Source organism: Seriola lalandi, unplaced genomic scaffold (genome assembly GCF_002814215.2).
Source record: "Seriola lalandi dorsalis isolate HSWRI2012SDOR001 ecotype SW California unplaced genomic scaffold, Sedor1 jcf7180002054291, whole genome shotgun sequence".
Classification (NCBI taxonomy): domain Eukaryota; kingdom Metazoa; phylum Chordata; class Actinopteri; order Carangiformes; family Carangidae; genus Seriola; species Seriola lalandi.
Window position 1 is genome coordinate 4,983 of NW_019524844.1, and position 72,089 is coordinate 77,071.

Here is a 72,089-nt window from a genome sequence, read left to right on the forward strand (position 1 = left end):
TACTATGTTGTTTTTATGCCTTATTATATATGTCGTTTTTATGACTTTTTGTGCATTACTATACTGTGCCGTTTTTATGACTCCTTGCACCTTACTATACTATGAAGTTTTTTTTCCTTACTATACTATGTCACTTTTATCACTTTTTTTTGCCTCACTATACTATGTCGTTTTTATCACTTTTTTTGCCTTACTATACTATGACATTTTTTTGCCTTACTATACTATGTCATTTTTATGACTTTTTGTGCCTTACTATACTATGTCATTATTATGACTTTTTGTGCCTTACTATACTATGTCGTTTTTATGACTTTTTGTGCCTTACTATAATATGTCGTTTTTATGACTTTTTGTGCCTTACTATACTATGTCGTTTTTATGACTCCTTGCACCTTACTATACTAGGAAGTTTTTTTTCCTTACTATACTATGTCACTTTTATCACTTTTTTTTGCCTTACTATACTATGTCGTTTTTATCAATTTTTTTGCCTTACTATACTATGACATTTTTTTGCCTTACTATACTATGTCATTTTTATGACTTTTTTTGCCTTACTATATTATGTCGTTTTTATCACTTTTTTTGCCTTACTATACTATGTCGTTTTTATGACTTTTTGTGCCTTACTATACTATGTAATTTTTTCACTTTTTGTGCATTACTATACTATGTAATTTTTATCACTTTTTTTTGCCTTACTATTCTATGTCATTTTTATGCCTTACTATACTGTGTCATTTTTATGACTTTTTTTGCCTTACTATACTATGTCATTTTTATGCCTTACTATACTGTGTCATTTTTATGACTTTTTCTGCCTCACTATACTATGTTGTTTTTATGACTTTTTGTGCCTTACTATACTATTTTGGTTTTATGACTTTTTTTGCCTTACTATACTATGTCATTTTTATGCCTCATTATATATGTCATTTTTATGACTTTTTGTGCCTTACTATACTATGAAGTTTTTTTTGACTTTTTTTGCCTTACCGTACTATGTCATTTTTATCACTTTTTTTTGCCTTACTATATTATGTCGTTTTTATGACTTTTTGTGCCTTACTATACTATGTAATTTTTATCACTTTTTTTTGCCGTACTATACTATGTCGTTTTATCACTTCTTTTGCCTTACTATATTTCGATATTTTTTTGCCTCACTATACTTTGTCATTTTTATGACTTTTTGTGCCTTACTATACTATGAAGTTTTTTTTACTTTTTTTGCCTTACTATACTATGTCGTTTTTATGACTTTTTGTGCCTTACTATACCATGTCATTTTTGTGACTTTTTGTACCTTACTATACTATTTTGGTTTTATGACTTTTTTTGCCTTACTATACTATGTCATTTTTATGCCTCATTATATATGTCGTTTTTATGACTTTTTGTGCCTTACTATACTATGAAGTTTTTATCACTTTTTTTTGCCTTACTATACTATGTCGTTTTTATGACTTTTTTGCCTTACTATATATGTAATTTTTATGACTTTTTGTGCCTTACTATACTGTGCCGTTTTTATGACTCCTTGCACCTTACTATACTATGAAGTTTTTTTTCCTTACTATACTATGTCACTTTTATCACTTTTTTTTGCCTTACTATACTATGTCGTTTTTATCACTTTTTTTGCCTTACTATACTATGACATTTTTTGTGCCTTACTATACTATGTCATTTTTATGACTTTTTTTGCCTTACTATACTATGTCATTTTTATCACTTTTTTTTGCCTTACTATTCTATGTCATTTTTATGCCTTACTATACTGTGTCATTTTTATGACTTTTTTAGCCTTAGTATACTATGTCATTTTTATCACTTTTTTCCCCCTCACTATACTATGTCGTTTTTATCGCTTTTTTTGCCTTACTATACTATGTCATTTTTATGACTTTTTGTGCCTTACTATACTGTGAAATTTTTTTGCCTTACTATACTATGTAATTTTTATGACTTCTTGTGCCTTACTATACTATGTCGTTTTTATGACTTTTTGTGCCTTACTATACTATGAAGTTTTTTTGCCTTACTATACTATGTCATTTTTATGACTTTTTGTGCCTTACTATACTATGACATTTTTTTGCCTTACTATACTATGTCATTTTTATGAGCTTTTTGTGCCTTACTATACTATGTCATTTTTATGACTTTTTGTGCCTTACTATACTATGTCATTTTTATGCCTTACTATACTATGTCGTTTTTATGACTTTTTGTGCCTTACTATACTATGACATTTTTTTGCCTTACTATACTATGTTGGTTTTATGACTTTTTGTGCCTTACTATACTATGACATTTTTTTGCCTTACTATACTATGTCGTTTTTATGACTTTTTTTGCCTAACTATACTATGTCATTTTTATGAGTTTTTTTTGCCTTACTATTCTATGTTGTTTTTATGACTTTTTGTGCCTTACTATACTATGTCATTTTTGTGACCTTTTGTACCTTACTATACTATTTTGGTTTTATGACTTTTTTTTGCCTTACTAAACTATGTCGTTTTTATGACTTTTTTTGCCTTACTATACTATGTCGTTTTTATGACTCCTTGCACCTTACTATACTATGAAGTTTTTTTGCCTTACTATACTATGAAGTTTTTATCACTTTTTTTTTGCCTTACTATACTATGATATTTTTTTGCCTTACTATACTATGTCATTTTTATGACTTTTTGTGCCTTACTAAACTATGTCGTTTTTATGACTCCTTGCACCTTACTATACTATGAAGTTTTTTTGCCTTACTATACTATGAAGTTTTTTTGCCTTACTATACTATGAAGTTTTTATCACTTTTTTCTTGCATTACTATACTATGATATTTTTTTGCCTTACTATACTATGTCATTTTTATGACTTTTTGTGCCTTACTAAACTATGTCGTTTTTATTACTTTTTTTGCCTTACTATACTATGTTGTTTTTATGACTTTTTGTGCCTTACTATACTATGTCGTTTTTATGACTCCTTGCACGTTACTATACTATGAAGATTTTTTGCCTTACTATACTATGTCGTTTTTATGACTTTTTGTGCCTTACAATACTATGAAGTTTTTTTGCCTTACTATACTATATCGTTTTTATGACATTTTGTGCCTTACTATACTATTAAGATTTTTGCCTTACTATACTATGTAATTTTTATGAATTTTTTGACTTACTATACTATGTCGTTTTTATAACTTTTTTCGCCTCACTATACTATGTCATTTTTATGACTTTTTGTGCCTTACTATACTATGTCGTTTTTATGACTTTTTGTACTTTACTATACTATGTCATTTTTATGACTTTTTGTGCCTTACTATACTATGTCGTTTTTATGACTTTTTTTGCCTTACTATACTATGTCATTTTTATGACTTTTTGTGCCTTACTATACTATGTCGTTTTTATGACTTTTTGTACTTTACTATACTATGTCGTTTTTATGCCTTATTATATATGTCGTTTTTATGACTTTTTGTGCCTTACTATACTATGTCATTTTTTTCACTTTTTTTTGCCGTACTATACTATGTCGTTTTATCACTTCTTTTGCCTTACTATACTACTATATTTTTTTGCCTTACTATACCATGTCATTTTTATGACTTTTTGTGCCTTACTATACTATTAAGTTTTTTGCCTTACTATACTATGTAATTTTTATGACTTTTTGTGCCTCACTATATTATGTCATTTTTATGAATTCTTTGACTTACTATACCATGACATTTTTATGCCTTACTATACTATGTCATTTTTATGACTTTTTGTGCCTCACTATACTATGTCATTTTTATGAATTTTTTGACTTACTATACTATGACATTTTTATGCCTTACTATACTATGTCATTTTTATGACTTTTTGTGCCTTACTAAACTATGTTGTCTTTATGACGTTTTATGATTTTTTTGTACTATGATGTTTTTATTACTTTTTATTAGGGCCCGACCGATTAATCGACCGGCCGATTTAATCGGCCGATTATAGCCATTAGTGAATAATCGGTAATCGGCCAAAAGTTGGCCGATTGACGCCGATGTTTACACTCATTTTTCAATAATAAAAGGCAGGTAATATGGTATTTTTCTTAGAAATGATGTCCTTGTGTTACGTATCCAGTAGTGGACGCTCCGACTGCTTTCATGTCACGCTTCACAGTCAAACCGCAGCAGAGTGAAATAGTGAAGACTGAAGAGCCGACAGCGCATTTGCCAGGCCTAAACCGAGCGGTTTGCCTCAATGGTAAGTCATAAGTTTAACTAGTTTGTAAAATAAACAATAACTCAGTAAGTTTCCCATGACGTGCCTTGTTGTGTCTGTCACGCTTGACTGATATGTTAGCAAGCTAAAGTAAGGATAACCTAGCTTAAATATTACCTTGCTAAACACTTTAACCAAGTCAGTAACGGCACAATGAACGTAACTGTAACGTTACAGTAGCTCAGAGTAATATTATGCTCACTCAAGTAGCTGCATGCTACCAGACTAGATAAGACCAGAGCAAATTATATTATATGGATATATCCATATAATGGCAGTGATCAGGGCACTGACAATGCAGCTTCTTAATAACACATAATCTGCCGTGAAACTCGTTCATATTTTCATTCAATATTTTTGTTATGAATCACCAGTGCTATTCCCCTGTGAGTCCAGAGTTGCCTTGTTATTGTCATGCAGGGTGTGTACACAATTCTCCACCTATGTCTGTGTCCGCACGGAGGACTCAGCTCTGCTCTCGCTGACAGAGAGGGGAAAGATTAGCCGTTAGCGGCTAATGTTAGCCATTAAAATTAGCCAGGAGTGTACACGCCATATTTATGTCAACAACAAGTAAGACAAATGTTTGTTAATTTTTTAACTAATGCATATTATGTCTTACTATTTTTTTTTACAGATGGCAAAAGAAGGTCGTAGTATGGTGTGGGACTTCTTCACCAAGAATGTCACTGGTGAAGCAGTCTGTAATATTTGTGCAACTTCTATAAGCCAGGGATCAAGCAAGCAAAAAGCAAAAAACACAACCAACCTATGGCAGCACCTTAAAGCTAAACATGATGATGTTTATGAGGAAGCACAGGGTAAGATGGCACAATCAAAGAAAGTGTCACAGTCACAAACTCAGCCCACACTCATGCAAGCCTTTGATAGGACCACAAAGTGGACCCCCAATGACTCAAGAACAAAGGAAATGGACAAATTGTTCATGGAAATGATTGCAACTGCTTGCTCTACACACTTTCTGATAAAAGCATTTGAAAATAGTAAAATGTTCTCCCTTCAATTTATATATTTGTAACAAGTGTTTGGAACTATATTCAAGCCATCAAAGACAGGTATTTCGTCTTTTTTTAAATTGAAAAATGTAAAAATTTAATCGGCTGATTATCGGGTTCGGGTTATCGGAATTTTTTATTCCCTAATATCGGAATCGGCATCGGCCCCAAAAAATCCATATCGGTCGGGCCCTACTTTTTATGCCATACTACATGACATGTTTATGACTTTTCATAAGATTTTTTATACCTTACTATATGTCGTTTTTATGACTTTTTATGCCTTACTTTACTATGATGTTTTCATGACTTTTTATGCTGTACTATGACGTGTTTATGACTTTTTATGCCTTACTATACTATTTCGTTTTTATTACTTTTTACGCCTTACCAAACTGTTATTTTTCTGACTTTTTATGCCTTACTTTACTATGACATTTTTACGCCTTACCATACTATGATGTTTTTATGACACTTTATGCCTTACTATATTATGTTGTTTTCATGAATTTTTTTGCCCTACTATAGTATGATGTTGTTGTGTGTTACAATACTATTAGGTCGTGTGTTCGAAGCCCGTTTTCAGCCTCCTCTCACATTCAAAGAACATCCACATTAGGTTAATATCTTGAAATACTTTAACTCTATATGCCTTACTATTCTCGTTTTCATGACTTTTTTTGCCTTTCTATACTATTTCGTTTTTCATTATTTTTTATGCCTTACTATATTATGACATTTTTATGCCTTACTATACTATGATGTTTTTATGACAGTTTATGCCTTACTATAATATTTCATTATTATAATTTTTTTATGCCTTATGACATTTTTATGATTTTTTATGCCTCACTATATTATGTTGTTTTCATGAATTTTTTTGCCCTACTGTAGTATGATGTTGTTGTGTGTTACAATACTCAGAAAAGGGCAAGTTTTGTGGTATAATGGTTAGAACAGATGCCCCACAATGAGAAGGTTCTGGGTTTGGATCCAGGCTCCAGTCGCCTTTCCAAGTGAAAACACAGGTTCAAAGGCAATTCTAATGTCTTACAATGCTAAAACTTTATTTGATAAATATTCTTTGATTTTTTTGATGATTTTTTATGCCTTAATATATACTATGACTTTTTTATGCTTTTCTATACTATGTCGTTTTTTTTGTTTTTTTTTTACTTTTTGACTTTTAATACCTAATTACACGATGACGTTTTTATGCCGTACTCATAAACAGGTAAGCTTGGTGGTGCAATGGTTAGAACTGATGTCTCACAACAAGAGGGTAGTGGGTTTGAAGCCCAGCTTCAGCCTCCTTTCACAGTCAAAAGACATCCACATTAGGTTAAAAGGAAACTTTAATGCCTTACAATGCTAAAACTATATATCCCTTACTATTCTGTGATGTTTTTATGATTTTTTATGCCTTACTATACTATGACGTTTTTATGACTTTTTATGCCTTACTATACCGTGACTTTTTTATGACTTTTTATGCCCTAGTATACCATGTTGTTGTTGTGTGTTACTAATGTGTAAGCTCGGTGGTGCAATGTTTAGAACTGATTCCTCAAAATGAGACGGTCTTGGGTTTGAAGCCCACCTCCAGTCTCCTCTCAAAGTCGAAAGACATCCAACTCTAATGCATTATATTGCTAAATCTTTATATGGCTTACTATTCTTTGACGTTTTTATGACTTTTTATGCCTAACTATAGTATGACTTTTTTATGACTCTTCATTCCTTTGATGTTCTTAAGACTTTTTATGTCGTAAAAAAGTCATACTATACATGACATATATATAGTATGTCCCTATATTAAGACTGATGTTACCATATGTGTCACCTATAAGAGGATATATTATTATGACATACATACATCCTCTGGATATATGAAGATATAAGTTTATAACGTACATCAATTCATGTCTATTTAAAGTATAGCTCATATATATATATATATATATATATATATATATATATGAGCTATACTTTAAATAATATGATTTTACTTCATATGTACATACATTTTATATATGGAAATTCAACACATGTACATATATTACATTTCTATATGGGCATTCCTGAATGTAAATTCATATCTTATATGTTAATAAACCATTTGGTTGAAGGCATTAAAAAGCCAATCTCTTTGTTTTTGAGGGGTGGCGGAGTTGTTGTGTCCCTACCAATGTTGAGAACAAACCTCCACCCTTGGCAAGCACAGACCAGGAAGAATGCAGCTGCACATAAGGGCTAGTACATGAGAGCTATGGCATTTTCATTCAACGGAGTATTATTTGTAAGTTAGTTTTAAGTCACGTCAAATGCCGTCTCTTTTCTTCTAACTCATTTGTCTGTCCTTCACAATAAGCCCTAGTTTATACTATTGCTTGTGGTTTTCACACCACCTACCAAAAGAGGGTGTTCATGTGATGCTGTGATCCAGAATAGGACAAAATGAGCAAACCATAAATTCTAACAGAAAATGTATGAGGATGCCCCGTGGGGTCTGGGTTCAGTCACATGACTACTCACTGTGATGTATATCCAGCACACCCACAAGTTTTTGATGAATTCAAGGTTATTTTTTGAATTTCTGTATGCGACGTATAAAAATGGGTTCACACACCCAAATCAGTTAGATTGTTCTTGATATTCAGTTCTCAGGATCTAAGTTCACTAAGTTGAATGAAAGGAACAATCTTAGTGATTTGTGTGTACAAAATATTTTTTGTACTGTTTGGACTGTGGTTACACACACCCCAGCTCTTTCTTGTCTTTGGGTGGGTGTTATGTTTTCTTCTTCTACCTTTATCATCTTTATGTGTTGACATTAAACTCATCAGCTGTATTTATTCACTGAGACAAAGAGAACTTACTTCTTTGTTAAGGTCCACATCATAGTCCAGTGCTTCCAGGTCAGCTTCATGCGCAGGAGGAGTTGTGGCCATGGAGCGAAAGGTGAGCCATTCGTCGGAGTGTGAACGGGGTCTTTCTTTGTGCTCGGGAGGTCTTTCCTCCCCCTGGACACTCCTAACTCCCTGTGCCTCCTCCCCCTGAACAGCCCTCTCCAGCAACTGCAGGTCAAACTCCTGCTCTCTCTTCCACTGGATAACGCACACAGGGAAAAAAAAAAACTGTGAAACAAATTATAGGATGTTGCCATCAAGATGTCTTGATTATCAAGTAAATGTGAAACTGACACTTGCCTTCACACTCATAAAACAAGCACTGTACAGCACACTAGTTATTACTGGTATGCTAACATTAAAGGCTGCAGTGACAGAGAAACAGAGAGGGTGTGCGTGGGTGTGTACAGGTGTGAAATAGAAAAAGAGGGAGCATGCATAAATGAGTATGCATGCCTATATGAAATCGAAAGCTCTTGAATAAGAGCATGCGGTAAATCCACTACAACATAGATAAGGAAGACAGCACAATGGCACTGAAATAAACAAGACAGAAAAACACTCACACCGATGACAGTTTCACCAAACACATCCATATAATTAATAAAAAAACATGGCAATATGTGTTTATTAGAAAATAATGTTTATTTATTTGCAAACATTCACATATGAAAAAGGGTTCTTATAACTAACAATTAATTAGCAGATAAAAACACTGAGCAAACAGTGAGATCACTTAACCTATGTTTTGATATTGAAATGGATGTCATACACATTAGTATTGTATAAATAAAGGTGTCCTCTCACAAAGCCTGGGGGTGATAAATGGGAAATCAGTAGGTCCCAAGCCATAAACACTCAGACCATCTTTGTCTTCATTTAAAAATATAAAAAATTAAGTGAGAAAAATGCTTTGATGAGGTTGAGTTGAGTAGACTTAAATAGGCATTGCTCAGTGTATGTCAATGTTTTGTTAAGTAGAAAATAAGTCTGCACTCTCTTTCACTTTCTCTCCCTCACTCCCTCACTCTCTCTCTCTCTCTCTCTCTCTCTCTCTCTCTCTCACACACACACACACACACACACACACACACACACACACACACACACACGTATAGACACTCAAAAATACACCTGGAAGCACAGCCACTGTTACAGGTTAGAAAACAATATGGTAGTATGGTAAAAGCATACTGCCAGAGTGAAAACTACCACATCCGAGAAATGGAAAGATTGGTGAGGAGAGGGGAGAAGGGATGGACGAAGCAATGTTAGTGTCTACAACAAAGAAAAAATGAGAAAAATACCCAGAAATGGATGAATGCGAGGTGTAGATGGCATTAAGGTCATATGTCTGAGGTAATTAGTGTGTTATGTGTTTTCATAGGCAAGATATATTATTTGTAAAGATTTTGAGCAAGACCACCATCTCTACTCACTGTAATTGTCATTACTTTCACTTCATAATAAACATTTTCAACAGTTATATTAGTATGGTACATACTTTTTGTGCTACAGTTTATAGAGCAGAAACTGTTATCTGTATAGGCCTTGTTCAGCGGAGACTTTTTTACATGTTACAGCAGGAAAATCACGGGAGTAAGTAATATAAACAATGATGGCTGAATTCCATTTAGTTTCAGTTTGAGGGTCATGTCTCACTGTGTCATTGTCATGGCTCAATGGGACAGTAGAACAAAACAGAGCCATTGTTAATGTTATTAGGAAACCCTGTGCTTTTTCCTACTTCAACAAGTCAATATGTCTGCTGTGAATAAGTCCTGCTAAAGTCTGAAAACAACATGCATGAAAGAAGCACCGTTAGAGCCACGTAGTGAATTGCCATATTACACTAATTTAATGTATCACTATCAACTTTGTAATGCCAGGAACAGAGAAAATACCCACTACTCTGAGTAAAGGCATGCATGACAACTGTAGATCGCCACTCTCAGTATGGTTGTCGTCATGCTTGAGAGTGTGATGTGTGATACTGTTCTAGTAACATACTGATCCCATGTCTGCAGAAAGTGGGCGTGAGGATGAGGACGAAGACGAGGTGCGTGACGTTGAAGAGGCGTGTCGGTCTCCGTGACTCAGGGTGCGTTTGCGCTGGCGGACGAGGGCCTTCTGGTGCCTCTTCATCCTCTCCAGCTGCTCATCAGCACTCATCTTCCCCCTCTGCTGCTGTGCCGGCTCCCCAGAGTACAGACGCTCCAAGGCACTTTTTGGTCTCTCCTGAGAGGAGTGGGAGGAAAGAGAGTTGATAATAAGAGCAAAAGGTGCAGCAGAAGGCAAAGAAGTGGAATTAAGAAAACAACAAAAACAAACAAGAAGGTAAAAGCATACAGTAGTTGATGTTAATTAGAAAGGCAAAAAGAACACAGTACACTATCCAGTTTTCACAACTGAGACATTTCTGAGGTTATAATTTGAGCATTCAGAGAGAATCTGGTGCACATTGTAGATTACAAACAGTGTAAAAGTGTCCAGGCCCACAAATGCTTATTTTTCTTCTCCAGAATAATCCTTATTAATAAGGAATTTGAATAACGTTTGTAGAATGTTTTTAAGTAAAGGCAATATATTATTGCTTACATTTTCTATCTATTAAACTGTAGCTGTAGGTTCTGTCTAAATGAATAAGATATATTGCAACCAAAATCTGACATTTTGAAAATTATGGATATGGATTATATTCTAGTAAAACACACAAACACAAAAAGAACCATGGGATAAACACAAGTTTGGACCGTGATTTCTAAACACAGTAAAATATAAATGTCAAGATCTAAATCTGAAGATGGTTAATTATTACATTATATTACAAATCATATATTATAAATATTGTATTCTTTCAGGTCTGTAGTGCAGAAAATAAAAACAGGATCCGTCATTGTCTTCCCACCTGTGAACACTTCAAGCTGACTCTGATGGAGCACTTAAGAGAGCCAGAAGTATTAATATCAATTAATTAATATCAAAGAACTTAATGTGATGATGAATTCATTCATCAATTTCACTGATATCATCTAGAATTGGAGCTACATGCTACTATATCTGTGCTGTCTCTCTGTTGATTTGGGTACTCACTTTTGTTTCACTCTTCATTATTTGATTTGATTCTGCGTATTTAATTCACCTCATTGCCTCACCTTCATGCCGACAGCTGAGGCTGCTCTTCGGATGGTCACATATGAGGAAATGCTTGAAGACTGATTTAGTCTAAGTGAGGATCCAGCCATTCCTGAGGGGAAATCCAACAAACATTAATACACTGTTTTCAAAAAAAATGCTACAGCTAAAGCAAAAACAATCTAAATTCTGCTGGCTCTACCATCCAAGTACCTCTGCTGGGTAACGTCTGATAACCTCCATCATGTCCGGATGCTCCAATAATGATGTGGCTGGAGCCGTCTCCAGCCCCCATAAGCTCTGGATTGCTCAGAAAAGGCCTAAGTTCCACCTGAGATACACAGACAAAGATTAGAAACAGATGACATTCAAGCAGCAGAAACCACAAATATACACAGGTAGTGCATGTACCTTACTGTCTCCATTAGTGTACTGGCCAATCTCTCTGTCCCTTTTGCGTTCATCTGACTGTCGTTTGAGGCCACGTACAGAAGTGTGTCTGATGACCGTTGTCTCCCGGGGCAGCGGGGGCACAGCAGGGGGGTGCTCATCAGGACTGTAGAGCTGAGGTAGAGGAGGTCTGGGAGGCACATCTTCCTCACCCTGCACACAGAAAAACTGTTAAATACTGAGACTACTTAAAATGACAAACAAGTATTGTTTTTCTATGAGTGGGTCCTCATTTTGTTTATCTCATGGATGCACATGAAGAATGCATGTGCACATGTGTCTGCACATGGGTAACACAATACATAGTCCTACCAACGGTGTCACACTATTCCACTGATCAACAGGTGATGATAACGTGCCAAGATGTGCTGCAATGCACCAGCAAAGGCAGAAAGGAAGTCTCTGCTGACTAGTAAATATGGATATAAGATATGCTGGAAGTAAAATTGGATTTGCAAATGCTTCATGGGGAAGGAAATGCACTCTACACCTTTGTTAGACCTCAAGGATATACAGTAACCATTGAGTTTTGGTGAGTAACACTGGATGTCAACTTCATTTTGTTTGTTTCCAAGAAAACACCACAGGGCACCTTTGAGCTGTGTTTTGTTCATTTTTTGGGCCAAAAATAATTATTCACTACTTTCAGCTACTCACGTATGAGAATTTGCCATTTTCCTGTTTTTTTCCTTTTGCCTTTTATATCATTGTAAATTGAATATCTTTTTGGGATTTGGACTGTTGGATATATCAAACAAGCACTTTGAAGACATCACCCTGTGAAATTGTGATTTCTCACTACTTTTACATTTGATCAACTAAACGGTTAATTTATTAATTGAAAACAAAAAGGCAAACTAATTTATAATAAAAATAATCGACAGCTCAAACTTAATCTAGTGCTGATGAAAAAGTATAAATGGAAACACTGATCCAAAAGAGAAAAGATGAAGCTTCTCTGTAAGCGGACATATAATATTTTTGACCAATCACACTGGTTCAACAGTTGGAGAGAGCACATGAAAAACATGACTAGTTTAGCAACCCTACACAAACTGCATGGTGCAAACACTTAATGCGAGTCTGCCTTTCATGCAAAATTGTCTTTATTTTGTAAGAACCAGCTGAAGTTGTAGTTTTGGCAGGGGTCACTCACCCATTTAAGTCCACTGGTGATGGTTGTAGAGTGGTGTAAAGGCTGCTGGCTAGGGCTGGAGGAGAGGGTGGGGGTGTGGCTACTAGGACTGAGGTGGGGGCTGTGCTGCTGTTGCTGCTGCTGCTTCTGGGACAATCTCATCTCCATAGCAGACGGGCTCCCAGACACAGAAGGCACTGATGACACCGATACTGAAGGCACAAATTTCCTCTCTGGGGAATTCGATGTATATGAACATGTAACAAGAACACACACACACTGTAAAGACAGTGCTTTCTTTTCACATGGGAAATGTTCAGGCATTAGTAGGCTTCTGAGTACATGATTAAGGGCTTTAATGATAAGATACAGTAGCATAACCTCGTGGCATGTATCGCATTGCTCAGACAGAAAATATAATTTGCTTTGTTCACATGAAACCTCCATGTAGCTATTGTCTTACCTGGGTTAGTAACAGAGGAGATAGTGACTTTGTAGTTGGCTTTACTGGTGCTGAGGCCTGCGATAACATCCTCAATCCTCCACAGCTCCTTTCTGATCTGCACCTTTTCTTGCTGCACCCAGAGAAACACAGAAACACACACATAAACATAGACACACACTGTAAAATTACTTGTGGACCAAGACATTAAAGAAGCTATATGTACATTTTCTCTGCCAGCGAAAGTGGTTTCTTGCCAGGAGCTGGTGGTGGTGATGGTTGCTTGCTGAGAGATTCAACCAGTTTTTGTACATTATAATATTCCCTCTGAGCAGCTCTACTCCTTCAGGGCGGGTTAGCGTGCTAACTTCAGTAGAATACAAAAAGTGAAAGAAATAGAAGAAAAACAAGAGCCAACATTGACATTGCTTTCCACCGCTTGGTGACAGCTCTTGGCAAGTAAAGGAATGAAGTTTGATTCTGCAACATTTCTTCCAGTCTGGTAAGCAAACAGCTTGTAATGCTAACGCGGGCTACGTACCAATTGCAAAAACGTACATATAGCTCCTTTATTGATGACGAGTCATTTGTATTGCCAAAATATAGTTTTTAATTTATAGCCAACGCATGATCCTCTGAACAGTTATCAACCACACAGAATTATTTGTTTTGCCTGTACATAAGAAGTCTGTAACACATTCCCACACACACCCATCCATGAGAGTTAGTGACTGCTTGTGTTTGTTAACTGAGATCACTGAGCCACAGACCTGAGAAAGATCACTGCGGTTCATCTGTCCCTGCAGGGCAGACTTCAGCCAGTCCACATCTCTCTCCAGCTGGCTGTACTCATTCCATGCGTTCTCCATCTCCTGCAGAACAAAACAGGACACACTTCATGTTATAATAACACATGAAACAGCTTTCAGAGAGTGTACTCATCTCATGAGCCAATGCTACTTTAAAGGTTTCAAAGTTCAAACCCATTATACAGAGATTTACAGTCGCATGGTGAAATGTATGTAAGAGTAGCAGAGAGCAGGTGTCTTGAGTTTCTCAGTTTTATTTTGTTTTCTCACTTGGAACCAAGCTTTTGAATCTGAATTACTTGAATATGATCAGTTGTTTCCATTGTTCAGTCAGTTTTACTGTGTCATACTTACCGTGTCCATTGAGACATGAACCGCAGATAAAACGAATACAACCAATATGTCTTCGACAGCGAGAGCCAAAAATACTCATATTTACTGTTGACTGTTTCTTGTGGTTTCTTTGTAAATGTTCTATTGAAAGTTATCTTTTCGTTTTAACACTGAATATTCTGAATATCAATGAACTTGACTGGAGAAATTTACTCATAAGTTTCTCTGGAGTCTTAGGTTTATCCCCGAGCACTCATTATGGTAATGTCACACTCAACCTGAAACAGCAGGCCAGTTGCAGAAACCATCAAAAGGGAAAAACCAAAAATAGTAGCGAACATAATGCTGACACTGAGGCAGTCCAACCAATAAAAACATAATGCAAGAGGTAGTGTATACTTAGTAGAGAAGACAATCTAAGTAGTTTGAATCAGAGGACCTTACCTGCCAAAACTAAATGAAGAATGTTGGGGGAGCCACATTGAATATATAATATATGTTTTTAATTTCAAGCATAATCAACTTGCGAGTGCAGCTGGCATCTTACTGTGGAGGCTTGGGATATTTCAGCCCTGATGTGCACCACATCTTCTTGTAGTAATTTCTGCTGATAGGCAATCTTCTCAGCATGGGCCGGCTGATCCCTGTACTGCTCCATCTGCTGGTGGGAAACATCCAGCACAGACTCTAGCTTATCCTAGATAGGGAGATGAAAAATACCGTCAAACACAACCAACGCATTAATGGACCACATGAATACACCAAAACAGGCTGACAAACACACAAGTAAATATTGTATATACAGAAGGAAAAAGGCTGTTTTATATATGTATAGAATTAAAACCTTGTCATCCTTCAAAGTGCGTATCCTGGCCTCTAGCTCCTGGAGAATCTTGTCTTGTTCACACAATCGGCTTAATTTCACCTAAAGGAAAAACATATTGAAATAATGAAATTACAGGAAAACAAAGGATAAAAACTACATCTACCTCTCCTTCTCAGTACTCTCTGTTTACCAATAATAATACCACAGAGTGTAGAGTTTATGCAACAGAAGAGCAGGGAATTGCAGAAAGTCTGTTTACAGCAGAGGTCGGCTGTTTCCATTCTTGTCTTTGTTCAACTGCAGCCAGATAAGATGAATTGATCGTCTACTGTAGTCTACGCTGTCTGTAAATATGTCAATAAGGCTCATCTATGTGAAAAGCCCGGAGGAATTCCTCTCATCAGCGCAGTGAGAAATATCAAAAGGCTCTATACTGTCTAGTTTGGGGGTGAGATCTAGTAATACCCATTATAAGTAATCATAATCAAAAATCCATATTTTCAAATTCACTTTTGGAGAAAACCCTGTTTATTGAGAGTGACAGATTTGTTTTCCCAGAAATGGGTTATGTGTTTATGAAAACAACATAAGACTGCCTACTTCACAGTCTTTCTCACACAGTGTATCTTTTTCTCAGATCTATTTATCATTCTGTTCAATTAATAATTAAGCTGTTTTTATTTTGCTGCTGTATATTGTTGTTTTTAATTGCATGAAATATTCATTGTTCAGACAAATTTACTGGCAATTTCTTATAAATTGTTAAAATGGAACAATGCTAATGATGAAAAGCCAGGACATCCATCTTATTTACCTCTATTCAGCAGAAAACAAAGAATGAGAAAAGCAGGATCGGGCAAATCAAACTGAAAAATTTAACAGCTCAACATCTAAAACTCCCATTACATGTATTTTTCTCTTTAAATTGCGGGGAGGAAAATAAAAGCTGTGGTCGATACTTTCAGGCCCTCACTGTGCAGTGTGGATGGATGTCCCCACAGTTTTGCAATGTACATACGTTCCCTTCCCTCCGCAGCCTCTGTTTACCACAACTTAAGAACACACACACACACACACCCACACACACACTAAAGCACACACACTAAAGCACACACTAAAACACACACTAAAAGACACAGTAAAGTCAGACTAAAGTCAGCTGCTCCTCTGTAGTGGATTACAAGAAGTCGGAAAATGAGATCTTAAGAAAAGAAAGAGATGGATAAACATGGTGCTTATCAGACTGCTTTAAATCCTGAGACCATAATGATTCACTTACATCAGCATCACTTTCTGCTATTTTCACAGGCCTGGATGGTCTTTCTTTTTTTAAACTCTCTCGTCCAGTAACCTGAAATTCCCAACAGCCACAAATAAAATGTTTAATATCAGTATTCCAATGGAATATTTTCAATACCTTTACTTTAATACTTCCAGTTAACAGATAACAACTGTATGAATTTTCAACATACAGTCAGACTGCTAGACAAGTCAGGTGGATGGATCCAGGTAAAATAATGAATAAAAAATAAATAAAACACACAACAACAACAACAGCAACAACAACAACAACAACAACAACAACAACAACAACAAAAAACTTTGTGCAGAAGCTGAGCAAAAACATTGTGTGCAGAGAGAGGCTCTGCATCTTCAAGGAAACCCTAAAAACCCCAAGGCTGCTCTTTCTTAGCTGCTAAAAACCCCGGTCCTTTATATGAAATTTTGATTGATTATTGTAACGCTGATTTTATGATTCAAAAACATATTTTTTTCATTGGAAATATTTAAGGTTGATGTACAGTATGTCACTTGGGTAAATGTTAAACTGTAAGTTAACAAGGCCTCTAGTTTCATGATGGCGAGGTAAGGAGGTATGTATGCTGGCAGAAATAGCTGTGACAATGAAGGCAAAGGAAATAACAAGATAACATGTATCAGTCATGACATTATGGATATCACGGTTTAACATAATTTGTGCATTAGCACTTAACACAAAGTACAGCTGACACTGATGGAAATGTCATTAGTGTTAAAGGTATTTTATCATAAACCAAAGTTTTAAAATTTTGACCTGATGAGGATGATAATGAATCTTGATGTAGGGGGTCACCAAAGTGATTAAAATTTATTCTGAGTGCAGTATAAATGTATACTCTCACGTATTAATGTACACTCCTTATTTCATGGCAATCCATCCAGTAGTTAGTGAGATATTTCAGTCTGGACCAAAGTGGTGGATCAACCGACAGACCGATGTTGCCATCCCTAGAGCTATGCAATTAGCATGGCTAAAAATAAAGACATGTGTCCCCTATTGGCCTATTCCTGAAATTGTTATTGACTATACCTACAGTATGTCTGTGTCGGTGTGAAAGTGGCGGAAAATGTATTATCATGTGTTATTCAACACTATCAGCAAGTGCTGAATCTAAAAAAAAAACAACACAAAAATACAGATCTCTTGTTTACTTACTTTATCATTCAGGGCCTTTATATTCCTATTATACATGGACTTAAAACATATCTGTTCAGGTTTGGTGAGCTTAAAACTTTCTTCTTTGAGCCTTATTTTTGGTCACTAAAATGTTATCACTATTATGAAATATTGCTACAGGACCTTATATTTTATGTAATAATTTCTGTTGTAATTAGATGTGACTTTATGATCTTTTTCTCTTTTGGTAACAGTGTAACAAGAAAAAAGGTGTCAGTCTGTGCGTCCCATCCAGATGTTCTCCAGATAACAGGGCAGGGATTTATCTGCCAGTTGTCTGTCCCAGTTAGTAACGCATGAAGATGAAAAGTGTGGGTGGAATATTCATAAGACACCCACATCGGGATCACCACACCCAGCCTAGTGGTATGGACCAGAGCAAATGGGAGACTCAGTTAAAGGGCCATTCCACCTATTTTACATGTCAAAGTCAATTGCTAGTCATGGAGTACTACACAGCCTGTGAGAACAGTTTTATAGTGTTTTTGTGGTTCTGGAGGGAGTTTTGTCAAGTCTGGGAAAATTACTTAAGTGATCACCAGGACATCTTAATTTAAACTTGGAAACTACAGGTTTTTAAAAGAAAGCCTGCGTCACATATTCGGGGCATTGAGTAATAAATGAAAAACAGTATCAAGTTGAAAGTCAGCTATCAAGTCAAACTAAACAAATTGTGACGACTTTTTTTGTAATCTGTCTTTCATATGTTTGCAAGCTTTATGTAGGTGCCTTATTAAGTTTCTGTAGTACTCAAGACGAAGATTATGGTGTGAACACACCACTGCATGTCACTGTCCTTTTCTGCCTGTTACCACGATGAAAATAGAGGCCCTAAAGCCCTAAAATGTAAGCTGTCACTGTCATATCATAATCACATTATTTCTCTTAAAGAGCACCATTGGGTCATCTTTTATGCTCTCGCAAGCAAAACAAAAGCAAAGTGAAGATATCAAAGAGACATTCAACAGCACATTCAGAAATGCTTAAGAGCATGCAAGGAATCCCTTTGCCATTACAACTTCCTTTTCCATCATCTCAAATCTCATGGCAGTGTTGGAGTATCACACAGTGAATTATCAGATCAAGGGATTCATGTGCAAAATCCTGCATAATTTCCAAGGATGCATCACATTCCATTTGAGAAGCAGTGGAATGATCTGTTTCACTTTGTATGCACACCATCCTTACATTCCAACAGTACCCAAAACTTGGAGTGGAGTTTTCAAACACATTGTGAACTGAAACGATCATCGGGTCAATACTTTGGATCTGTTTTGAAAAAGGAAATGGAGAGGTGTTACAGGACGTACTGTGCATCGCTAGACGACCTCCCTCCATTCCAAAATAACAACCCGGATTTCTAATAAATGCATTGTGGTGTTAAACATACAAATCAATTTGGATCAAATGCTTTGCACAGGTGTGAATGGAATATATGTCAACAGCTAGCTAAATGTGACAGATTGATTAAATACAGCAGCATTAGGCCTTTGAATTTATATTATTTGTGACACTGACATAGGAATTGGAGTTCACATGACTCAAACGTTTCGGAAATTCAGCCATGTTCTTGTTAAAACTTCAATTCCCATTAAGACGAGCTTGACATCAACTTGTGTGGGGGTGACATTACTGCATTACCACACGGCATCTGAAAGTATCATCCAAAAGAAAACATTGTGACAGACTGAACATTACAACTTTTACTCAGGTGAGAAGCCAGACCAGCAATTTATGTCACATTGGACTATTTGTTGGATTTTGGATTTTATTAATATGGAAATGGCTTTTTATCATCAAATGTATAATTTACATGATAAGAAGACAGTTAAAAGACATGTTAATCCCATTATAAGGAGACAGTAGAAAGCACAGCAAAGAACAGAGGAAAGACAAGAAAATGGGGAGCAGGGAGGCAGATGTTGGAGGTAGCAGCAGGAAAACAGGATTGCAGTCCAGAGAAGGGAGATGAAGTAGAGGATGAAAAGGATGAAGTGGCATTTACTTTGTTGGGGCCCACCTTCAGATCTAGATACTCCAGGTCCTTCTTCAGTTGTATGTAAGTATCATCAGCCTTTAAATGAGCAGTGGAGAGATAAATCATTTGAAATGTAGCTGCAAACGATAATGGGTGACCAGATGACTCCTAAAGCCTTTATTTGCTGTTCAGGCTTTGCTAACAGGACTTTAATTAACGTGATCTCAATTACAGTTTACTTCTACCTCTGTATTTTTATCTACAGTGAGTGAAGCCAAACTGTAATTAAGTAATCATGAAATTTTTGAACTGGTTTAATGTCTCATGTTTGACCTCATACACAACTGAGCAACGCAGGTCTTGTGCATGACGTGTGGTCAAACCGAGATTTTACACTCCATCATAAGCACAGAGAATGGCCAGAGAATGGTTGGATGTTAGCTGGGTGGGGTTGTCATTTCTGAGCACCGTTGCAGCTTCACTGTGGTCTGCTAGTCTTACAGCAATGCACTGTTTGTGACCAGGCTCACAAGGGAAACTGTGGCCTGGTGGCTGCTTCAGAGTGATAACGCCATATGCAAAAGATTTATCAGAGCACACAGAGATGTAGATACAAATGTGAAAGTTTAAAATGCAGGTACAGTCGACGAGCAACATGCTTCAAATGTGGCATATTACTTATTACAAACAGAATAAAACAAGCCTCTGATAGCTTTTTCAAGTTTTGAACAAGGTGGATGAGGAACACTTACTATAAAGACACTAATGTATCGATACAAGGCAGTCTAGACAATCTGAAGTGCAATAAAGCCCATGCCAAAATGGTTGAATTAAAAAGACAACCAAGCATTATCAACAGATTGCAGTCTTGAATGAATGACAGGGAAGTAATGTATGGGATTGGCTGGGGTGATGGGGACCACAATACACTGGCAGGGGTTGCAGTGTGCTGTAGAAGAGGTTAGGGAGGTGCAAGGGCCCCTGACCTGCATGCCGGAGCCTAGAAGGCCGTTGTGCTGGTGGTGCTGCAGGTGAGCGAACGCATAGCTGGGGCTATGCACACCAGCCATCTTGGCCTGGTGCCTCCGAAGCTGAATGAGGAGCAGAGTCAGCTCCTCTGGCTGTAGCCAAGCCCGGGTTTTAAGGGCCGCAGGCCAATGAAAGTGCAGAGGGATGAGAGAAAGTATTTGAGAACCATCTGGGTAGTACAGTGGCTGAGTTAAAGTAGCTGAGAGAGCCAAGTGGCAGAGAGGCCAGTACACTTCTGCTTCTATTAACGTCCTAATAACACAAAGCTAGAGCTGCTCTGTGGAGATATGATCTATTGTGCTATAAGTGATGGTCTGAAGACAAGGGTTATCAGAACTGATAACATTAGAACAAAAGGTATAAAAATCAAACAAGCTTTATAGTGGTTAAAAAAAACAGCGCAGTCAGCTCTAGATTCTACATCTGGATACTGTCACCATGATGAGCCTTATAGTTATACCTGTTCATACCTGGATTGGCTGTCCTTGACTACTGGAAAACTATGTTAATACACATCTTTAATAATGAAACCAAGTCATGTAGTGCATGTAATAAAGAGGATCATACCGTTTTGCCATGTAAGCTAGGTGCACTGACGGTATGTGTGATGTAGCCCATGGCTGGCATCGACCGTCTCTCCATTTGGGATGTCTGTGGACAAACAACACATTCATCAACTTGTTATTACAGATCTTATAGAGTCAAATCAAACAGAATGTCTAATTCACTAAATAATCTTCAACAGAGTGTTAAAGTGAGAGATAGACCACTCCATCACACTGAATCAAAGTTAAACCATTGCCTCCAAGTCTGCAAACAAATTTGACTACACAGCAGATTTATTTTTTCATCTATCCTTTTCTCCCTTTCATCACTCCTAATCTTATTCGAAACAAGGTGTGCCCTGAGTTTTAGAGGCTACAGGGCTTGGAAAATTTGACGTTTTTGCTTAACACACAGAATTAGTGAAAACCAGGCCCACTACAGAACCTTAAAAGGACACAAACAACAAGAGATTTAATTAACTACACATAAATTATACTAAACCTGCTTTCTTAAAATAACATTTGTTTGCTACCAGCAAGAGAAGCACTGTAAGCCATTCCCTTTGAGATTCCCATGCCACTATTTTTTTTGCTGTATAATAGGTTTTTTATTTAAATGCAAGATCAGAAGAAAGAGACCGCGGCTGATGGTTGAGATACAGTAGAGATGTTTATAGGGTGCTGAGGAGCCCTGGGCAAATTGGATTAGCTGCTAATAAAACATACTTTTTAATGATATTCCACAGAGGTATACAGATTGCTATTTCTCAAGCACGCTCCAGCCAGAGAGCACCATCAGCCTCAAAGATGCTGGGTGCACCAAAACTAAGTTCATTGCCGACTAAATTTAGTTCCCATAAACATCACTTCTTTGGATCATCTTGCATAGTCACTGTGGCTCCCTTTGTTAAAAAATGTATGTTCTTCAAAAGGCTTTTCCATAATTGTGCATCGCTCTGTTTTATGGTTATAATTAGTGTCCTGCCACTGATGGGTGAATGATGGAGGAAACAGCATCTGCGACACTTTGTTTACTTGTGTAAGGCTAACGGGCTGGTTTATGAGGCTTGTGCGTGCTGGCAAATGTGGTGATGGTTTGGAGGGAGATCTTTTCACATGTGGAGGGTGTGGTGGGGAGACAGCACAGGGTGTGGATGACAGGACGTCCCCTTGCTGCGTCTCCAGTGGCGGCGGTGGTGCTGTCTGAACGCTGCAGTGGTTTGGGGAACAGCAGAGTAGCGGGCTTTTACTCACACATGCTCACACCACCTGTGGATAAGGCCTGGGTGTGGACTGTGTGAATCTGCAAATGATTCACATGAGCATCAAAGTGTGTGCGCTGAGAAGTCAGATGCTTCTCATGCTCCTCATTACTAGTCTTCCCATGGTGTCCTTGTGAGCTCACGACATCCTTCAAATCATCAAATGTCAGTTGATACCTCACACCCACTACCCAAAGCTACTGTGAGAATGAGATCTTTGTCAGTGGGCTCACTACATGTGAATCAACAAGTTTTACTTAAATCCCAAGCCAATGACAAACTACTGACATTTACTGTGTGCCAGTATTATAGTGCTGAAGCACCAATGACTGAGTATGAGTACATAAATGAAGGGTGGGACTTTCATCTATCATCTAAACATTATCTATACACGTTTATCGTGTGCAGAATTATGGGACTCTGACGGTGGGACTTCATTAAAACAATTTATGTGTCCTTTGTAAACAACAGAGGATGTACTTCTTGAGAAGGCTCCGATTCTACCGATTAAACAGCAAACTTTTGTTTCCCTTTTATCTAACAATTCAACAGCTTGTGATTCGATATGGCATACAAGTCTGGTATGGTAACCTGGCAGAACAGTGAAAGCCCAAGCTCCCACGTCTCGTCCAGATGGCCATGAAGATCATAGGGAAAAAAGAACATAATTTTCTTCAGTCCTTATACAAGAAATCTGTGCTCAGGGAGGCTCAGAAGATTCAGAATGAGCCAACACACATCCTGAACCCAGAATTTGAGATACTGCCCTCAGGCCGACAGTTCAGGATGCCAAATTGTAGATTGAACAGGTACAAGAACTTATTCATGATAACAAATAGGGTTACAATACCTGTCATATCTGGGTTTTTATTCTTTTGTTTATATCTGGTTTAATTAGAAGAACTATTGTCCACTATCACTATTTATTATCATACCTGGATTTATTACTGTAATCACTGATCTTAGGCACGCTCCACTGGACAATAAAGTACACCTAACCATAACTTAACTGGAACCTATGAGGTAATTCAACACAACAAGTCTTTCTATGAGTGTAATAGCAGCGTGATACCTCACTGGGAACACACCTACTGCTGCCCCTTGTGAATCACTTCCTGTTCCAAGACACACTACAGAAATATGTTAACTAAAGTGGCAACTAATGATTATTTTCATTATTAATTAATCTACCAAATATTTTCTTGACTAATCAATGAATCTTTTTGCCTATAGAAAGTCAGATATTGATTAAAAAAGGCCATCACAATTTCCCAGAGCCAAATGGGGCATATTCACATTGTTTGTTTTGTCCAACCAACAGTCCAAAACGCAAAGATATTTCATTTATACAGCTATAAAACCAAGAAGAAACTGAATTTTTTCTTGAAAAAAATCTGTTGATTGACTAATTGATTAATGGTGTAATTGTTTCAGCCCCAGGGGTTACCATGACATCAGCCATTCAAACCCTTTAGCATCAGGGTAAGGTAAGCATAGTGCAGAGGCATAAGCTATAATCAGCATGTGGCTACATGGACAACACTTGTTAGAAGGAAAAATTCCTTTGAGGTTTTGTCTTTTTCATGGTATTTGTGAATACTGATAAAAATATAAAATAAGACCAGCATCAGCCTTTATCGTCTTCTTAAAAATAACTTCAGATCAAGTGCACCACTACACCAATATTTTCATTTTTTTAGTTTTATAATGAGTAATACTGACTTTTTGCTCTACATGAATAACTTATTCCTAGACCAGGCTGTATGTTTGCTAATCTTGGCTGTAGTACATAATGATTAGAATGTCATTAACATCTGAAGTTGAAATGAAATATCAAAGGCACTGATATAAAATTATTCGTTAATATTATTCTATGAATGCAACACTTAAGATGCTATATTCCACAATATTTGAGTACTTTGAAAAGTATTTAGAACTACATTTAATACTTTCTATCTCAAAGTTTGATTGGGGAAAAAAGTAAATGTTGTTTTATATTTTATAATACAATGTTTAAGTAAACTGTTGTCTAAATTGTCTGGAAAAGATTTATGAGAAGCAACCCTGAGAAGTAAGTCAGAGATGCCTCTCTACCCTCAGTAGCTGCCCTACCTGTGAAAGATGGGCACAGATATGGCTTGGTGAGCTGGATCTTGTGCTGTCCCCGGTTAACACTTCATCCAGGGGCCTGACTGTGCGTCTGTCTGAAGGAGTGTGTGGCCTGCGAGGGGACAGGGGTTTGAATGAGGAGGGGACAGACGGTGGGACTTCACACGGAGACGGGGGGACAGAGATGGAGCGTGGCATCTCCACCGTAACTCGTAAAGATGAAGAGTCTGTGAAGTTAGGCCCAGAGTACACAGGAGCGGTGGGGCTGCCGTGACGGAACTGCTGCCGCTGCTGCCACTCATACAGCTGCCACACCATTCCCTCCTTGGTGGCCATTCGCTCATCAGTGGACATGCGGAAGTGGCTGAGCCGGTCATGAGCATACTTGTAGTCACTGGGCAGGTTGCATGTTGCTGGAGGAGAATTGCTGTCAGGCGGGAGACGTGGAGACTTTGGCAACGACTGATAGGTGGCATCCACTGTGCTGGCTTTGGGCTTTAAGGGAGGAGTCCGCCGGGGGAGGTTGTACTCAGCAGAGGGAGCACTGAGACAGAGAAACACATGGAAGAATTTTACTTTTATATAAAGATTTGGATATTATCTGTTCCCAATTACAATTCTTTTTCTACATAAAATAAAATAAAATTAAATAAGACACTGAGCCACTGAAATATTCATGTACTCATAAAAGCCACTAGAGGGAAGCATTTACTCAAAGTTTTTATTTTCATCATTGTTCATGCTGCTGTTAGAGAGAAATGTTGGTCGATTCAAACTGGCTGTGTGACGTCAAACTGACCTCTTGATTGGATCCCCTTTTTGAACTTTGACCCACTGCTCCACCTGAGCCAGTGTATTCTTCCTCTGCACATGTTTCTCAGTGCCTGCCTGCGAAACAAAGCCCCTCTGATAGACAAGATTTCCATTTTGTTCCGGCGGCAGAGTCACTTGGATTACAGTTTGCTGTTCGTTCTTGTGGGCGGCACCATTGACAGAGTTTGGAGAGAGTCTCTCTGCTCTTTCCTCTGTGGCTGACTGGCTGGGCCTCCCTTGGACCTCTAATCCATACCTCACCTCATCTCCATGAGCCAGTCTGATACCGTTATCGTGAGGTTCCTCTCTATCTGTCCTATGAAGGCTTTCTGACTGAGATGAGTTCTGGTTGATGTGGACATGGTTGGTCTGTGGAACTGCTTGCTGTGCAGCCTTCTCCGCCTTCTCCACCTCTCTGAAAAAAAGTGAGAGGGGATGATTTAATATTAACACCAATTATTATATTCTGTTTGAACTGTAGGTGTGTTTTTCACTATATTTATCAAGTTTATTTAATTGAAAAACATTTCTACATACAACATATCCCAAGTTACAGAGTATGTCTCGAAGTAGAACAGTACAACTGTTATAAATGGCTACATTCATATACTTGTTTATTCATTATCTAATTTTTCCTGTTCATTGTATATTATGGTGAATAGCAGCTCTATTCTTGAAAAATGAATCCCTTGTTTAAAGCATTAAGAGGTGGATAAAAAAAAGCACAGTGGCCACAAAAATTAACCTTCATGATCCTGAAGGTAATTTCCCAATTCATTTGCAGAGACACTTTTACATACGGTCAGATCCATTACTGAGTTTCACTCAGGAAAGATCAGAGACCATAGGGAGTTATTCAGTAAGTTTACATCTGCACTTTTTAGAGGTTTTGCTGGAGAATCCATAAAGAGAGAATCCCCAGGGAGAATTGACAGTTGTTTTGTCTTCATTAAATAGCTTTGGGTAGTATGGTACTCAAACATTTTACTTTTAATTTTACAAACTGAATACACTTAAAAGTTGCTTATTTCTTGGGAAAGTAACTCCTGAGGTAGAATATGAAGATAGGAGCAGTAATAAAAGACGTGCTTTGGATGATTGAATAAGTGAGTTTAGTGTTATCATTTATTATACCTTCATTAGTGCAAAGCATTTCATATAATTAATGTTTCATTTCAAGGGACCAAACTAGGATTTTCATGTAGGACACTGAGTGCTTTTCAAAATAAACATTTCAGGAGTAATTACTTACGTTGGCCTCTAAGTGGCATTATTGCACAGACATTTGAACTGTTCCGACCACCGGATAAGTGATGCATCCAGCTAATCCAACACGTCTAGATGCAGTTTGTAATACATTTAACACAGATACAATTGTCACAGAGTATCAGACTGTATTGCAGACTATTTCTGCCATTGATTGTGAATATTTTCCAAAACATTCTGCGGACAGCTCTACATTGTGATTACTGCTGTAGAAAGACAATCTGCATTAGAACATCTCTTATGTGAGGCTTGTGCTCAGCTGGCAATGGTTGCAATGAGCCTCATTTATACCAGACCCAGATGCAGTACACACACACACACACACACACACACACACACACACACACACACACACACACACACACTGCAGACATCTTTGTGCCCTAGAACAGACGGACAGAGTTGCACCTGCTGTGGAAGACTGCTGTTAAAACAAAGCCCATGAAGGCAGGAAAAAGGAGCAAATTATAGTTATGAAAGCAGCATTAAAGCAGTGGTCAGTTCAACACTGCAGTCTAACACTGTAGACGAAATAACACACGATGATTAAAAATAACTATTTGGTTGAATACTATGATGCCCAGGTTCCCTTCATAATATCATCTCAAGACATATCCAGCTGACAGAGACTGCTGTGCTTTATGGAAGGAAAGATGTTGATACTAGTGGATGCCCAACCAATGAGGGAAGAGAATCCTACTCGGTAGAGCAAGACCAACCTCTTTATAGTGTGACTCTGCTGCATTAGCGCAGCCTGGTTCATGGCCCGGATCCAGCCATTCATGTCCTCCTGTGTGTCCGCACTGAAGAAATATGTCCGCATCCCGCAGTGTTCTGCCTGTGAGCCAATCACAGAGTTCTTATTGTAAATGTAGGAGCGCATTCCTGTGTGGCTCGCCTATCAGAGAGAGGGAGAGCGAGAGGGAGAGAGACAGAGGATAGATATGAGAACTTCTATACCTAAGAAAAACCTGCCAGTGAGGCCGATGAGTGAAAACCTTTGCTGCCTTGTGTACTGAGACTGACAGCTGTCAGCTCAGTCAGTTCACAGCGACATTTTACTGAAAAAAAAAAGAGTAGGGAGGGAGCAAAGCGCTGAAGTAGAAACAATGTGAACATTGTGTTGTTTCTGGCAAGGAAAAAAGCATTACCCAGGTTACATTTATTTAAAAAAAAACTCTGTACAGCCTCTTTAGCACACAGAAATTAGACAGCGACTCAGGAAATAGCCATACAGCAGCAAAGGAAAGTCAATTACCTGTCACCACTTTAGGCAGGATACACACACACACACACACACACACACACACACACACACACACACACACACACACACACACAAACACACACATTACACATTATAAATATTATCTTGCTTGTCATTTCTATGTGACGGTATAAATCTGTCTCAACAGCTTGATTGTACAGTGTGGCCACCAAATCCTCCAAACTTCACCGAACCCCATCCACTTCCGATGCAGACAACCAGCTATACCACAGTCATCTGCTAAATATGTCGCACTGATCTACCCAATATATAGTAAAAAAAAAGTGCAAGCATCAACATATTTATGTAAAATGCTAGTTATTTCACATTAATTGTTGTAACTCCACCATAACAAAATTCACGAATAACTGCTGACACCCACTAAAAAGGACCAACTGCATTATATAGTGTATACCATGGAAACAGTGTGATCTTCACTGAATACAGTACAAGTAAAATCTGCAAAAAAAAAAAAAACCTATCCACAATAACAGAAAAAGGTTCTCTCAGTAACTACAAAGATATAATCCTGCTCCCCTCTTTTTTTTATGTTCATAAACTGTCATAGCATGTTGCAGTCGCTATGAGCACTTCACTAGCTCAAAATACCTTCCTATTAACCACCATGATTTATCTATTTTGAGTATAAAGTGAATACAGTCATTCTACTGAAAATTCTTCAACTTTTAGACAAGTTCTAAGCCAAACACTGTGAAGTCAATTTAAAAAAGAACCTGCTTCAGAACAGATGCGGAGAAACAAGCTAACGGATTATATTGTATCTTCAGTTGCAAAACAATATACAAATTAATATATGTACAGCAGCAGGGGGCAAATTGCTGATGTTAGCAAACATCCGAAGAAATGCAATGAAAATATGAAAATAATGGCTGTGACGCTGTTGTCCCACCTCTCCCATGATGATAACAAGGTGATAAGTGATACACAGCTCGACAAGACAAATACCAGAGCCACTGAGGATGTGCGTCTATGAGAAAGATCAACCGGCAATATGATTGTCATGCTCTCCCAGTTGACCACATTCATAAAATTAGCATTTGGCTAACGTACTAAACATCTGGATATTTCACACGTTTTCTTTTTCTTGCTCTGTGGTCCAGCACATTGGATTTGAACTGAAATGATGACTTTGAGGTTAAAGTGCAGACGCCCACCTTTGATTTGACAACGTTTATATCCACACTGGGTGAACAGTGCAGGGAGAGACTGTTTTCTTTTGGTAACTATGAATAAGAGTATTATCATTTCTGCTCTGAATGAGAACAATTTTATTTTTTTGATTGAAAATCTAATTTGCTGGAGTACAGTGCAAAACAGCAGTAACAAGTAACAAAAGTGTTACTGTCTTAATACTCACTCACAGTGTACTTACTATACATGTAGAAGAGGTGAGTGTCAGTAACAGAAGCTTTGTCCTTTTTTTTTTTAAACATTCACATCCAAATTGTTTACTAAAACTAACGGCACTCCCACACACTCTGGCATTGTCCATGGATGAGTGTTGCTGTAGTCATGTCTGTACATGATAGGGCTTTGATGCACATTTATAGTAATGCGTATTCAGCAGCTAGTAGCATGATATGAAACAAAATGAGCTGAGAATGGCGGTCCACTGATGAGGCTAAAGTGAAATCAAATACCTATTCATGCAAGACAGGAAGTCTGTGTGATTCAGGATGGCCGCCCGCAGAGAACAGTACTCACTCCGCCCGCGCACACACACCAGGTCACAATGGGAGGCAATTGACCAACAGGGAATGAGAGAAACACAGTGAGATGAGCAAAAATAAGAGAACAGAAAACAACAGGAAGTTACAGCAGATCAGTGCTGACTCAATAAGAAAGAACAGAAATGTCTGTGGTCCTTTGGGAGACGTCACAGAAGCGAGTGTGAGTAACATCATACAGTACAGCTGCATCACACAGTAAGTGTTTTGACACTTTAAAATCGGACACATCATTGTTGCATCACAGTACAGCCTGCAATGCTTAAAGGAAGGTAAAACAAATTATAATACAAAGCTTAATAATAAGTGTAAATATTTCAGAGAGGAACTGTACTGACTTATACAACCTAATGTGGCATCTAATATCTTCTCTACTCAACTGATGCTTCTGAATTTGGTTTTCACTATCTGTAGTCAATTATTTCAACTCATTACTTCGGGCCAACACAAGCTGTAGTCTGAAATTCACTGTACATGTCAGTGGCTCTAATAGTCTGGAACATCCCATTGTTGAACAACAGTAGACATCTACTGAGCAGTTGTCATGCTTACTTAGCAGTAACTGAAAATTTCCAAAGCACCTCGGATGCATGTAATGAAATCTCCTGCTGTTTAATGCATGATGGCTCAGGGAGAGGGAGGGAAGAAATAAGGATCTCTTAAATACCGGGTGGTACAGCAGAGCCCAGGCTCATTTCACCTAACCTTACATATATTCCCTGGCAGGCAGTGGGAGGAGACGGTGAATAGGCTGAATGTATAATTAATATTCCCCGCAGAACTATTATCATACAAATTCCATTGTATGTAATATGATCTTTAAAGCACAGGCGATACATACCACACAAGCACACGCATTCATATTCACATCCATACAAACAGAATCCAAGAACAAAAAGCCCAAGTACAAAGGAGCTGTAAGGATTGCAACAGAATGCCCTGAAGCTGCAGTGATGCATCAAACATTCAGGCACTATTGTTATTTGCAACAAGCTCTGTGTTTTCACAAAGGAGGAGCTGGATATTGTTAACCCTCTTGCTCTAAGAAAAAGACATGAATCCCTTTGCTGTCCTCTGGCAGAATTCACAGAAGGAAAAGAAGAAAAAAAAAGACTTTGGCGCATGCAAGGAGAAGTTCTGCTGCACACTTTCAAGTAAAAATGACACTATTACCACATAGTGTCTGGCTGTTGTGATATAATAAAGAAGTTATGTGTCATTCAAATTTCTGTGAAAGAACAAAGTTGTTGCACTGTGCACACCATATTACAGACTGCACTGCTGCAGCCTCTCCAGCACAGTGGCTGAGGAACTGAAACACAGTGAAACATTTGTTTCTGCCCCTGCTCACAAAAGTTGAATAAAGTCAGACCATGCATAAGTCTACCTTACTTGAAATACATATGCTAATATGAGCAGATCGTGTCTTTTAGAAGTGTGACTAGAATACATAAAGGGTTGTACTGTAGCCATCCACTGTCACACGCACTGTTGGGTTTGCTTTAATAAAGGTCAGGGACCAGAGGGTCAAAATTTCCACCAGAATCTGCAAAACTCTGCTTCAGGAAGAAATCTTCATAGAATTTAAAACCTGAGTTGAATGCAAAATCTCTCTTGCACAAAAATGTTAACATAAGTTGAAATTGTAAGTGAGAGTGTAAAACAGTACTCGTTTCAGTAGGGATGACAAAGCAATACTTTTTCCCTAACTTACTTTAAGAATTTGTTGTTGTTTTTTTTTCTTTTTTAAATATTTGATAAAACAATAAGTGAAGAAGACTTTTGACAGTTTTTGATGCTACAGACACATTTTCTTTGGTACTCAAGTACACGAGTACCCAGCCAGCCTTCCTGTATTACAGAGACCACATTTGGGGAGGGGGCAGTATGTGAGGATTGCTATCCAATAGTGATGTAGCAATAAACATTCCTAGAAACACTGTAAATAGTGAACAAGATTTGCTCGCTACACATGGACATGATTGTGTCTTTCATAAATGTGATTCAGTGCCACTTTAGTGTTACCTTGAAAGCATATTTGCGGTTTATGTGGTCATCAGGCTCAACTGGTGCGATGACATAACTGGGGAGAGGGATGCTACCGAGTACTGTCTCCTCTCGGCTGTCTGTGAAGCAAGGACACACACAGACACATACACACACACACACACACACACACACACACACACATAGAATATTGTTACGGGCACCCAAAACAACAATCTCTAATTCTGCCAAGATTTTTTTATGATGTTTACAAGTGACTGCAGATTTATGAACAGCAGGGAGATCAGTAAGGCATAATTCATGGGTGACTCTTGTCTGGAAGGGGCCATGTGGCAGCATGTGGCACGAGGTGGCATGTGGTTTATCTATTATTCAGTATGATTAATGGAGGAGAGGAGGTAGATGCTATAGCAACGCAAGCAGAGATTATATCCCATAATAAAACACTCAAGTTAATGAGGAAGGAGAAGTGAGAGGAATAGAAAACCAGGGAGAGTAAGAAACAGCAGTAGATGTCATACGTCTAATTACAGGCTGTTATTTATCAAGAAATGTATCTTCCTGCAGAGGAGATCACTAAAGGTTTGTGTTTCTAATTTTACAACCAAATCCATTGTAAATTTTGTCTCTTTTTTTTTTAAGTATATTTTTTGGGCTTTTTTTATGCCTTTAATGGACAGGACAGTAGAGAGAGACAGGAAATGGGCAGAGAGGGGGAATGACATGCCGCAAAGGCCGTCCAATGCGGGACTCGAGCCGGGGCCGACTGCAGCGACGATTGCAGCCTTGGGGCGCCTGCTTACACCACTACGCCACACGACACCTGCTTTTTTTTTTTCTTTTTTTTCTTTTTTTTTTAAGCCCCACCTTTCAGCAGGGCATCAAAAAATTTATTTGAACTCTTATTGTTCCTCTCCACAGAAATCTTTAGTAAAAGGCGAAAGATTTATACGATCTGAAGAGAAACAACAGTGATCTAAAAAATGTTGTCTCTTAAACCCTGGCCAAGTGCACTTTTCACAGACTCACCTTTGTAGTAAAACAAGCAGTAGTCTGACAAAACAAACCACTTCCGTTTCCACAGTCGCATTCCAGAGCTGTCCTGGAGGTAAAGGGGGAAACACAACACACAGTGTATTTAGAAATCCACCTTGGAGTAACACAATGTAATTCACATTTCAATTAAAAAGTGTAGTTTGGGAATTGAGGAACGGGTGGGGTCGGGGCTTTATGCATATCACTGGAGCAATAATTCTATTTTTTTTTTTTTTCTTTCTCTACATTTAACTCAGTACTGTAGGTCTCCAACTCTGGGTTTGGTCTGTGCTTTTTATATCTAATACTTCTTAGAATTGTGCGCTCACATAAGACATTAAAGTCCAGATTCACTAAAATGGTTGCAAGGTCATTCTGAACATTCATTTTTACTGACATATCACATCGTATTCTGTACACAATGATAGATTACTGATAAGAGCTTTAGTGCAGAGAATAATGATGTAAATTATCATGTTTATCTTTAGCAGACAAGGTTGCTTTCACACAACACACAGATGTACCTGTCGTACAGTGAAATATCTCACCTTCTGCAGGGAGGGTAAACTATGAATATGTGACTGGTATTTCAGATGTGACAGATTTGAGGCTGTGTTTTCTTTTTAACATTTGTAAGGCTGCAACTAATGCTTATTTTTATGATTGATTAATTCATTCCCTTGTTAGAAAATATTGGCAAAATGCCTAGGGTGACGTCTTGTTTTGTCTGAGTAATAGTCCAATACCCCAAAATATTAAATTCAAATGATGTAAAACAGAGTAAACCAGCAGATCCTCTCATTTTGAACCAGGACAAGGAGAATGTTTGGCATTTTCAATACATTAAAATATCAAAATTGACCAGAGGAACTCTGGCTCACCTGTTTATAGAGCCAGCCTCTCACCACCACTGGGATGTTGAGGTTTCTTTTAATAGCATGATCCCGCTTGCCAAAACTGTGTACTTTCCCCGTAACTCTGGAGCCCTGCAAAAAAGAAAAACCAAGGAGGATGAGATTATATGGTAGCTATGCTGAAGAACTGTAATTCAATTGACTTTGCTTACAGAATACAGCTATTATTAATAGCGAGTAGTATTGTACTGACCACTGTCATCCACAGCACAAACAATACAACTGCAAATTTAGTTAACTGAAAAGTAAAGACAAACAGTCTTTAAACTAAGTAAAATGGCATTTTCCATGAACTTCCTTCTTTTAACACCCCGAATGAGAAGAGGAAATACCAACTGCTGTTCCTGTGGATGTGTGAATCCATTTATAATCAGGCATATTTTTAGACACAGTCATTTCAGACTACATCTTCTCTGTGACAATGAGCTCACACTTTTTCTCAGGTATTTTTCTACAGAAATACTTTGGGTTGTCATGTTGACCAGCTCAAAGCTGAAAGAAGACAAATGCTGAGGGGACAAATATGTATATGCAATTCCTTATACAAAGACATAAGTGAGACACAATCATAACTGTTTTAATTAGACAATCAAAAACACCAGTGGTACCAAAATGTAAATAGTAAGATGATTAAATCACACAAAAAAATCAATACGCAAACTAATTAAAAGCATTTTTGCGGATAATTTTCCCCAGAGGAACAAGTGTCTCTAACATCAATATCAACTGTCTTTAAGTGGCTTTCAGGGGTGCCATTAGAAATTTTAGATTTCGAAGTGTCTTTCTATTTTCCTGTGCTTCTGTGGCGTGTCCCACATTCAGTGACACAACATGTTTGCGCCAAAAATTTCCATGATTGCTGTGGAAACAACAGCAAGAATGGCAGAAAGATGCATACGCCCCTGTCCAGTCCCACAGGATGTGTATTTGAGTTTTATTAAGCTTGAAAAATTACTGAATTATTTCTCTCTGTGGTCATTACTCACAATGAGATAATGTCTCCTAGAGTTGATTAAACCAATTTATCAACATGACCATTAACAGTCATCAAGAGAGCTCCAAGAGCAATTCGCTACACTAAACAGAAATGTATGGTGGATTACAATAAATATAAAAAAAAAACCTTTTTGAACATTTTACTATACTATACTATTTTAAGATTCATTTTCTCTATAAACATAATGAGAATTTCAAAGTTTAGGTTCTACATTAAAACTAACACAAGCAAAACATACTTGACATGAAACAGCTGGACTCTCAGAGAAGAGAAACACTGCTCCTCACCTTTGACCCTGAGGTGGCATCTGCTGCTGCAGAGGTCACTGCCTTGGAGGACCCTGTGACCATACTGGGGGATCTCTGGTGGGCTGCTGACTTGGACATACGGGACTCTATCCTACAGTTGAGAAGGCAGCGTAGAAGAGGATCACTAACACAGACAGGATGAGAAGCACTGGATAGTGTTTTTTCTTCTCAGTTCCTTGACAAACTACAGACATGCAGTATAGCAGAACGCAGCCCTGTGCTGAGCTTTCAGATATAAAAGGATATGACTATTTCCTGACACCGCCATGCGACCTGTCACAGCCAATGGCTTTTCAGTTGATCAGTGGAAGCCTTGTGGTCAAAATACTGTAGTGGGTCTGACACTCACCCTGGGGCAGGGCTTATACACACCCAGATAACAGCCCAAAACAAAACAAAACAAAACAAAACAAAACAGAAGCCCCATGTTACACCCTCTGACACACACACACACACACACACACACACACACACACACACACACACTGCATACACTAATACATGTATTATCTTTTGACAGCTTATTGGGGCTACACATTAAAAGCATTTAAGGTGTTAAAGTCAGCATCATTGGTGGTATAATTCGAAAGTTACATGCTGAACTACTGTGGTGCTTTAGCTCCACTGTCCAGTTTTAAAGTACAAACAATATGTTTGTAATAATAATAATGTTTTATGTTTGCCTGTGTGTCCCAAGATATTCAGTGCTTTATCTCCCTGCTCTGTCATTTACCATTCACTCAGTTTAGGCAATAATAATGTTAGCATTCCATGCTAACATTTATAATAATAATAAGAAATAATAATAAGAAATTATGTCGTATGTCAAAATACAAATTACTACAGGTGGTCAGCAACATTGTACATTTGTGTGACTCTTTATATACAGTAATTTCTATGAATGAATTGAGGGAGTAACCTACTCCAACCTTCACAAACACGTCATAAACATGTTAAGTGGTAGGGGTAGTTTGAATAGAATATGAATAACGTTTGTCTAAAATTTGTCTGAAACTTATAATACTGATGTTGGTATTGGAGGTTGGAGCCATGTTGTCCAGCACTGCAGGCAGAGTGGTTGCTTCAAGCTATTTTCTCTCCAGTTTATTTATCACCAAGTTTTCTCTACCATTATTTCAAGGACTTTTTTTCCAGGTTGCTGCAGCTTTCGATTTGTTCTATTGGCTCAAAAGGAGATGCATCAGTGATAATGGGAAAACTGGAGCCAGCAAGGATTAGTTTGATTTAAAAAGGTTCCAATGACATTTCTTGGGAATTTTATTTTAGGCTCATTAAGTAATAACATGCAGTTCCAACAGATTTTTAATCCACAAATCCTGCAGATTGCCTGTTACGTCACATTCTACAGGTGCTCTAATCTGATGACTTTGCAGACCACTAAATTAAAATGTCACTGTCACACGCCTGGAACCATCTTTAGGTGACACCTTCCTTGTCTCCCTAAGAAGCCATTTGAAGGGGTGAAGCAAGTCAGCATAAATGGTTATTTAGCGTGTCCCTACTCATTGCTCTACCACCACCATCCATTAAATCAAATCAGGACAGATCCATGGACTGCTGTTGGGTTGCTTAAGCCGTACTCTAGACCTAACATTGGTGTCACAACTGAAATTGAGATTTGACAAACCAGGTAATTTTTCCACAATTCTGTCAACATGTTTTAGTGATGACATGTCCACTGCAGCTCCATCTTCTTGTTCCTACCTGACACTAGAGGAACTTACCAGTCTTGAGAACCTGTAGCCCAGCTTCAGGATTTCACAAGTGCTCAGGGATGCTTCTAAGCACTACTTGTAGACCAAAGCCTGTGGGTAAAGCAATCTGTGCATTCATATCTGACTTGACATTAAACTCTGGAAGCCAGAGAAGGCCAGGCAACAGTCAAGCAATGTTAACGCTCACTTTCAATAATCGTGTGGCACCTTAGTGTTGTCTGACTGATTCATATAATGAGCTTCAGCAACATGACTTGCACTAATGATCACATCTAGCATCCACCATCGATCATGTATGTCACCTCTTAAGAATTTAGAAATTTGCTTAAAGCCTTTAATTTCCCCTGATAATTATGTTTGCATACCTATGTTAAAAAGGCCAGTAAAAATTCTCTATATAAAAACGGAACTTGTCTGCAGCAAGTCAACCATGTATAACTGACATGCAACTGCCCAGAACCTCTTCTTGACTGTAGGAGTGAGCTCACAATGGGAAACAATGCGTGACCTGTCCCTCTGACAACACTGCCACTTGACCCCTGCATTGTTGTGCAAAGGGGTTAAAAGCAGCACTGAACCTCTTATTTTTTCCTGCTTTGTGTGCTGCACTACACCAAGGCTAAAACAAAAAAAGCAGATAAACTAAAGATGTGTGTCAGAGACCAAAAGCAAAAATGCTGGTACAACAAGGGTAAAGAGAGAGAGATAACAGTGGAACAAAACTTAGTGTCTGCACTCACAGCGTGGACTGCAGCCATCATTTTTACAGGATGTTTCTGTCGTATGAAGGGTACTCTGCTGTTTTATGTGAAGCTTTCATACTGTTTACCACGTCTGTCAGTGGAACAGTCCCCAGGAGATTTGTTGTGGCATGTGTTAGAGAGGGGCAATATTTCACATCACATAGCGCAAGAAGGTGGAAAGACTCTAAGCTCCATCTCTTTCTGCTTCTCTTGCTATGATGGAAATGAGGGCAGATTTGACGTTTTTTAATCCTTTCAGGCAGGGGGTCTACATGAAGAGATCTGACAAATTGATCATGTGTGATAATCTATAACAAAGCCAAAGCCTTCAGGACTGCAAAGCAAAGGCTGATCGACCTCTCCATGTGGAAGGGCCTCCTGAAGCTCTTTTTCATGCTCTGTCCTCAATCTGATTGGGGTCTCCAGGGAACACACTGAGTTCCTCCTTACTTGGAAGTGAGTGTGTGATTCATGGAAGTAACCCACTTCCTATCCAGATATCATTATGCACAGAACGAAGCCCATAACATCACAGTGTCAGTGAACAGAAGCAACGCTTTGCAGTCGCAGTGAGGTCGCGGTGAGGTCACGCTTGCGCTGCACACATTGAATAGTAAGACTGCATCCCGGCTGTTACACACTACGCTCAAGTCTTCAGGATTTTAGCGATGAAGGTGGAAATGAGATGCATTAAATAGGAAGATGAATTTTTTGTGTGAGCTAGAGTGAGTTTCAGTGAGCTACTTTTATCTTACAAGCCACCAAGTTTCACATCTCTTTACTTCTGGATTTCTTATTTAATGACTGAGCTGTGGTGCAGTCTACAAGCATAATTCTATCAGTCAAAACTGCTTGGAGATTTCTTGTCGGTGTTTTAAACAATTTCTCTGATTAACAGAAAGTAACTGAGCTCTTAAAATGAGTAGAAATCTTCTGGTGTGTTTACTGTGTCCTAGCTAAGCACAAAGACCAGAAGTCAAAGGGAACACGTATGTAATCTAATTGAACATTGTATGTCATCCACTGCATTGGAAAAGCCAAGTACATAGATTTTTAGAGTGGTTGCCTTCACAAAGTAGGGCGGGTTGTCATGTGGGTAGGTGAAACGCAGATTAAGTTATTGATCAAGACTTCAAATACAGGCTACAAAGAATGTAATACTATTTTTACAGGTATCACAAAGGTAGCTCTATTTCCTGGTGTGAGCTGAAGACTAGTCGCCTCAAAAACACGAAGGGAAGGTGACACCAGTTTGTCTTCTTTTAGTACATATCTGACTTGGCCATTGTTCAGAACTCTTTACTGATTTTGGTAGTAATGTGTTTGCTGTAAGTACAAAGCTTCTGTCAACCTGTTCAGTTAACACAGCCAGTGGCTCAAGTAGGAAATATGTTGATGTGTTTCTTTAAAAATAAAAAGAACTAAGACAAAACTTTAACATGCTTACTGTATGTTCTATGACTGGGTTTCTTAACCTTGTCTTGCCCGTTACATGACATCCTTGTCATGTTGCTGTGGGAGGGGCATAGAACTGATGCTATTCTTACTATAATAAGCTTAAAGAGATTAGGACTAGCATTTGTCGGTACCAGAGTCATTCTGTTAATGTTTAAAATATGCGAGTGAGGCAACCATAGCTTAAAGCCCCTTGATGGTATACAAATCCTTGGCTCAACAGCACTGAACAAGGATTAATGAGGAGTTTCAGGAAATGAATGACAGAGGAGGGTGCAGATGAATCGCAATCAGCTTCGCATTGCCTTAACAAAACAGCTTTTAATTAGTGAGACTGCAGAGGTCACTCAACATGCTTCTGCCTATAGCGGTATCTTTGCTAGGCATGGTCATCTTACACCAGCCAGCTTAAATACGATCAGACACCTGCCGGTTTATGTTGTGCTCTAAACCTGCCATACAGCTTTGACGGTTTCGCAGGATGAGATTCACACAATGGAATGAAACAATGACAAGAAATCCAGCTGCGGTGCCGAGGTAAATATATTGTATACTGTAGTAAATAAAAACAAGGCAGGTGACATGCTGGTATTTAATATACAATACATCAAAGAGGTGTCCTTCTTAAGAAAAACTTGCTTGGCACTGAAAAACCTTGTAGAAACTCTATCAGTGCTTAAGTCAAGAGCACACAGTCAGGCTTCTGCTTTTATGACTTCGACTACATTGAGAGAAATAGCTCAGATGGATCATTATTCTTATAATAAAGCCAACATTAACAAAGCTTGGCTGATTGATGAGACGGATTCATGACTCCAGATGTGTTATGAATGTGGTCAAAATCACATGTGCCTGTCAACTGTGTCATTACCATAAATTTTATTAAGGCAATAATTTAAAGAATAAAGCTAAAGAGCATCCAGGATCCACATCCAGTAACATGTGTGCGGAGTCAGCTATGAATACCATGATGGTAATGAATAAATTCAATTAAAAAAAAAATACATTGCCCATCCTTTCTTGTTCTGACTATAACTGCAACTCAGTTTTCTGATGAACAGTTAATTGAGAGTCGAGTGGTTTCACTCTCCTTGTTACTGCAGAATAGAAATCTTCCAACCCAACCCCCCTATCGTCATATGCTTCACCAAGGAGGGTGATAGACTACTTCCCAGTCTATTTTTGGGCTCCAACCACATGACCTTGAATTGACCTCTCGATATATTCACGGATGCATCATTACCAGGAAGAGCAAAGACCAACTCACCTGTCTTGTAGTGTGTATTCTGTGTTTTCGGGGGAAATCTGTCCAGTCACAGGATGCCGAAACGATGTAGCCCTCAGGTTGTGGCTGCAGGACAGAGGGAGAGGGAGAGAGAACAACACCGGAGGAGAAAACAAAATAAGTATCAAATCATTAATCATATTCCTGTCTGATCATGTCCTCGCGCAGCTGTTTCTAAGCTTACAATAGTGCCTCACTCAGTTGGTACATCTATGGTACAGCTTGGTCAGGAATTACAGCTCATATTCTTTTACACAAAATGTAGGGCTCAGCACTCTCCCTTAGCCGGCTCACCAGGCTTTATCGATTTCAATTAGTTGGGGCCATTCATTGCTTTAACTAGAGCATAAAGGCATGTTACTGTCACAGGATAGAATAAGAAACAGACAAGTAGCTAGTGCCGCTGGTGTTGAGAGGACTGAAATATTATGCTATGACTCTTTTTCTATAGGCTGTTGTCTATTGTATATTGACATATGATTAGGCAAGGACAAGATTTAGGCTCTTTTACAGTTTAATGACAAAACAAAGCAAAATCCTTTTTAGTCTAATATCATGCCACTGGTATTCTACTGAAATACTGTCTACATCTACTATGTGTCTATCTACTATGCTAGGTCTACTGTCAAATACGCTGACATAGCTCAACAGCCCCGAACAAACTTTTGATCTGACACATCCTGATTGGCAAACTTCTTTCTCCTAATGTACCTGGTTGATGCTTCATAAAAAAATAATCAGTGGATGTATTTATCAAACGCCTACACTTATCATCGCACCATCTTGGAAGGTTAAGCTTCAATCATTCATCGTGTTTAGCTCTCCATTTCATTTAATTTCTCTCACTATTTACACAAAACCACAAGAGAGTATACTGCAGAGGACCTGTAAGGTGTATGGGTGTGTCAAACTGTGACACATCCCTTAAGATGCCGCTGGCTTTCTCCTTAGAGCATCATTTTTAATCTTAGACATATACAAAGTTTTGAAAAACATGTGATCTATAGAAATATTATACAACATAATATGGATAATATATATAAACTTTCCAGCATTGGGATCCCCATTGCTATAACTAATATCTAGCATCAAAGGCCTGTCTGAGCTCTGTACTGAGGTGTAGCTTGTGAGGAGACAGCTATTTGTCATAGTAAGAGGATAACAGTTATGAAGTGCAGGAGTCTTAGTCCCATTCAGGTTGACTGAACATCTGCCCTCTTATCTTCTCCTTTCACCATCACACAGTCTATTACAGAAGAAAAACAAAACACTATTTTTCCTCAGAAGCTGAAAAATACTGTGCACACACGTGCAAAAAAAAAAAAAACTCAGTAAATACTGCTGTGCAGAGGGTAAATTCACATGCTGCCTTTTCATAAACTTACTCACCAGCACAGACAAATAGCTGAGATAAATCTGTTTACACTATCCTCACTTAAAGTGTACCAAAGGTAAATATATAACCACACATCTAGCAGTAAGGGGTGAATCCGCTGAGGGACAGCTGTTAAGTTTAAGTACTATGTGCAGAGATACAAACAGAAAGTGGTGCCTCGTTGCATCACCATGCAGCAAAGGGAGGGGAAAGGAAGTGAGCAGAGTGGAAAGATTTATGAGTTGACATTTCAGAAAAGTTCAGAGGGCGTATTGAACAGGAATGATGTTCAGCGATTCTGCATACACAAACAACATGATATCAAATGTAAACAATATACTAAACCTACACATACAGTCATGTTAAAATTGCTATTGATCACATATACATTCACAAACATGCATGCACACACACACACACACACACACACACACACACACACACATATACACACACACACACACACACACACACACACACACATACACATAGACATATACACACACAGGCTTGGCCAGGTTTGTTCCTGGTAACAGCTCATAATTTGCTGAGCTGCACAGGGCAAATACTGCACCAGCTTCCCCTGTTAATTAGGAATTTGCATTCTTTGAGGCTTTTGTTTTAGCCGCATTATTTCTGAACTATTTGTCACGGAATTTGCAGCATCCCCAGTTAGTGTACAAACACTGCAGCACAGCAGGTCTATTTGTTTGCAGAAAACTATAGCTTCCATTAATGCTTGTGACAACAGTGTCCCAAAGGAGAAAATGAACTCCTGCTGCAGATGAGTTAGCACAGTGTCTTGCCTTCTAGATTATAAAGAGGAGAAGTCAGATGGTTGCCAGCATTTAATGTCACAATTAGGATTCTGTGTAGTGACTCTACATAAATTATGGATTATCATAATGTACCAGTATTTAAGGTAAAAAAAAAAAAAAAAAAGGAAATCCGCTACATCACCTTGTAGTCATGTCTGTCAATTCAGCTTCTGGTTCAACTCAGGTTCATCTTTAATTTGCATATTGATTTGAATGCAATCAATCTATAACAGAATCATTCACAGTCACACGTGCTCTAATCAATAACTGGTGTTTCTTAATTCAAAAGCATCAAAAGGATATGGTTATAAAACATACATAGATAAATAGTATAAAGCTATTAATCCCAAGTAAATTATGTGATACAGCAGTGAGGCATAAGTTATTTTGTAAATATATGTTTATTGGTGGCATAAACTTAGTAGAGATATTTTGTGTGAAGGACAGTACTTATGCTCAGAAAAGTTCTGTGTTTGACTCAGATCAAGTTCCAGGAAGAATTTCATTCCAAAAACGGGCACAGTCTCGCACCACTATTATGTCAACGAGCTCCAGAACGGTGACCATCAGGTTAAGTAGAGTTTCTGCTTCCATCAAGCCAGATAAAGAAGAGAAAGAATGTACAGTAGAAGTGTTACCATAATGTAAACAAGAGTTCAATCCCCGCTGAGAAAATCGGTGGGTCTCAGCTAAAAACTATCATATATGAAGTAAAAACACAATTTTATCTTTAGGGATGGTTTAGAGCTATAATCTAGGGATTTTTTATAAACTGAGCTGAGTTTGATGTAAAGTAGGCAAACTGGACTGTGAATAGGGATTAACCTGAGAATAAAATGGCTGGTTTTGATTTCTTTGCCTCTCAAAAGAAACAGCAGCATTGCAGCTCAAACAATGAGAACATGCTCTCTCTCTCTCTCTCTCCCTCTCTCTCTCTCTCAATGCTGCAACATCAGCCCTGGCATGCGATACCTTTTTTTTTTTTACGAAACAAGAGGCTCTGGATAATCCCTGTCCATCGCATGGGCTGAATCTTGACAGCAGGGGCAGCAGGGGCACCAGGAGCAAGGCTCTGTGGTTTGAACACCTCTCTCTCTCTTTCTCACGCTAATAAAGGCTCCAAACTGCTCCACAACACACATCAAAGACAGGAATCACACCATCCGCTTACAGTCTCAACTCCTGTATCTATTTACACCACTCTCCCTGAGAAAAAAAACTCCCAAAACCGAAGACTCACTACTAGCACAGATCTCTGGTGTTTCTGTTTGCTACTTACTGTGCTGCTGTATCATGCACGCAGTAAAGACAGTCTCACCTGCTGTGAGAAAGTGAATCATCGTGAATCAGCTGCTAGACTCGCTGTGGTTGCTGCAGTTCACGGAAATCCTCTCTGCATTATCGGGAGCAGGTGGGAGATACAGAGAGGGTCTCTCGTAGCAGCTGGCATCCGCAAAGAGCAGAGTAAAGTGGAGCCAGCAGGATGAGAGCAGGAGGGGGAGCTCTTTATCTCTGCTTTCTCCTGCTCAAGCGTGCTGTCAGAGAGTTTCACCCCACACTTGCTGAGTGGATAGTACAGATCTAACTCCCTCCCATCAGGGGAATACCTCTGTTGCTTATCAGATCCTCCTCCCTTTCCATTTTCCACTCTCCTCTCTCTACCTCTCCTTTTTTCCCAGAATAGAATTTGCTAAACATCATGTCTTTCAATATAATAAAACCTTACTAGCTGCTATTCAAGAGGAAATACTATATACCACACATACCACATCAATGTAGTCTTGACAAAAATGTCAAAAGAGTCTTTCTTTACTTGGTTCAATTATTGCCAGGTCTTTGGTGCTGGGGTTTGCTACTTGGCTGTCTGAATTCCTACAGTAATGAAGCTGCCTTATTTTAGATATATTTTGGTTAGTGTGTCATAGTGGTATGCCACTGGTATCCTCTGAGTGGCAGCATTGCAACTAAAGTAATGAAGACAAGAGGGCATGTTGGCAATTTAGCTTTTTCTCAGTCAGTAACCTCTTTGACTGGTCAAGTCATCCACACTCTACAACACCAATTAGTTGCTCCATGTACAATTTTAAAGTTCACGTGGGCAGTGGAGTCTCTTCGTCACACACTCTCACATCTGCAGCATTCAAATCAGCTTTTGCTAAACATCTGCTATGCTGTCAGTGGATTCGTTTAGGCAGGGCCTCAACAATGTTTATATGAAACACACGTCAACACACGTGTTGAGTATTTAGACCAGGATACAGAAATATACTTACACATCACACACATACAACTTAGACATAAAATACAAAAAAAAAACCTAATATAAATAACCTCTTGAACTTCTTGAGCCCCTTCAAGGGCACCTCAGGGTCATTGGTGTCTACTTTTTGAAACACTGGTTTAACAGTAACATTGACCTGTGACCTATGCTAAGAGGGAATTGAAACTAATCCTGAGGAATGCAGACCATGGGAGCAGGTGGTAATACTGTAGGCCTGTGGTAAATATTGAAGCTAAAAAAGCAGCAACTTCAGAGGTTTGAGTTTGCTGTTTCACCCTTAGCTTTTGTCACATGTATTTCATTTAGAAGCAGTTTAATTCAATAAATAAGGTCCAACCCACAGAGAATACCGAAACAGGAGCTCTTATGGCAAGGAATTATTTTCAGTGCTGTGAACACACACAAGGAGTCTCTTGTCTCCCTCCATGTAGCCTCCATAATGAGCATTACAGCATCAACGTGTTTTCTGAAAACTCGAGAAACAGGAGGAAATCCAGATGTCAAGAGATATAGCTACTGAGAGTGCCAGTTATTTCTGCTGGTTTCCTCCTACCTCTGTGGCCACACCAGATTTGGACAAAAAGAAACTAAACAAGAAATTAAGTGCAAGGCAAAATAATAGATGGAATTTTAAAAGGTACAATTGAAAAGCCCTTTAAAATATGTTTTGCACGGCCATCTAAAAATTCATATTTTGATTTTAATATTAAAGGAGCTATTTGTAGGTTTTGCTATTCCTATATAGCCAATGTTAGCATTAACAGCTGTTTACTTACCTGTCAAAAAGAAACATTGTGAGTTCAGCATCAAACGTCATTCCTTTACTCACCGAGAGCTGTCTCCAGCAGTGGAAAGCAACACCAATGTTAACTCTTGTCTCTATCACATCTTTTCTTGTGCTGAAGTTAGCACGCTAACCAGATAGCCCCAGCCCGTCGCGTAACTTTATGACAGCAACTCACTGCAGCCTTCAATCTGCCCTGAAGATGTAGCGCTGCCCGGAGGGCGTATTATAACCTCTTGCATTATAAAGACAATGATGGCTGAAGCTCTCGTCATGCGACAATCACCACCACCTGCAATAAACCATGTTCTTGACAGAGTAAACTTACAAACAGCTCCTTTAACAAAAGAACAAAAATAGTTTTAACTGGCACAAATTACACATAATTATTCATAAAGTTTTTTAAATGTTGAAATGTTGAAACAAACTGATTATATTTAAGAACTGGAAACTTTGTTAATCATTTTCTTGTCACACTATAAGCTATAGTTAAAAAAAACTAAGTATTAAAAGTTATAAGCTATTTTTTAATTCACAACTCAGTTTCATAAAATTGATATTAGAAGAGGTTGAAGATGAATCTGTAATAATCACAGCAGCTGAACGGAAACTAATCTCTTGAACCAGTGTGGTGTAATAAAAGTCATATAGTTGCCTGCATTTGGCCTTACAGTACACTGTAGCTCTGAGTGAAATAAAACACCAATCAATGTTGTGCAATTCTACTAATCACCAGAGAACACACAACAGCAGTCATTTAATTTAGTCTGACTGCTGTCTTCATTTCCGAGCCAACTGAATTAGCTATAACCAATATGTTATTACTATCAGCAAGTTGTTAGAGTGAAGATGATATGTTTCTGTAGAATCCAAAGAATAAAATCAAAGAAGGGCTGTGGATAGGCGCGTATGACAGGTCAAATGAGGTGCCATGAACTAATACTGAACTCTGTAATGACAATCATTTCTGTGTGTACAACACCCTACACCCAGGCAGTGTGAATGTGTGGCAGAGTGTGACAGGACATTATGTTGTGAGAGATATGATAGACTTCCAGACACACCCTGTAGCATCCCAAGCCTAGCAGGGAAAATTAATTAAGCCTTAATAACAGTGGTTTGTGCTCGGTATCCAGACGCAGGGAGCTATTAAGATGATAAGCACTCTGCAGCAGGATTTGCACATGTTGACTGACCTTTATCAGTTTCATAGCAGAGCACTGCAGCAGCCTCGCTCAGCTTCATTTCCCTGACATTTGCGAAGGAATTATCTGTCCAAGGAGTTACTGTGAGATTCCACTTTCATTCAGTGTGGAAATTAGGGAATCCAACCAAACACATTTTCAATCTGGCCTTTCCCCATCATTGCACTCATTCACTACTATCATCATCTTCATTGTTTACAACTGCAGCAACTCCAAGCTGAATTGACAGCACGGCACATTGATTACAGCTCTACTGGACCACAGCTATGTCTATGCATGTATGTACATTAGTCTAAAACAGCATCAATGAAACAGGAAAAGCCTGGTCCATGCTGAGCTTTTATGGAGCTTGCAGTCATCCAGCAAACCACTCAAGCAGAACTGGGCAAAGACAGGCAAAGACAAACAGGGCTCAAACAGGCCCAATGCAGAGCAGAAACAGGTGCAAAGATTTGCCAGTGTCCAAGCCACCCTCACACAGAGGGTTTGGCAGAAATTGAAAGAGCTGTCACATTATTAACATTCAACACACACAAACTTCTGACACAGCACATTTCAGTACAGTCAGAATGGTCCTTCGGGCCATGCTGTTCCAAAACATAAGCAAGGCGACAGCCAATTACACTGCAGTGAATTCAAGAAAGGCCGGTGTTGGGCCAATACTACAGAATTAGGATGCAAGGAAACACTACCAACCCTCAAATCCAATTCTGAATAAGAACCCACGCTCTGAATGAAAATGTTGATATTGCTGTTTTTGGTCTGGGAACAGAAGCCTTTTGTCAAAAATAGGTTTTGACCATCAGTTATGTCTCATTTCATGCATTCATGCCAATTCAAAGTTATATTTTTCAAACTCTTAGGATATGGTAAAAAAAAAAAAAAAAAAGACTAATGGATGCTTAACTCCATTGTTCAAACTCAGGCGCCACAGAGAGACAAAAGCCCATATAAATATCTTGCACACAAGAAGGTTTGCGCATGGTTGCACTGTTATAAACTTGTTATAACCTGAAATTGTTCTGATAACTGCCTGCAGCGAGAGAGAAAATAGCTTTAGCAAGAGCGGGATACATACAGGACTGTGGGCACATCAGCACTTCTTTTGCTCTATTGGCACAAATTTAGCTGACTGATAAATATTTATAAAGGGTGATTTGGAGTAATTCATCTAAGAAATTGTGGTTTTATAACGCCTCCAACCATGACAATAAAATGACTTCCAAAAGCACTTATCTGAGGGATCAATAGCAGCAGGGATATGCTGCAACAAAGAAAAAAAAGTTAGAGAGTTTTCTGGAGCGAGAATTGCTCAGGGGAATAAATCAATGAAGGAACCCTGCAGCTTTAGGTCAATATTTAATACCATAGATTTATCCTGCACCTTACTGACTGAATAATGATCCAGAGCAACCAGGAGTCATCTTTATTTCTCCTTTTTATTTGTGCAATCATGAATCATTATAATCTGAAGTGTGTGTGTGTGTGTGTTATAGGGAATACTGGGGACACTGGATGTCTACACACCAGACAAAATCAGTGAAAGAGGCTAATGTCAATGTTCTCAGTGAGGGGGAGTGGGCTACTCTTGCTGCATCGATGCATTTAGAATTAATCAGATAAAACTGATGTATGTTAAAGGTGCCACTTTGTAGAAAGTGAATCATAAGCGAGGCGCTGAGCGTCTCTTCTAATTGGCTGACCAATCTTGCTAGAACTCCAGAGAGAAGCCTGAGAGAGGAGACGTAAACTACACTGACATGGGTCTTGGTACTTAAAACCACAAATATATCTTCCCATGGGTATTAAAATTTCAAAACATTGGAAAAGTGCAAAATATGGGACCTTTAAATACAGAAACCCTGCCTTGCGTAATTCTGAACATCACAGCAGCATAGCTGGTTTGAAAGTTCTGACATTTGATCTAGTTTGGCAGATCTCATCTTGGGGCACTGAAAAGCTGCAGGAGAGAAGATTTTGCAAAGCAATTATCTCTTACCAAGAGAAAAACAGACAATCAGCAAAAACATCACATACCTGACAGTGCAAAAGAGATGATAGACACAGACTGCAAAGCACAACAGAGGATTGTGTTAGTCTGTAGCCCTTACTTGCACATGGATTTTATCAGTGGAGTTCATCTACTGATGACAAATTATCTAATAAACACAGCATCTTAAAAGGTTTGATCAATCAGACAAAGCGATAAGCTGACAGAAAACTAATCAAATCTTCCTCCTCTACTCTGAACCAAATGAAATGACAATATCCAGTGCCTCTTTTCCCTCCCGCCACAGTCTTTCCTACACTGAACATCAATAGGGAAGGTTCAGAGGCATTCTGCTCTCTCTCCCCAACACACACACAAATATATACAGACAACATAAGCCACTTGCCTTGGGAAATCACAGGTTAATGAGAAGTAACATGATGACCTCTGACCTCTTTTCTCCAGAGGCTCCATGAGTGCTATACATAGCATTCAACTGCTGTAGGTCAGAGGGAGCTGTAGATAAGTGACACACACTAAAGAAAGGAATTTGACCATGAAAGAGGAAGCATGGGTAGGTCATCACAGCGTCCATGGCTGCAAAGTGAAAACAATGCGTCAGCACTCAGCAGGACAAGAGCAACAGCTGCATGTCCTCTGTTAATGTCCACACTGGGTCTGTTAGGCTCCAGTTCTATGACAGAGCAAAGCAGTTACTGTGCTGTTCAGTGCACAATACAGCAAGGATTCACCCAGAGAAATGAGAAATGAGCAGGTTTTTAAGCTTTTCTATGGCCATGGGAACACGGGAACATGTAAAAGAACCAGAAATGTCTCACCTATGTTACAGGGTTTTCCTTCTTCGTCTGTCACCTACACATAATAATACACTGTAGTACCCAAGTAACCAAAATCACGCTTAAAGCATGCGCGTGTTATCATCTTAAAAGCTTATTTACTGCGGTAGCACAACAAACTGAACAAAGCGTATGTGTGCTATTAATATCATCACACAGACTTGCTTTCATAAGCTGTGATACCGAACCGGCTCTACATACTGAAAATATGAGATTGCAAATTGGACTTGACAGCAAAGACTATGGTAGATGGGAGATGCTACATAAAAATTTGACAAGAGGAACCAGGAGAGGTATTTTACACAGCTGAGACATTTATGGTAAAAATATAATGTTAATAATCAATTGTGTCCAAGTGGGGTACAATTCTGCATTTACAGGGGCATTTAAATAACAGGAGCTTGTGTATAATAAGGCAAAAGACAGGGTCCCAAAAAGGGGGATTATATATGACGATGATGATGGTAGAGGCAAATAGTTTGTGATGAAGATGCTTATCATAAAGATACACTATGGGTGAAATGTACACATAATGCTCCTGGCTGAATTCTACTGGCACCCTTGTTGTCATATCACCAGTGCCCCCTTGCGGTGCCTGTGCTGATCATCTTTTTAACTGGTGCTGCTGTTCATCTTATAGAAGAGATGATCCTGATGGTGTACTGCATGGGGTGTCAAATTTCTCAAGGACATTAAATTCCTATGAATGTGTGTAATCCACCATCCATTGAACAGAGAGCTATAATCTGTCTCCACTATCTGATCTTTGCAGCAGATGAACATCTGCAAGTACGTTGTAGCTATGTGATAGGCAAGCTAGTCAGCTTGGCAGTCAGTCCAGGGAAAGCAGATTGAGGTCTGGGTCCAAGCAAATGATTCCAGGTCAGGTAAAACGAAGCCACTACTGATGAAGGAGATCTCGACCCACTCTGTCTCTCAAGTGGAAAAACCTTGACGAAAATGAAGCATGGACAGCAACATCTGGTACATCAGGCCGGATGATCATTCTGCAACGGTTCCTAATCAGAATGAACGTAATCAAATGCATGTAATTATGTTCCATCTCAACCCAACATTATTTCTTGTCTTGTCTTTCTGACACTGACACAGTCTTCACACTCTTCTATTACTGACATAATGGAATGATGGGCAGGCAGACAGGCATCCAAGATCATTCCACTGCATCTTCATTGTAGAACATTTCCGGAATGTAATTGGGATATGTGATATGATGCTGCAATTTTCTTCAGTCAGCCATTCAGATGGGCTGGGGCACAGTCTTCATTTGCCAGTCTAATGAGGTGAGACTTGTCTGAGACTGCTATAAACCTCGACTATCACAACCATCAAACAAAATGAACCTTTCAATTCTACTCATTCTACTCTAATAATTAAAACAAATATTAAGTATGATGACTGTCTGCCTTGCCTGTGGCTAAAGAATACCGAACTACAGCATCTGCTTGAGTGTTGCATACTCAGAGTCTCAGCAGCTAAACACAAAGTCCAACCCACAGTGCAAAGTCAAACCCAGCTAAATGCTTAGCTGTGCAATGTAGGACAGAAGGGGATGTTAAGTGTGGGAGAATGTTAAAGCTGAAAAATCTCTGGCAGTGCTGTCATGTGTATCTAAACGAACCAAAACCAAGAAGAGATTTTGCTGTAATAACAGAGCACAACAAAATTTTAATGCTGTCGAATAATCTCTTCCATTGGCAAAAATGTCACCATTATCTAAAAATAGCCAGTTCAAGTTTTAAGAAAACATACCAATGACATTTGGTCACTGGTATGTTTTCTGGGAACTGGGAACTAAACTTTAAGTACACCCCCAAGAAAGAGACTTAAGTAGTAATTCATTTGAATTTGACCGACTCACCCTTGAATCCCCTCAGGAAGCTCCAACCATGTGTATGGTTGGCTTAACAAGCAAAACGATCATTGCACTGTCAGCAGAATTAAAATTAAGAACATTAAAGAGCCTAAGGTTCTGAAAAATAACAAAGAAAGAATCAAACAAGATACAAAGATGTCAGGTCCCCCATTCCCTCTACTCAAACTCAATGTTCTTATCCACAAGCTCCAATCTGGGTAATTTATAAACCAAAACACAGCAATGCATAATAGCGGCAATGAGTCATTCTGGACCCCAGTCTGTCCGGGCAGAAAGATTTATTTTCTCCCAGGTCAGATACATCCTGTACACACCCCATATTTCCATCTAATTTCAACCAAAACACAGAGCATCACAGCATTCAAGAGAAGAGAAACAGAGCACTATATCACATCAAGACCGCCTATTGAGGGGAGCTCAATCCAACACTGGCAGATTCGGTTGTGCTCATATGTTTGCCATCAGATGATGTACGAAGTGTTACATGATGTCAGGGAGTTATTATGCTATTTATTAGGTTATGTATTAAATTGGGACACCACATTTGGTTGAAATGGTAACTTTTGGTGTAACTGTTGTAGAAAGCAACTGCAGAATTTTTTCAGGTGTACTTTACACTTTCTCATCTTATTCCATGTATGTAAGTAACCTTGAGGATATCAATTAAAAGCAAAAGTTAAAAGTCTAGCTCCAACGACCTTGTCAAATCTACAAGAGCTAAGAAGAAGAATGGAGCGGAAAGGAGAGGAGAGGAGGCCGGGGAGAATTCTGGGAAATCAGGCTCTATATCATACTTCCACTTAACTGCATTTGTCATTGACAGTCATTCAAAGAACACTGTCAGAACTGTCACAGCATCCTTTCTATGACAAAACTGATTCTGCCTTTTTAATGGAGATGGTGGATATAACTGCACAGCCTCTTAGCTAGCTTCCTACAAGCTGCATGTGTACACCCATGTCAAGTGCCTACTTATGCTGCAGGTTATTGCTTAACAGAGAATTTATGGTGTGGCAGCCTGAATCCTGGAGTAATTCCGCAGCACAGATTGCAGTCAGAGATGACAGCTTCAGAATAAAACAATAAATCAGTCTCAGCAGTAATTTTTTTAAAGCTAAGAATGTAGAATTACACTGACAGTCAGCTTTTCTTTTTTGATCAAAGACCATCATTTTCCTAGTCACTACCCGTAAAGCCAGAAAAGCAGACCAAGACAAGGCATTCACTTCATCAAAAGTCTAAGCATTGTGCAGCAGAATGCCTAATATCTGTGAGTCAGCACTGCTCACTAGACTTAGCATCAAAACCTAAGTAGCCACATGCACCTTCCAAATGCAGTCATCAGTCATAACGAACAGATACAACACATAGAGCAAGTGTATCGAAACAAAAATGGCCTACCTGCAGGTTATCAATGGAAGTCCCATGCAGCAGCAGTTATCATTTAGATTTGACTAACTAGCTAAAAAGAGCTACCTGCTCCCTGAGGTTTAACAGCACCAAATGAATGATCTGACCTGAATGATTCTACTAAAGTAAGTCAATCTGTCATACTACACACAAATTTCCCTGAGCACATACACACACGGGCACAAATTGCATATGTTTGCGGTCAGATTATCTGTTTGATCTCTGATCCCCATAATCCTGCAACATCAAAAATAAATCAAACATGAAAAAATACTCAAATTGTAACAGTGGGTCATGGCAAAAATAGGCAGAGAATCTTTGAGATAATCTAAATACAGTATGTTTGAACAAGAAACCATATGACTAGATCTAATTAAACAGCAAAAAACTCCAGTTCACCTTTTGGTGCTATTAAAACAAAAATCCAAAATGCGTACCGTCTGCAAATCATACATGACTAATATATTGCAGCTCTGGTACTTTGCTTGGCTTAACAGTAACAGAATGTCGTAATTAATGGATCTGGTGTCCACCCAGTAATTAATTTAAAAATTCTGGTTGATAGGCTAGTAGGTATTTAGCTACTTGGCTAGATGAGGTGGGTATGTAGCTAGTTAGACAGCTTTGATGGCATTATACTATATGTGGGTGTAATGGCACAAGAAGGTGTAGAAGCTGCAGGTAAATTGTCTAATGAGACCCAGCACACAAATGAACATGGCAGAGCAGCTAATTCTGTTGTCATGGGAGGATCAACATCAATATGCTCTTGGGAAAACAGATCTGTAAGAGCTAGATGTCCATGAGTAATTAAGATCAGTAAGATCAAACACAACTGTTCTCAACTATGTCCTCTTCAAATATAAAGGAATTATATTGTTACATATTAAATTAATAACATAACAAATAGTAGACACCCATCCCACAGCAAAGCATGCTATTACACAGTGTCATGCTATCATCCTCTTTACCATATGCTCTTCATAACAGAGAGAAACAAAACAGGACAGGTGTAGTTGGATTTCATTGTATCCATACGGATTACATTATCTAAACCAGGGTAATCCCTGTTTTCCAATACCATTTCATGAAAGCCATGTCACTTGCCAGTGCTTTTGTCCAAAAGCACAGGAGCAGATCAACAGCCACTGGATCCTCTAACAATCGGATTCAGTCTAAATCCCTTACACAATCATGTCATGCAGGCATTATTATGTCATCCCACCACTAAATACCCTTTTCCTACTCCCAATGCTGGTCCACCACACACCCAAACAAAAAAAACCCCAAAAAACACAAAGATTTGCCTCAACATTGGGTAGCTTTTGTCAGCAAGATGACAGCAGAGGAATGTATCAAATTATCCAACTGCTGAAAAATGCACTGCAAAGAATACTAAGACAAATCTCCTGGTCAGAACTTTGATTAGATTACATTACTCTGGATTTGGTAAAGTAGCAAATGATAACGTCATCAAATTTGAGCAAAAACACAGAAGCCACTGAATAAGACAAATTTGATTAGCCTGGTAAATTTTGCTGCAGAGAATCTTTGTCCTGAGGGTGTCTGAACTTTTATAGCGCAGTGTACTTTACTGCAGTATTTGCTTCACTGTTATCAGTAGAGGAAAACAAAGACATTTCTGACTGATCACCTAGACTGGCAAATATCTTTTCACTCACAATCCATTCTTTGCAGAACATGCAGACACTGTGTGTGTGTGTGTGTGTGTGTGTGTGTGTGTGTGTGTGTGTGTGTGTGCGATATCTGTTCTCTCCTCAGTTAACTGTGTCCAGACTGGCTCCAGGCTTGGCGGGCCCTCTCTCCTGCAGTTCTCATTACAGAAACTGAGCAGACACACAGCACAGACCAAACGCAAAAGCAGCCACTGAACACACTCCCACTGGGGAGTTACACCACAGTGATTGAAAGGGTTAAGACAACACCGCTACTCCATGACTGCAACGCTCAGTGGAAATGAACAACACACAGTCACCACACACAGGTGCCTCAGTGTCCCAAAAAAGACACATCTACAAGGATACAAGCTGATTGTTGTCTGGATGGCAACAGCAGGGCCAGCCCTATAAACATGAATGTCCTTGACTGACTGACTGACTGACTGACTGACTGACTGACTGAGTAATTGTAATAGTGAGTGATGACGTTACACCATTGATCAGCAGAATGCCACGTGACTGAGGGATAAGTTTGCACCATTGGATGGCCAGCCAAGTGTTTCCTCATTGGTCGTTGCTCTTTAAAATGATTTGGTGCAAACAAACAGTGTTGCCAACTTAGTGCCTTTGTCGCTAGATTTCCCGACTTTTCAGACCCTTTTACTGCCTTCAATTAAGCAACTAGAGACAAATCTAGCAACATGTTGAGCAAACCGTAGCTACTTTCTGTAAAAGATAGTCACCAGTATTGCCCCGAGAGCGCAAGGTCGGGCTTTCCCTCTGTGGACACACTTCTCTGTGCTGACCGCATGGCAGCTGATGTGACGGATATGAATGTGAATTCATACTTGTTCCATTGTCTGACATCAGAAACAGAAACATGTAACATATTAAAATACTGCATATGTGAGCACAGAGAGTAGGAGAGAAGCAAACAGCTAAAGGGCTGCAACCGGCTGACACTAGGCAGAATGCAAATAGCCGACAATATGGTCCAGCCATATACTAGGTTTTGACCTCGTCTTGTTTCGAATGTCCTTGTATTGTTATATTATGCGGTTTAATAACTGTGTTGATGGCTTCACGTCTGTTCTGCATAAACGTGCTGTGCACAAAGCTATCAGGTGCTTATTTCACAATCTGTTCCCTCTAAAGTGCCTATTTATCCTCTGGTATTTCCCTACTTAGATCGCAATGGAGCCATTTTTCCAAACAGAAGTGACATGAACACCTGACACCTGATCACCCCATTGCACCATTAGATATCAAATAATGGTTATTTTAACATAATACACAGAGTTGCAAAAATTATAAAAACTGATCTAATTGTTTAGTTGATGCCCACTACCATCTGCCCCTCTTGGTTACTAAAGCACATAGGCTATCACATTATCATTATATAGAGGAAGTCAAACAGATGGATTAAATAAATTAGGTGAGGTTCCACTTGGCTGACAGAGGGTAACTGAATTTAGAGGCTATTTTTATCTCTCTGTATCCTGTGAGTGGGGAGAGCTTGTAGAGACTTAGCAGGTTTATTAAGTCAGGCACCAGTGGAGGAAGGTAGGCCACATCTGGTGCATAGCTCTAAAACTCTAGCTGGCCAGCAAGATGGAGATTTTACCAGAACAGTCCCCTCCCTGGAATTTCTATCCCACTCACAGAGGCTGATCTAAATCACAACCTAGGGAATTTAAAAGGTCACGGTCTTAATACACAGAGAATGTACTCCCTTTTCAAATACCTCAACCTTCTGTTTGGTATCATTATTATGTCTATTCTTAGAAGTATCAAGTCTCCCTGGAAATGTGCAGAATTTCTGTAGTTAAGGCGAGGTCAACTGCTCTCTCTCTACTATTTCCCCTCTTTCCATGGGTATTCTGTCCCCTGCACCAAATTTAGGTGCATCATTTTTCAGACTGAGGTGGTCCAGCCATTCAAAGCCAAACGTAACAAAGATATGACCTCTATATCAGCTTACAAATGAAGCTTTGTGGCTTTTGGCCACATTTCACCCTACGGCCGAGGGATGAAAGGAGAAGGATGAGCTGGATTGGGTGTGACTGGACTGTACTTAACATTACTGGAACTGACTAGGTGAACTAAATCAAATCAGATGTTATCCAACACCCTGATTAGAAGCTAAATCTACATTACATAATCTATTAAAACAGACCTGCACACGGGAAAACCCACAAGAGGCTCATTGATGTTGGGTTAACATGAGCTAGGCTATACATGTAGCTATACATCCTGCAATATAAGATTGATTCAATTAGTTGGCCCACAATGTCAACCACTTTTATCTGCTGCTCATAGGTGAAATTTGCGGTCTGGTGTTTACAACCCACAGATCACAGCAGGAGGGCTGACCGATGAGGGAACACATGTAGGAATGATAAATAGATTAAGTAACCTTATCGCTGTGGCTGACATGGAGACCTGGACCGAATCATAATAAGCTTAATATCTTTTGCATGGATCTGTGAATGGTTGGATCTGTGGCACGGTTTTCATGTCACAACCCTATTAAAATTGACAGAATTTAAGGAAGGACCAGCTTAAAATCCGTAGGTTACCAGTTGAGATACCTGGAAATTTGACGATAATTGAACGGGTAAATCCCTGAATTTCGAACCATGTTAATGTATAGCAGGCCATGTTCAGTTCACTTTGATGCTTATAAGTGAAATTTCAACATCTATGTTAACATACATACACTTAAGAGAGCTCACAGTGGTGTTGCTTAAGTCAGTGATATAAACTACATACATTTCAGCAAAAAGACCACAAAATAGTCCACCAGTGCATGGAAAAGTGTAATATTAGCAAAGTTGACACTGTATGTAAAGTATATATCTTTGAGTCTGTGTGTGTGTGTGTGTGTGTGGGATGGGCCCTGATGGTAGCTGTGCCTAGGACTGAGACGCAAACCCATGTAAACACTCACATTCCTTTAGAAAACGTATCTCACTGAGAGATGGGGAGGACTGCATCAAACCTTCTTTACTGTCTAACCTATGGAGACATCCCACATTAACCATGTATATCATAATCAGCCCGAGAGATCACGGTTCTGCTGACATCAACAAAGCGGTCAGTGACCTGTGATCATGAGGCACTGCAGTGAGCATCTCCTTCTCCTCCTCCCTCTCATTCCTCTAAAGGCTGCTCCATTAGTACACTGTGTATTGATATACTCATTCCCCAAAGACAAGCCGAAGGTTTGTGAAGACAAAACAGCCATCTGTCTTTTCTGCCACAAAAACAGACAAGAGACACTTTTCAGCATGCATGTAAATTCTCCTGCCTGCACATATACTTAACAGCATGCAAGCCAAAGCACTTTGTCTCCTGCAGCTGCTGGAGAGCTTTAGCAGACACACCTCCTGAGTAGCTACGTAGCGTTACAATCCCACATACATGTTGGGAGAGGGGCTCGGATACACACCTGTGAGTCGCCCGATACACTGGCTGCCTCTTGTAAGGGACATGTAAGGCTGACTGTCTTGGTTGGCCCAACATGTTAGCCGCAGGTCTGTGATTTGCTGTGCTCTGCTCTGCTCTTCTCAGTAGTGCCTGTATGTGTGTGTGTGTACTCCTCTCAGCTGGGAGTGCTGCTGTTGCTGACGTCCTCTGCTGAGCACCGTGGCGTCGATTCATTCAAAACATCCTCTTTCCCGCCTCTCTTGTGTTGGGCTGCTGAGGTGGAGCTAAAAATGCATGCAATCACTGAACTGTCCCCTCACCACGAGCATTAGGCTCATGATGGATATTATTAAAGCCATCCAACCTTACCAATACATCATGTAAGAGGCCCCAAAGCAAGAAGTGAAACCACAGCTACAAAGCATTAGCCATATTCCATATGATCATATTCTCTTCTCTCACATTCCCCCCATGTAGTGGTATTCTTTCTCTCCTAAACTCTGTGCTCTCTTCTAATGTATGCATTTCTCAGCGCAGCTCTGCCGTTAGAGCACTTCCCTGAAGAGGACGCCTTCTCTCCTCCATTCCCTCTGCAGTCATGCAGGCAATACACAGCATGCACAGCGAACAAGGAGGGAAGAGAGGAAGGAGGAATGAAGGAAGAGGAATTACAGTAGTGAGCAATGAAAAAAAGAGTGATGGATAGAAAGAGAGAGAGAGTGCATTGCAACTTAAACATTAAACTTTACTTGTAAAGATAGATAATTGTATAAAGTATAAATTATATGCTGATCTTGATAACACTTAAGACTATTTTGGCAGTCTGTATGCAAATTATTTTCATTTGGTACCATTTTGTATGAGTTTTATGAGTTTATGAGTGCAAAGATTATCTCCAAGGATGTGCAGAGATGATCCTAGAGGCAACAGCTCTTACATTTCCACTGAACAATGAATTGTGGAACATCAGCGTCCAACAATAACAATAACATCTCAACTAAAGAATTTAGTAATTTCACTATGCAGGATGACTGATGAATGCTGCAACAACAACCAGATCAGATGAAGGGGAGAGAGTGCGAGTTGGGGAGACATCAGGTGACATGAGAAATGGAAGGGAAGACTGGGCTATGACCCAACAGCTGTGGAGAGTGATGACTCTGCCATGCCACAAATGCCTTCTATCAGCCAATAAAGAGAGCGGGGGGTCCAGGTGAAAAATGTTTTCTGTACCAGCTAAGGATTCAGGAAGTCAACTCACATATTAAACTGACAGTACCTGCACACAAATACACACGCACAAACATGCAGGTAATGCATCCAGCTGCCTTGCTCTCATCCCCTGAGGTTCATCCTCTGCTGCTCTTTCTCATCCATCTACACTCTCCTTCACATCTCATTAGCATACTCCAGGAGTTGAAGGCACTCGTACTGCAAGTAAAGACCTCTTCAATGCTGTGGAGATTATACCAGGCTGACAGATCTCTGGGCCTAACCACCAACAATGGCCATTTGAGTTGTCCATTAGCCCTCTATTACAGTAACTCATTTCACTGCAAAATCTGCACCATGCACATCATTCAAATGTGGAACAGCTTTACACCGGCAAAGAACTGAACAGGCAGAAAACAGAACAGTTCCAATGTTTCTGCAATAAAGAGATGATGTGTATAATAACGCATTTTCTAATTTGTTCAAATAAGGGTTTATAATAAGCAAATATTTGTAATTACTTGTAAACTGTAAAGTTGTTACTTTGTTACTTTCCATCAGTCAGTGGTGAAAAGTAACAAAGTACATTTGCTCAAATACTGCACAAGTACAATTTTAAGGTACTTTTAAGGTACTACTCTACTTGAGCCTTTCAATTCTTTTTATCTATAATTTATCGCAATTCAGAGGGAAATATTTTACTATGATTCCACCATACTGGACAAATACACTGTAATTACTAGTTTCCTTGCCAATTTAGGTTTTAGATGAAAAACATGATGAGTTTATAAAATTTCAAAATATAAAATGTGATGCATTGCTAAAAACTACACAATAGTATATAGAGTAGTAAAATAGTAATAATAACCCTCTAACATATACTGTATATAATAATATTACACGGAGAGGGAGAAAGTTACTCTGCTGCACGACTATTTTGACTTTTGTTATTTTGTTGTTAATACTTCATACATAATTAAGTTAATACAGGGCTTTTACTTTGAACAGTCTTTTAATAATCTGGCCATACACAATATCATGGCCCTCAACAACTTTTATGACAAATATTCTATCATAGAGGTCTGAGAAGCAGAGAGCACAACTCCTAATTCATACAGGTACACAAGTACTCAGATACGTAAGAAAATAACACCACAAAGCAATAAAACATTTGAATGGAACCAAATAGAAATACAATTCTTTTGTATTTTTTAAAAGGTGAAATTTAACTGGCTATTCTCCACTTGTAAAACAGGCCATTCAAGATTTTTTCCAAGACAGCAATGTGTGCCATTGTACTGTCTCTGTATAAATCTGCAATAGATTTGTCCCCGTCTTCTTACTCTATTCAGCATATTCCCAGTATCTGGTAGCTACAGAGTCCTCTCAACCATACATGTTGCTACATTTCTACTTACCAGTCAGTGGTCAGATGTGGAAAGCAGGCTCAAATGTCCAAATCTGTCCTCATTCTGAAGACGACCCATAAGGAACGTCCCTTTCTGTTTTCTTAATGTATATTAACTGAGCCTGTTTAATTATATGCACAGTGCTAGGTGGGTGTGCTAGAAAGGGCACAAAGAGCAGTGTCAAATAGGAGTATAACTGCTGTTTCAGCCCTCTCTCTCTCTACTCTGGATCACTGAGTAATACTGCATACACTTACAGTACATAGCTCTTCTTAGCTTCTCCAGGGAAGAATAAAATGATAACACTCCATTGTTCTCTCCCTACTTAGAGAATAAAGACAAAGGAAAGGATAAGGGCCTGACTTGCTAAGAAAGTGAAGCTATCACTCTTTCCCATGACCACAGATGAGCAGTGGTCACCTCACTGTGTTGCCCAGTCCCTTTAAAGCGCTGACATTGGTCTCTGATTGCAACCAGAGCTTTCCGGCTCTCCCCAGGTCCCCTTTATCAGATCACATCCCAGTCAGCTAGGGAGAGACGGATGGAGGATGGAGGGCAGACTATAGCTGAGTGGCAAGCTCAGGCTGCTGCAGTGCCGGTTCAATAATCCACAGACAGACAAATAGATAAGAGCAGAGGGCTGAATGAGGGTGGTTTAGGTCGATACGGTCAACATTCATGCTTCACACTATTGCCTAATTCCACTGTTGTCACCCTGGCTGTGTCAAAGTAAAATAGCAAATGAAGCTATAATAACCCAGTTAACCAGAACCCCATCAAACCAGAAAAGAGGCTTTGCAAATATACCACAGGTGTCAACTTCATAGACTCAGAAAGGCAGGAGATATTGTGAAATAAGGATCCAAAACAAAAGGTAAAACCTGCTGTTAGTCAGCCACATTTATGTTAAACTTTCATACATATATATACATATATGTTATTTTCAATATTGCAGGTAGTAGAGACAAGTCTGCACTATAAGAAACACCTGAGTACAAAAATCTATCAATGCGTTACCTGTCTTGATTAAAAATTAAATTAAAACAGACAATAAGAAAATGCATCAAACTGTCAAGAAGACAAAGACTCAACAGCAGTATCTAGTGGCTACATACAGGCTTGACAGCAAACACACTGTACTTGCATCCATTCCACCAGGTCTCAATGATTCACTGACAGATAAGAACATCATCATCATCATAAAACAAATAGTTGTCACATCTTTGCTGCACAATCCAAGCTTTTTCTCACTATGTAATTTAAGGGTTAGAAGTGAAGACTGATCGCAGCGATCTTAAATTACCAAATCACACAGATTTAGACTAGTGAAAAGGAGTGCAAATCAATCAGATCATGAATAAGAAATTAGCCTTGCATCTCTGCACTAAAGCAAATTAAATTGGATTGGTTTGCGGGAAATCACACAGTTGTGCAGTCAGTGTGTTCAATAAATGCTGCAGTGAGTGAAATTGCCCTAACCACCAGATATGGTTTCACTAGCAGTGGCCAGACCTGCCTTTTCATTTATCTTTTTCATACTCAATATTCCATTAATGAAAACAATCATATTCAGTCAAATAATCCACAATGAGAAACATTTTTCAGAGCTCCTACACTCAATCTGCTACTGAACATGAGCTTACGGAAGTGTGAAGTTATTCAGACTTCAGACAATAAACCTTAAGGTATATATAGAGAGTAAAACACGAAGCATGATTATTACAAATCTTGTGATCAGTCAATAAATATAAGATTAAGAAGACAAATCTGTACAAAGCTTCAAGGTGCTATGTTGAAAAATAGCTGTGAGTGCATGGCACCATTTCCTGCTATCACAAGACACATAGGGCACAGAGAAAAATCAAGTTAGAGGTCATCTTGTATTTAAAGTTATTTTCTTTTAGGCCAGTTTCTTGTGTGCATGTAAGCATAGCCACTGTAGTGATTAATAAGTCATAATACTGTATTTTATGAATTCTCGGTTATGGCCAAAAAGGTGTTTTGTGATGGCACCATGACTTTGACCTTTGACCATTAAATCTCATCAGTTCTTCCTTGAGTCCAAGTGGACATTTGTGCCAAATTTGAAGAAATTCCTTCAAGGCGTTAATGTATAAAATGTGTTTATGAGGATGGAACAAACAGAAACATAGGGCCTCAGGCCACAGTGGTCTCTGGCACGGAGGCATAAAAATACAGCAACAAGAGAAATGAGTTATATAAAAGTCAGGTGCCCATTTAATCACAGATTGAGCAAGACACAATACATTTAAAAGAGTGAGGAGCAAAAACAAAAAAGAAGTAGACTAGTGAAACTACAATTACTGCATTGTGGTTGTATGCCTCTGGCCAACCAGTCAAATTGGTGACAGATGTAAAAAAAAAATGCCCTCCAGGCATTCCTGATATAATAGTTCACAAGAAAGGGATGGACATGAGGTTACAGTGACCTTGATCTTTGACCAGCAAAATATAATCAGTTCATACTTGAGTCGCAGTGAACTTTTGTACTAAATTTGAAGAAATTCCCTTTAGTGATTCCTGAGATATCGTGTTCACGAGAATGGGATGGACAGACGGACAGACAGATGGACACACAGACAGAAGAAAAACCCCAAAACATGCCTCCAGCCTCCATGGCTGTAGCTGGCTCTGAGGCATAAAAGGTTTCATACATTCTGTTGTACATGCAGCACATAGTTGATAGGTAGCAAGAGCTCAGTAGCCTTTTCATTGAACTAAGTAAAATACTTTTCATGCAATATCTTAACTTTCACCAGATGGACATGCCTTCACTGAAACCCAAGTGTTTTCTCTAAAATCTAAATCTAATCTAAATTTTCTATGCTTGCAGAAACGTAACACTAGTACACTATCCTGTATTAGTTTTCCACTGGTGATATGAGCGTCTCACATTTAAATCACCTTTATACCAAACACTGGAATCTGTTGGACAAAATAAAAATGAGTACTTCACAAGAAAGGTTAGGTCTCTGATATGCTCTCTAGAAAGACTTTCTCTTTTTCTATAACATCCATCTTCCTCCTTGCGGCTGCTAACTAATCACTTCTTCTGTCGGCCGTCTGGTGAGATGAGAACAGTGTGGGACCTGCTTCTCTCTGCAGTGGCTCCAGTCACACCGAGGCTCTGACAGAATGCGGCAGAAAGAACTGTCATCTGAATTCAGTCAGAGGGAGGGTATACAAACTCTTTCTTTCCTCCAGAGAGGCAGTGGAAACTACTCAGGTGCAGAGCCTCCTACTTTAACAACATAAAAAGAGTGATAAATGACAAAAAGCAACAAAAACATTTGTTTTCCTATACAAGACATTTAGATTTTTGTCAGCCGTTTGTTTCATGCTACTTCCATTTGCATTTACTGTACATTACCATATCATATTACAGCTACCCTGATCATATGAACATTAAATGCCCTTAACCTAACATTTAATTTCACAGTGTAAGACTATTAAACCAGTGTTACCTTGTCTCAATTTGCTTCTCCTCCTTCTCCAAACTGGGGGGTTCCAGCTCAGAAGCCGGCTCTGTTTCATTATCAGCCGAGTCAGTCCCTTGATCAAGGGGCAGGCAACTACAATAGCAGGTCCCCATCCCAGCTTGGGCATCTCCCCTGCTCTGTTTCTGCTCTGACTCCTGCTCCAGCTCTGACTGGGGAACCTGCTCAAGTTGTCTGGACAGTGACTGACTCATTCTAGATAATGTATATCGCACAGATCACACCTCAGGCCCGCAGTTGATAATGTATTCATTCATTGCAGGTTCCTGGGTTAAATATTGCAAGTCCAAACAAGGCTTGATGGAAAGCTTCCTTTCTATTGTACATCACAAACGTCCACTGTACCACACTCTCAATCTCTTCTTTGTCTTCACCATCCTTATTCAGTCTACTTTAACCTCTAATTCTATTTGTAGGCCTCAACAGTACAATACAGTATGTATTGTCTAACTGTCACAAGCCTGGTAATAAGTCACTGTGGACATGATATTGACAACACAGCTCCGCTTATAAAAACACTCTGGCCGTGTGAGCATTAGGTGGCCTCAAAAGCTAGAGAAGATATATGCACAAACATGACAGCTGGACACAATTTAAACATGATACAATGACGACAAATGGTCAACATAAATCACCCTACAAGTCTGAGAGGATTTGCTACCTCACTAGCAGCCCATTTTCAATTGCTTTGCCATGAATCCTAATATAAATTTAATTATCACCGCAGTTGCCACTAAAGACGACATTAGCATCTTAGCATCTTCACAGGTTTATGGTTTAAGCGTCAAGGCAAAGTTGTGTCTATGCATGTCTGTTGTAGGGAAATTAAGTGTTTGTAATATTCCAGGTAGTTTGTGTGTGTGTGAGAGAGAGAGAGCGAGAGAGTGAGAGAAATCGAGTTACTCCACTCTAACCACCACTCTCTCCAGTAAAAAAAGAAAATCAAGAAAATATTTTGGGTGCTATTTTTATGATGGTGCAAAGACTGGCAAAAGAGCACTTGCTGTTCTCTTGACCTTGAAATGCAGTTAGCCTGTTCTTTCAGTATTTTTATTCCTTGCACAGCATACATGGTGCAATGATGAAAAGAGAAGCACAACAAGCTGGGACTTCAAATAAAATGAGGCGGCACAAGCTAAGATGCAGGTATTCTGTCAAAAAACTAGGACTTTGTTGATGCTGCAATAAGAATGACCAAGGACTCAGCTCATCATTCATGTGACAATTTGCCATTTTCATCAGCAAGTACAAATAAAATAGACAATGATGATGCCTCAACCACAGAATAATGTATTATCCCTTTGAATAAAATCTCCAACCAGCAGGCACTTTTAAACATAAAAGGAGAAAGTCTTTCTAATTTAACAAAGCATTTCCTGCAACACAGTATAGAAGCGCAGTTTCTTATTCCTGTCATAGTAATAATGCCCCCCCTCCCAAATCAAACTTCTTTATTTTGCAAAGATAAGGCAGGAGTAATCTGATCCATCCAGATTATGCCCATCAAGAATGACATAACCATTTCAGAGTATCTATTTTCAGCTGAAGGTCACTGTCTCAACAAACAACTTGAGGGAAAATAGAAAAAAGAGAGAGAGTGAACTGTGTTTACACACAAGCTCACTGCAGTCTGCAGAAGTTATATATATATTTTAGCCAACTGACGAATACCATGTCCAGACACTGTATAATAATATAAAATCATAGCGAACTACTCGAATTACCACCTCATGGTTGTATGCCTCTGCAAATCAGCCAAGTTGCAGGATTCATTCTTGTTCATTCTCAAGTCCAAGTGAATACTTCTGCTACATGAAATGAAATTCCCTCTGTGTGTTCCTAATATATATCACATTCACAAGATATGAGGTCACAGTGACCTTGACCTTTGTTCCTTTGCCCACCAGAATCTTATCAGTTCATCTTTGAGTCCAGGTAAATGTTTGTGCTTCAGATATCACATTCAATAGGCCAAAAACATGTTTTGTGAGGTCACAATATCCTTGACCTTTGACTAGAAAAATCCAATCAATTTATCCTTTAGTCCAAAAAGACATTTGTGCTAAATTTGATGGGATTCAATTGAGGAGTTCCCGAGATACTGCATCCAGAAGGCCAAAACTGTATTTTGTGAGGTCACAGTGACAGACCTTTGACCATTGACCAAAATGTAATCAGTTAATCATTGAGACCAAGTGGACATTTGTGCCAGATATTTGAAAAAATGTTACTGAAATATTGCCTTCACAAGAAAAAACGTTACTGAAATATCGCCTGCATGAGAATGGGACATACCCAAGTATAGACGGACAGGCTGTCGCCAGCACAGAGGCATAACAAGGAAAATATATCTGATGATGATGATGAGTGTCCTGAATGTAACATAATTCAAAATATAGGCCCATTATGGTGCAACATCTGCAAATGTTACACATGTAAATGACAGCTAAATATAGATAGCCCTTTTGACTTTCTGTTTCTTCTCACATAAGAAAATGCACAAAAATTGGAATCATAATGAAGCTTAGTAGCTAATCTAAATGTTAACATGCAGGCGTCTCTGTGGTAAACGGAAACCTGTCAGACAAAAATAAATAACTGAATCAACGAGAGAGGCATAATGCAAATTTTACAAGCAAAGACCAGATTCAGTAAAAACAACTTCCTGATACAAAGTAAGTAAGAATGTTTAGAATAATAATTTATCCTAGCAAAACTTCAGAAAATTCAGTGGTTCCATTGATGCCTTGGTGTCGATGTCTTTACTTGGTGCTATAGAGTACAAGTGTAAGTTACTCCGCAATTCAAAGGTACATAAACTACTAAATTGACAGTGTTGCTGTTAGAGTCAAGAAATATGGTTCCTACAGCACTCTGTGGGATCCTATAGGGGCGGTTCGACAAGCACAGCTGGCCCTTGTGAACAAGAAAATTGAAGGGCAAATGCAACACAGCCTGCAAGGTGTGCCAAAGCAGTTTCTCACAATAACCAGCAACAACACATATACTTTGAAAGTGTATGAAAGAGTGAAATTACTGAGTATGAGGGCAGCCCTGCACACCTGCACTATATAAATATGTAATTAATATTTGCTCACTGGAGCACACATACAGGAGGAAAGCTGTTAGTGCTCTGGGATCCTATTAAGTAAAACATCTGTGACAGGAAGTTCCAACTGGATGGACCTAATGACATACCCGTTTCATCCATACCTTCTTGTCTGTACCATCCAAGCATGGTATATACACAATTACTCTCTCAGAAAGCACAATAGATTTATAGATATCAATTTCTATGTTGGTATCCACAGAGGACTGCTCTACTTAAATAGACTATCAGTGAGGAGTGAAGAGAAGTTCTACCTCATTGGTTTTAATTGACGTTTTTCAGTCTTCCTTCATTACTTCCCATGGCACTCAACAAAGATTACCAAGCAATGTCAAAGTAAATCTAACAGTAGTCAGTCTCATCTGCAACACTCACTGGAATTTTAGAGTAATGTCAGTGAATTTTGTTAAGGATGAAGTTTGAGGTCATCGTCTCAGTCTTAATCTGAACATTGACCATTTCTGAAGTGGTGAGTTTCCACTCCTTTTTCGCTTCTTTGAAAAATAAAAACTAACTGGGCCGTCTTCCTGCCTGAGTCCAAAGGAGGACCAGTTGGGAACACTTCAAAAGTGTTGTCTGTCAAACCAAACTTATATCCTTAATCTAACCAAGTTATCTCACACAGAGTAGCCCTGCACATAGAGAGACGTTGTACCTCACTTTAAAAGTTTCTGTGACACAATAGGGGCACAATATTCCCAAATAGTTCAAGTTACATACAATTATTTTTCAATGGTAACCCCACAAATACACATTAATATATTTCATGTAAAAGAATCTATAATCTGGGAGGGCAAAGGTCATTTGTGGACTTTAGGGCAAGTTTTTGTCCTATCTTTATTGGCAATAATGTTTTGAACTGTGCAATGAGGTGTGGATTTGCTGTGTCTGCAGAAAAAGAAAGCTTCATTAAGTCAGCCTTAAGATAAGGGCCTGTAGGGATACTAAACTTCTTTTTAATCTATTAAAATGCCCTGCTTCAAAACTACCAAAACATCTCATGGCTAATTAACTCACACTGTCCTGATCAAAAACAGTTAGCGTTAAAAAAAAAAAAAAAAATGCAAGCACAACCTGAACCATAACAAGCAGCAGGAGAATGGGAGGATAAACACTTCTAAAAATCTGAGACAATAATAAAATAGTGATGAGGTTTATCATATGTCATGAGTAAATGAGGTTGAGACAGAAACCCAGCATGCCATTTTTGTGCGAAACCTACGTGGGTTTTTAGTATGGATGTCAAACACTTCTTCCTGGACTGTCCCACAGCATTGTAAACCCATTCAACAATGTGGACTGTGTCCTCAACAGGACACCATTGTACCTCAGTGGGGTCATTTTTTCCCTCAGGGAGCTATAGAATTGCACATTCCCTATGTTCAGTGAGTGCCAGTGATGTGGCAGAGTAAACCTTTATGAACTCTGTTCTCCTGCTTTTACCTGGGAATTACTTAACACAACTTCCTATGAAAATCTATGAGATTGATTAATCATATAATTTACAATTATTATTATAGTAATCATATTAATATTCTTAGTCTTTAGTTTACAGGCTGTTAATATTATTTATATTACTTATATTGAGAATACATTAAGGTTGATGAAATTGTACTTCTATAACTTGAAAAGGATTAAGTTTAACTTAGCTGAGTTGTATTACACAATATGTTATGCACATCATTGCTACACATATGGATTTTCAGCCTTGTTTTGCTTTCTAGTTGCTTTTATTGATGTACATCCATTAGATGTGTCAACCTCAACACACAGACCTGAACTACAGACCTGCTTCATCTGCAGCATATTATCTTCAGGGATTGAAATGGGATGATTTTGGAAGATGATTTTCAAAGTGGGTCACTTCCTTGAAGATTTGCCAGAAGTATGACAGCCAGACAGTAACACCCCATTTCAATATGCTGCCACAGATGACAATAGACCTTGCCCGTTAGCTTTAAAAATTGACCTCCTCCAATTTTCACAGTTTGGTCTATTGATTTGTTAATGATGTGATGAGAGTGAATCAAAAGTACAGAGACTAAAATGTTCCATGGAAAAACTGCTCAATTCAAACTATATTTTATCATTTATATATCCTTCTTGGTATGAGCTGAGAGACAGAAAAAAGCTGAAACTTACACTTGGAATTTTCTGTACACTGAACATAACATCAGCAACCATTAATCAGATAGTTCAGGTCTGCAGGCTGCAGGCTGGCCTACAGAACGAGGTGTAAATAAATGTGAGTTTTGCCACACCAGCAGTGTCTGAACAATCCCTTCTTTGTACTGCAACTCGGCTAGATTCCACCATCAACACACAACCAAATCTACCGACTGTTGTCACAGCAGCGTGGATTTCAATCCTGCTTGAGTTTGTTGCTATGTGGTTCCTGGACAGCTAAGAGCACTGATTGCTCGGTTTATATCAAAGAACTGACCTGCTTTGTGCTAAAAATATGACTGTCCATTTCAAGTCTGTTGTTTAAATCAAAATCATTTGAGTATGAGATCAAATTTTTATCAAACAAAAGAACTATGATTTGCACCCTGGGGCAGGAAAATAAACTCACCCTCTGCACTAATGTTGGTTGTCCCTGTGGTATTAAAAGAAATTTTAAAATGCTGAGTTGTAGCCAGTTGTAAATTAAAAACTAACATTTGTGATGATTTTAATGGTCTGAAATAAGGTCACAGTGCAAGTTGTCCTGTCCCATACCAATTTTTCTAATGTCATTTTACGGAATAATCCCATTCAGCTGGAGCCATCTTCACTGTCTTCTGTGTTTGAGCTTTGCCAGCTAACATTAATAACTACAGTAAAGCATATCTTGCACCAAAGCTGTTAAGATATTCCTGGAGAGTTGGCTGTTTTCGACCTTTAATCTGCCAAACTAAGTCTTGTTTTAAGACCAAAGCAGTAATAAATTAACCTGACCCTTGTATCCACTCTTACAGTTTGAGTGAGAAAGTCAGGTAAGCTTGAGACAAATGTAGAAACCTGGCATCATCTACGTGTGCAATGAATCGAATAAACCACCAGAGATAAACCCTCTCACTGTGAGAAAATGATAGTACTCCATCACAAGAGAATAATGCTTCAAGAATTAAACAAAGATCAATCAATTAGTCTAACAGCAGTTGAATCGATGCTGTGTTTTAACAACATTTTTGGTATTTCGTAATTATCTATGTACATTTATACCTGGCTAATATATACACCCTTATACTGTGATCATTATTACAGCATTATATCAATTTCAAAATGTTACAATTTACTGTCAAAAATGTTCATAGTCAAAATCACATGAGAAGCTCAAATTTAGGTTCACTTTGAATTTGTATAAGATTCACCTTGCCATTATTTAGAAATGTTTAATATGAGCCAAGACATTGCCGTATTAGCAATTTTCCAAGATACAATCACATCATAAATTAAAACAATCATTAATCATTTTTACTTACTCTGGCAAACACACAATGATTTAACTTTCTTTCACACACCAAAAGAACATGGAAAGATGTCAACTGTGCTCAAGACTCAAGTCTAATGAAACACAACAACAGTCTTGGTTTGTTCCTGTCCACTGGTTGACTCCAAGAAATTAGCCATGGAAAACAAAGACACAAGCGGGGAGCAGGAGAAAAACAGGATCTTTCCACCAAGCCAACCTGGCAGCAAGTAGTCGACTGATTTAACTGCCCTGACATTTAGGCTACCATATATCACACAACTTCACTGTTGCATTGTTCTAGCGCCTTACAGAGAAATAGTGAGTTAACAAGGGAGACAGAAACACCACCTTTATTCTACACGCAATATAAGTGTCAGCGACAACAAATTTGTAAGCTGAAACTATTTAATGTGGTTTATTAAAGCCCACATCTTTGGATGCCAAAATATCTCTCGAAGCACTATGGACATCCATTTGCTGGATTCAGTGCAACCTCGATTTAGAATTTAGAATTTGTAATCAGTGCTGAGCTTTATTATTAAAGCAGCTATCGTAGTATTATAGTAATTCAGTGATACAAAGTGGTGTCTGCAGAGCACTACGTGTGGTTTAGCAAAGACCTTTTATTAGTAACGATCAACCTCAGAAAGACTGCAACTATGGGGATATAAAGCCTCTCCATACAGGCCCTCTGTCTGGAACAAATGGGGCAAACTAAAAGGGCCATGACAGTACGAGTAGTGGAACTACAAAACTTTAAACAGGCTACTGTGGGAGGAGTCACTGTAGTTCACAATGATCCAGCTCCAATGAAGAATTTATGTCTCCACTTGGTTTTACAGTATGTTTTCTGTTTGTTGTTGTTAGCCTGATTTGCTGGATGCTGTTGTGTCCTGCTTTGCCTCTTAGTTACCATCTGATATACACTGACAGCGACAGACCAGAATCTACACAAAATCCCACGGTGTGAAACACTGCAGATAAAAATGCAAATATAATTCACATAAGCCAGTGTGGTACTGACAGTATGGTGCCTTTCTCTGATTTCAAACCTGAATCTTACAATTGTAATTGTGGGAAGGATGTGAAAATCTGCCAAAAAAAACTTCACAGTCTGTGACTTTGGAAATTCTTGTCCTCTCTGTTTCAATAATGCAATCATGCCATTTATCTATGTCACCACATGGTCACACCCCTCTCCTGCAACCTTTACAGTCTCAATCTCTCTCTCTCCCTCTCTCTCTCACTTATTGCCACACACACACACACACACACACACACACACCAAGGCTGTACACCTATCTAATGGAGAGAGTAGAGGTCCTGCATG

At 38.8% G+C, this 72,089-nt stretch overlaps 1 protein-coding gene and 1 non-coding gene across 8 annotated transcripts; both read right to left on the reverse strand.

Moving 5' to 3' along the window:
* Positions 1 to 7,949: 7,949 nt before the first annotated feature.
* Positions 7,950 to 58,230, reverse strand: LOC111654827 (pleckstrin homology domain-containing family A member 7-like). Of its 7 annotated transcripts, none has more exons than XM_087173903.1 (23): positions 58,077 to 58,230; positions 40,315 to 40,398; positions 35,093 to 35,204; positions 33,776 to 33,880; positions 32,889 to 32,961; positions 31,878 to 31,978; positions 27,557 to 27,735; positions 25,558 to 25,986; positions 24,762 to 25,302; positions 21,410 to 21,493; positions 20,800 to 20,934; positions 19,841 to 19,909; positions 16,618 to 16,689; positions 15,357 to 15,437; positions 15,060 to 15,209; positions 14,141 to 14,242; positions 13,392 to 13,503; positions 12,950 to 13,140; positions 11,755 to 11,946; positions 11,557 to 11,674; positions 11,364 to 11,455; positions 10,219 to 10,446; positions 7,950 to 8,406 (listed from the first exon to the last, which is right to left on the reverse strand). In XM_087173903.1, the coding sequence occupies exons 1-23, from the start codon at positions 58,148 to 58,150 to the stop codon at positions 8,152 to 8,154; spliced, it is 3,579 nt and encodes a 1,192-aa protein (XP_087030029.1). In that variant the 5' UTR covers positions 58,151 to 58,230; the 3' UTR covers positions 7,950 to 8,151. The 7 variants fall into 7 exon arrangements, with proteins under 7 accessions (XP_087030029.1, XP_087030028.1, XP_023261751.1 ...); XM_087173902.1 differs by having other exon boundaries at positions 8,039 to 8,406; positions 12,950 to 13,161; positions 58,077 to 58,229; XM_023405983.2 differs by having other exon boundaries at positions 8,041 to 8,406; positions 12,950 to 13,161; positions 19,856 to 19,909; positions 58,077 to 58,229.
* LOC111654834 (U5 spliceosomal RNA) lies at positions 32,719 to 32,834 on the reverse strand. The gene has a single exon (XR_002760762.1). It is a non-coding gene; the product is annotated as a U5 spliceosomal RNA (small nuclear RNA).
* Positions 58,231 to 72,089: the final 13,859 nt, after the last annotated feature.

What these genes read in the sequence shown, in the direction of transcription:
- LOC111654827 (XM_087173902.1), bottom strand. Translation starts at nt 58,150, where the DNA reads ATGTTGGGCCAACCAAGACAGTCAGCCTTACATGTCCCTTACAAGAGG. An exon ending in AAATATCCCAAGCCTCCACA is followed by an intron (nt 14,243 to 15,059) that starts GTAAGATGCCAG and finishes TTTGTTCTGCAG; the next exon opens with GAGATGGAGAACGCATGGAA. An exon ending in ACCGCAGTGATCTTTCTCAG is followed by an intron (nt 13,504 to 14,140) that starts GTCTGTGGCTCA and finishes CTCTGGGTGCAG; the next exon opens with CAAGAAAAGGTGCAGATCAG.